Here is a 72,089-nt window from a genome sequence, read left to right as displayed (position 1 = left end):
GTTGGGTCCGTCTAGGACTAGCAACCTGAAATGAAAAGACCATTCTGATGCATCCTACTTGCTCTGTACATATATTTGTTTCGAACTTGCATGTTGACCGGTTTTTGAATCTCGGGAATGTTAGAAAATTGAAAAAAAAAGAGAAATATCAGTTAGGGAGTTAATTGATTATCTTAGAAATAAAAAAAATCAATGACCAATTACTGGCGAAACTCTGCCGGAATTTTGAAAAAAAAGGAAAATGTTTTATTTTGTTTTACTAAAAAAAAATCAAAGAAAATAGAAAAAGAGCCTTTTATTTTTGGAAAGTTGGTTGTTGATAAAGAAAAGGATAAGAAAAGTTTTTGTTCTAGTTTGAAAAACATAAGTTGTTTCATTATTTGTTGAAAAAGGAAAGGAAAAAAAAGGGTCTTTTATTTTAGTTTGGAAAATAGGTTGTTTTATTATCTGTGAAAATAAAAAAAAAGTCTATTATTTTTAGCTTGGAAAAATAGGCTATTCTATTTGTTGAAAAGAAAAAAAAAGAGTCTTGTTTCTAAAAATAGTTTTATTCGCTTATGAAATGCCAAAAATAAAAATGGAAAAGAGTCATGTTTTAAAATAGTTCGGTTAATTTACCCGAACTACGCGGGTTTGATTCTCACCGGATGTGAGATACGTAGGCAACCCTCATCGGGTCCAACCCCCCTTTTTTGCTAAAATAGTCAAAAACCAAAAAATAAATAAAAAACGTGTCAAAATTTTTTATTTTGTCATAAATAAGTCTAGTGGTGTCCAACCTCCCCTTTTGCTAAAAATAGCCAATAAAAAACATGTCAAATTTTAATTTTGTCATAAAGAAGTCGGGTGACGCTGTTTTATCAAGACATAGCCGAATGTTCCCGAAAGGGACGCCGGAAGGCTGACTTTGCATAAACAGCCACCTTTTGGGTCATGTTTAGGATTTTTGGTCTAGTTGACCCACACAGCCTTAAAAATCTTCGTCCCCGAGGTGCTGAAGGGCCGTGTTTACAACACCCGATTTTTATTGTAATTTGAAAAAAAAAACAAAGAGTCAGCGGTTAGGTGAATACCATTTGAATTTTTGGTCAAAATAAAGCCGAGCCAGCTTCGGCCGCGTCTTAAAACCGTTCTTGCCGAAATAGCCTTAGAGTATCTTTCAATCGTCAAAAGGTTATTTTCGTAAAAGAACGGACAAGTTTGTAAAGTGTCAAAATAATCCTCCCCGGCCTCAAAATTCATGTGAGATTTGGAAGGGGGCACATTTGCAAAAATAGCCGTTTGGTTGCATTTGTCAAACGGGGAAAGGAAGCTGGCCTTTTTGTTTTGAGGTTATAAATCTTTTGGCTAGAATATATGGGTTGTTTGATTTTTGAGTTTGTTGGTCATCTTTCAACCTTTGAAACCCAGTTTATTTTATTATGAAAATTGATAAAAAAAATGTGTCTCATTGTTGTTACCTTTCATTTGGTCCGAACTACGCAAGGTCTGATTCATGCGGGGTCATGATACGTAGGCAATCTCCATAAGATTCGACCACCACTGAAAAAGAAAAAAAAGGGAAGAAAGAAAAATAAAGGAAAGCGCAAGTGCATCGCATCTCTGATAGAATGGTTTAACTGCTTAGGTGCATTGCATCTCTAATATATGATTATCTGTCAAATTGCCCTGACACTAACGTGATGGCTTCCCTTTGCTGTGTTCATATATAGAAAAGTGGTTGGTTGTGGTAACTCCTCCCTGCAAAGCAAATGACAGAACCTCAGAACAGGGTGGGTTGGTACTGATGACCGACAACAATTGGTCGAACAGAACAACGAGTTGGTAGAAGAAGTGAAAATGCTGAGACAACATGTGGCAGACATGTATCAGGCATGGATAACTGGGAAAGCACCACCCCCACCACCGCCAAACTTTTCAAACTCTGGCATTACCCATCCCCCATACTCTCCATCCCAGCCCACTTATGACAGCTTTCCTAGCTACCCGAGTAGCTCCATCACTCGTCCACGCTACTCCCCTCCCCAATGCTACTTCTCTCCACGAGATTCCCAAAGACGGGCTTCACTTTCCAAATACCCAGCTCCACAGAAGGCCTATCCACCCTCACAAGCCTACCGGAAGCCCCCTGGATCAGGTTTCCGGCCCAATCAAGCATTTAGGAACGAAAGGTTGCTGAAACGAGGAAAGGCTCTCACCCCTATCAGAGTATCTTATGCAAGTCTGTTTGAAAGGCTAAAGCATGCTGGCTCTATTGAGCCACTCCCCGCATGTACTCCAAATCCACTTGCAAGGAGCTTTGATCCGGCAGCGCGATGCGCCTACCACTCCAATGTCATAGGGCACAACATTGAGAGCTGTCATAGTTGGAGAATGGAAGTAGAGAAAATGATCCAAGAAGGGCGGGTTGTGATTAATAACAGTGACATGGTGCACTCGAGCCCCCTCGAGAACTTGCCAACGGATGTTGATGATATTGAAGCTGGTAATGGTCTTGGCAGTATCGATGCAAAGCTCAGTGGCTAAGATGCCAGTCTTGATAAAGTGGAATGACGCTCTGTTCCTTGGTTAACAAGAGAGAAGCTTGTGGTGGCTTATTTTGTTGACATTTATGTTGTTCGGATTATTAGGGTTGTAATTCGGATATTGTTTTGTGTCAATATCTTTCCGCTTATCTTTCCGTTTTGTCATAGCGGTTTGTTTAAGTTTTGTCCAGGTTGTTTAGGATTTTATTCCGGTTTATTTTTGTTTTTTTAACCATTTCACCGGTAGTCCAATGCAAAATCCGGTCTTTCTTTATTTCCAGTCATCTCTTTGTTTGGTCCTTTTATCATTTTGTTCAGTGCCGATTCTAGTGACATGACATGCGCACACAGTTTGGGCCTAACCTTAAAAGTTAATCGTAAAACCCTGGAAAGGCGATCAGACCATTTAAAGGAAATAAGAACGGTTTGGGATTATTTGAAGCCCGAGTCATGTGGAACTGGGGCAAGTTAAACACAAAGAAAACCGTTAAAATCAAGATTCTCCAAATTGGCGTGAGGGTCATTCATGATAATGAGAGTGTCGCCCAACGATGTTTTAGAAATAACAAAGGGAAAAGCAAATGTTTAACATAATTGTCAAGCCCAGCACCGTCGGAAGAGACTATAAATCTATTGTTTGTTGTGTTGTTTGCATTTGGCATGTTTTGAAGACTGGAAGGACGAAGACATTTTGTTCTGCTACCTAAACACTTTATCCTTCGTTACCTCTTTTGAGCCTTACTTATTTTTCTTTCATACCCCTCGTTCGGAATCCGTAAAAACGACTAGAAAACGCGAGCATGGCATGAAAACATGAAGAAAAAAAAAGAAGAAAAAGAAAGAAAAAAAAAGAAGAAAAGAAAAAAACAAAACGAAAAAGAAAAGAAAAGAAAAATGATAACAAAAAAAAAACAAAAGAAAGTCAAATGAAAAAAGAGGAATTGGGAACTACGTTTGACCTGATTCCTCAAAGAGGATACGTAGGCGCTTCACGGCTCGATCATAGTTTTGAAAAATGAAAAAATCATAAATTAAAATGTCCCCAAGCAAGAAACTGGGGCAAAGGTTGCGTTTGTTGTAAATAAATCTAATTCTGAAGGTTGTAACTAATAACCCAAAATTAATGCATTTTTGAGCCTTTAATACCCTTTTTTTCTAGCCCTATCCAAAAACCCACATTACGGTCCAAAGAAAGACCTTCTGATCAGTCTTTAAAAGATGCCAAGTCAGACAAATGAAGAGTCTTACCGGCGAACATAACATTCTGTTCCACAGCAGAAAGGACTCTAATCTCCAACAAAGAGAGTCATACTGGCAACACTCCAAATCCCCAACTGGAAAGTGATACAAATGAGAGAGTCTTATCGGTGAAAATCTTCACGGACACCATAAGGCGATGAAAGCTGAGAGAAAAACCAAAATGAGAGAGACTTGATAGTGAAAACCCTTCGGGCACTACAAGTCGAATAAGATTAAGAATCAGATGGGGAATTGCCAATTGAAGGTCTTGAAAGATGATTGATGGCAGAGGATAGGCCACATGTGCATGTCATGACCATTAGAGTCGGTGTCTGCGTTTGATAGGTTTTTATTTATAGTTTCTTTTGTTAAAGAGTCATCCTTTTCCTTTGTCTTTATTCTGTTCCTTTTCATCTTTTCCTTTCATAGAAAAACTCCCCAATAGAGTCTGTCTGGTCAAAACAAGTGTGAATTGACTTCAAAATATGCCATCAGCTTTCTAATTATGCAAGATAAGATCTAACTAGTACATCCAAGTGGTATAGTCAGCGAGGAACAAACGCGAGGCCAGTGTCAAAAAAGATATCCCCAGCAAAAGGGAATTGACAAAAGGATTGACAAGTGTCAAGAAGGATACCCTTGCCGAAATCAAAGGTTATAAACCTCAAGGCCAAGGCCCGTTGAACAAAGCAAGGAGAGCAGTGAGCATGATTTGGGGAAATTCATACTAGACTAAAAGGTCGGGGAAATGCCAGTTTCCGAGCTATGCCACAAAAGAAGAGGGATATCCCCAGCAGAAAGGGATTATCCCCAGCAAATAATATCATCCCCAACAAGTTGTGGAGCGCAGAGCAAGGAAGGAGAAAAGGAAAAGCCATCCCAGTAGGAGTATCACAACCAACCACCACGTTTTAAACTAACAAATTTTGTTTGATTTGAAACAGGTAAAGGAAATGGCATTGATGACAGAAATGCATGCCATAAGGGAGACTGTCAAACTGGGGCAGAAAATTTTCCTTTCGTTTGGAAAATTTTCTGGAAGTCAGGTACCCATTCGAGGAAGAATAAAGATAGCACCAGTCTCAAGGGAAGTGGTGTTTGAACCAGTGTTGCCCCAACATAATAAGTTTAAATGGAGGAAGTATTCCCCAGCAGACAGAATAAAGGGATGACACTTGTGCTCAGAAAAGCAAAAAGCCATTATCATCCCGAGCAGCTTCCAGAAGAATGAATCATCGACTTGAAGGGATAAAATTCCCCAGCAGCGTTATCCTCAACAACGTTATCCCGAGAAGATAACACTTTTATCCCCAGCAGAATTAAAAAAAAAAGTAAGAAAAAAAAACAAACGAAAAAAAAGAAAAAGGGGGAAGTAGTTTGCAGAGGAATGAAACATCATACTCAAAAGGAAGTAATTTTGGAAGGAGTAAGATAACATATTTACTCAGCAGAGTTATCCACAGCAGTGTTATCCCTAGTGGATCATCGAGATGTAGAAGCATCCTCGACCAAGTTTCAAGAGGGTCGGACAACCCAAAGTGGGTAAGGAAGAAAAGGAAAAGTCATCCCCTGCAAAATAATCCCCAGCAGTTTCGAGGGAAGACAACACAGGTAAGTAAATAATTCAGGAAGAAGGAAATGGTTCACGCATAGGAGACGCACTTCCTAAGTGAAGATTTCATTAATAGGAGACGCATTTCCTCCTAAGTTTAGTTTTACCCATAGGAGAGGCATTTCCTCCTAAGATTAGTTTCACCCATAGGAGAGGCATTTCCTCCTAAGTTTAGTTTCGCCCATAGGAGATGCATTTCCTCCTACGTTTACTTTTACCCATAGGAGACGCATTTCCTCCTTAGTTTAGTTTTACCCATAGGAGAGGCATTTCCTCCTAAGTTTAGTTTTACCCATAGGAGAGGCATTTCCTCCTAAGTTTAGTTTCACCCATAGGAGAGACATTTCCTCCTAAGTTTAGTTTTACCTATAGGAGACGCATTTCCTCCTAAGTTTACTTTGACTCATAGGAGAGGCATTTCCTCCTAAGTTTAGTTTTACCCATAGGAGACGCATTTCCTCCTAAGTTTACTTTGACGCCTGAAGAGAGGAAAGGCGTTTTAAAAAGTTGTTGAAATCTTGCCAACCTAAAGAAAGGAATGGCGATGTATTGGTTGAAGTCAGGAGCCCACCTGAAGAGAGGAATGGCGATTATTTTCAAAGTTGTTGTTGAAGTCAGGAGCCCACCTGAAGAGAGGAAAGGCGTTTTAAAAAGTTGTTGAAATCTTGCCAACCTAAAGAAAGGAATGGCGATGTATTGGTTGAAGTCAGGAGCCCGCCTGAAGAGAGGAATGGCGATTATTTTCAAAGTTGTTGTTGAAGTCAGGAGCCTGCCTGAAGAGAGGAATGACGTTTTTAAAAGTTGTTGAAATCTTGCCAACCTAAAGAAAGGAATGGCGATGTATTGGTTGAAGTCAGGAGCCCGCCTGAAGAGAGGAATGACGATTTATTTTCAAAGTTGTTGTTGAAGTCAGGAGCCCGCCTGAAGAGAGGAAAGGCGTTTATTTTAAAAGTTGTGTTGTTGAAGTCAGGAGCCCACCTGAAGAGAGGAATGGCGCTTATTTTTAAAAGTTGTTGTTGATGTGGGGAGCCCGCCCAGATAATAGAGGCATACATTTCAGTCCTTACATTTCAGTTGTTGAAGTTGGGAGCCCGCCCATAGAACAGAGGCATACATTCAGCCTTTACATTTCAAGCATTGAAGTTGGGAGCCCGCCCAGATAACAGAGGCATACATTTCAGTCTTTATATTTCAAGCGTCGAAGTTGGGAGCCCGCCCAGACAACAGAGGCATACGTTGCAGTCTTTACATTTCAAGTGTTGAAATTGGGAGCCCGCCCAGATAACAGAGGCATACATTTCAAGTCTTTAATTTTCAAGTATTGAAGTTGGGAGCCCGCCCAGATAACAGAGACATACATTTCAAGATCAAGTCAGAGGACAATAAAATAGAGGGTTACAATAGGAATCCCCAGCAGGAAACAATAAAATTCCCCGGCACCGGGAAACAGAAGGTTGCAACAAGAGGTCACAGTACAAACTCAAGTACATGTGTCAAAAGAAGAAAAGCACCAGAAGAAATGCAAGCAGACAAGGAAGCAAGGCAACAAAAAACAAATTGTACTCTAGCCTAGCTTCTTGTTTTCTTTTAAGCATGGTGTAACAAGGAGATCGGTAAGCAGTGGTAATAGCATGCAACAACAGTAACAATGCAGTCCCACGGTAGTCCCAGCTACCAAAATTTCCCGAACTACATTGACCTGATTCCTGTTTAGCCCAGGATATGTAGGAAACCTTTCAAGCAAAGGTTCGGTCAAATCTTTTTAAAAAAATGCTTCAACGGAGTACTCGGATGGGCAAAATTCGCTCGCTTTATCTTTGCACGAAAACCCTTCGTGTCTCCGGGCAAAGAGGGGCAGCTGTAAGCACGTGATTTTTGCCCAATATGAGAATTACTCCCAAAAAATCCAAAAATAAAATGATTTTTCTTTGGTGTGCAATTTTGTGATATTTTGAATAATTATTTGTATTTGTCTGTGCGTGTTTATTTGCTAAATTAATAAAAAATACAAAAATATGTCGCATTTTGCATGTAGGATTTAATTCTAAAATTGTTAGTAATTAAATTTGTTTTACAAAAATTAAAAATTACAAAAATAGGCATCGTTTGCATTTTTAGCATTTAATGTCCAAATATATAATTTTATGCTTAATTATTAATTAATTGTGCGTTAATTGTTATTGGGAGTTAATTTGCGCTTTTATAACTTAATTTAATTCTTAATAATAGTTTAAGTATTTTTATAAATTAGTTTTAGAAGAAATAAAAGAAGAAAAGAGAGCGAAAATATAAAGAAAGTCGGAATTGGGCCTCTTCTTCGATTTCAAGCCACAGGCCCAAAAAATGGCCCAATCTTCCCTACGACCCAGTCCATTTCAAACTGGGTCAACCCAGTCCATAACCCAACACCTCTATTATCTTACAAACAATAAAACAAAAAAAAAAGAAGAAGAAAAAACCCTAAAATCTAAACCATCCGCCCCCCCCCCCTCTCCTATCTTCTTCTTCTTCCTCCAAAGCTCCAACCAAGCATCCATGGCTGCCCTTTACCTTCTTCTTCGACACACCCTCATCATCCAAACAGCTGCTGCCCAAGCACTTCATCTTCTTCGTCCACCATTGTTGCTCTAGTTCGTCGTCGTTTGGTCGAGCTTCATCTTCTCCGGCGCAACAGTCTGTCGTCGCCACCAGTTGCTTCTGCTTGTGCGTCGACCAGCCCGTTGTTTGTTCCGAGCCTCGTCGCTGCTGCTTCTATCTCAACCGAACAACCAAACGAACACAGCCATGGACGAGCTTCGACGTCGACCATGTCGTCGTCCATGGCTGTCCGCGCCGTGCTGCTGCTCGCTGCTTCGGATTGCTGCTGCTTCACGTCGTCTCCCTCGCTGTGCTGCTGCTCACGTTTCCGCCATGGCCACGATGCTGTGGCTGCTTCATCTTCTCCGAACAAACAACCAAACATTGCTTCTGTTTCGCGTAAATTATTGCTACTGTTTCGACGTTACTCAATAAAGTCGAGTTCAAGCTTTTGTTCGAGCTTTGGTTGATATTTGTCAAAACAGTCCATACATGGTTCGAGTTCGTCGTTGTTCATCTCCGGTTAGTTGTTCTAAATTTTATTTTTGTTCATATTTTTGTTTGATATTTTCCGGATCCAAAATCGTTAAATGATTTAATCCTTGTTTTGTTCGTTGTTCATCATTGAAATAATTTTCTAGTGTGTTCATGTTGTTTGTTAAATTAATTTTCAGATTTCAAAATAGAAGTTTAATTAGTTGTTTTCATATTCATGTCATGTTTGTATTATTGTTTAAGTGAATATTTGTTAGTTTGATGTTTGTTAGATACAAATTGAAATTTAATTAAATATTTCTTCAATTTGTTTCATGTGTTTATGTATTGTTAGAAATTGTTAATATTGTTAAGTTCAAGTTTAAGTTCATAATTGTTTCTTCGTCGATCTTGTTATTTGTTTAAAGAATTTAGTTGTGTTAGAGAAATATGTTGGTTTAATCGTTTAAATCCATCATGTTTGTTGTTTAAAATAGATTTAATTCATGTTCATACTTTGTTTGATTGTTCTTGAATCCGAAATTTGTATAGCTTGATTTCTTGTTTACCATTTGTGATTATTTCTTGAATTTGTCTCATAAAATTTAATATAGGAATTGTTGGTTGTAATATTGTTAGAATTGATTTTAAGTTCAATATGATTGAAGTTAGAAATCTAAATATACTTGTTTGTTGTAGTTGTTGAATCCGAAAATAGGATTGTTTGTTGCTAAAATATTGTTCAATCAAATTTTAGTTTGTTCTTTGTTGTTCAATTTGTGTTCATGTGATTTGTTGTTGAAATGTTGTTAAAATCGTGTTCATGTGATATTGTTGTTATGATGTTCATCCGTGTTCATATTGTTGTTTGAACATTGTTAGAAATTGATCATATTGTCTATATTTTGGTTAAGTTTGATTAATTGATGTGTTATAGCTGATGGGTAGTTTGGTAATTTATAGTACTTTCGGGGGTAAAATAGTAATTTGCAATAGGGTCAGAGGGGTAGTTTAGGAATTGTACATTTTGTAATTGTTTATATGAAGCATGAGGGACAAAATAAAATGGGGTGGGTTGTGAAATGGTTATTTAATGTAAAGGGGGGACAAGATTTAATTTAAAGGGGGGAATCTTGCATTATTTTATGTTAGGCATGAGGGACCAAATGAAATGGGGTGGTGTGATATGTTTATTTAATGTAATGGGGATGAGTGGGAAGATAATGGGTTGGGTAGAGAAAAAGTATGGATTTTAATTAATTGAAAGGTTTATGGGATGGGTTATAAGAAGAAGTCTTGAAATCAGAATAGGGGATAATACAGACAGACAGACGAAAAAAAAAATACAGATAGAGAGGAAAAAATCTGACAGAAAGAGAATAAGAGAGAGAAAAAAAAAGGTTGAACATTTAAGAGAGAGAAAATTCCGAAAAAAAAATATTTAAACTTTGTTTAGTTTAAAAAAAATATTCTGTTTTCTTTCATTGTTTGAAATTAGCATTAATAATTGTTTTGTCATCAAAGCTTGAAGCTTTTATTTTTGGGATTAATACTCCACCGGTTTGCAAACTCTGTTCCTGGGTTGTTACTGTTGCTGGATTGTTGCTGCTGTGCTGTATTGTTATTACTGCTGCTGATTCTCATCTTTCATTTTCTTTTGCTTCCAAATCAGGTACACAACTAACACGCTGGTTATTGTAATCTGAAATATGAAGTATGAATACGAAAATGAAGAGTTGAAATTCTGAATTATATTTAATTATATTCTGAATTTTATTTGTATGTATAAATTATTTAGCTTGCAAAAAATCAGAATCATGTAGATATTTAATACATATAGTGAAACATCGGATGATAGCTTAACGGACGAACTACCTATATATTGCCTAAAAATAAATAAATGGTGTAGTAACTTCGTCTAGTTAATTCGCTATTGTTGGATGATTATCATGTCTCAAAAAACACGTTAGTTTATCAAAATAGACCATTTTGGAACTTGGAAGAATGTTGTTTAAATAAATATTATTGGTCAATTTCAGCCTGTAAATAAATTAAGACATTTTTTTTTATTTATTTTGTAGAGACAAATTTAATAGAGAATAATGTAGGCATTTTAGGATTGTCTTTTAAAAAATAAATGAGACGAGCCTCGCCGAATAAAAAATACAAAATTGTGGGGCCCTCAATAAATATTTAATGGAGTATTTAGAATTCGGGTTGGACTATTTAGTGAATTCCACAGTCTTACCCATAAATAATAATACGCTAATCGCTTTAGGCACGATTTAATAATAATACATTCTTAAACACGGGTGCGCATTTATGCGACCCAAATCCAAATCCTAAAACATTGAATAAAAATACGTTCAGGATCGCGGGTGCATTTTATATGACGAAATCCAAAGACATGTTTTTAAACGATGTTCATATTCTTGTAAAAATAATAATAACAATTATGAAAGCGGTAAAAAGATAAAATTTGCACATAAGTTCATATTTGTATAAAATCAGATAATCAAGCCGAATATAACAGTTGAGCGACCGTGCTAGAACCACGGAACTCGGGAATGCCTAACACCTTCTCCCGGGTTAACATAATTCCTTATCCGGATTTCTGGTGCGCAGACTGTTAAACAGAGTCATTTTTTTCCTCGATTCGGGATTAAAATTGGTGACTTGGGACACCCTAAATCTCCCAAGTGGCGACTCTGAAATAAATAAATAAATCCCGTTTCGCTTGTCCTTTAATTGGAAAAAACTCCCTTGTACCCCCCCGGGTATGTAAAAAGGAGGTGTGACATACACATGTATCAAATTATTCAAAGAAGCATTCTTTCTATAAAACACTCTGTGTCTCAAAGAATTTTGCTACTATACGAACATCATACTTGTGATTTTGCAAGAAATGGCTCAAAGGCTAAAATGCGAATACAACTCGAATACTCGGGGACTGTCATCGACAGCCAACGCCTTCACGTCATCTAAACTCGAATTCATAAGACCTCAAAGAGGCATCCCCTCAATATAAAGGCCAAGGCCATCATACTCGGGGACTAACCTTTTGAACAAGTTCAAAGGGTTATCGGGAAACAAGTCCAAGAGACATACCCGAAGGATATGACCATATTAAAGGCTTTGGCCGAAATAATGCAGCTCGGAGACGTCCTACTTCCGCCATAAGTCAAAGGCCTTCAAATATTTTGAAAAATAGGTTAAACTAGGCTACCCTCAGCAAAAAGCAAAAGGGCTTCGATAAAATTAGCCTCCGAAAAAAAACTCAAGAGGTATTCAATTATCTTAGCACAAACGGATTACAAACGAGGTTCCGATCGATCGAACCTTCAAAAAACCCAACAAATACAAAAAATACATGCTAAGGCATAAAGAAATTTTAACTAAGTCTTTTAGTTGAAAAGACGGAAAAATTATAGCCGTCTTAGAGGTCGAAGTGGCCCGACCTAAAAGAGCCTAAGGGCCAATATAACATAGCCTAAGGGCCGAAGCATGCGAGGTTCGAGATCTTACTCTCGCTTAACCGCAACTTAAGAGTCCCATCGTCCCGAGCTCGCATCAAATCGACTTAAACATAGCTCGAGATTAAAAAAACCTTAAGAGGTATTCTATTATAAGTTCGAAGATCGCCCATCGATCACTAAGAAACCTAAGGGTTGTTATATTCAGAGTCCGAGCCAATGTTCACTTGATCATTGAAGTTATCAAAAAAATTTCACAAAATAAAGACAATGCAGAATTCATTGCAAATCAGAGATGGAAAAGGAATTCTTTCTATTTATAAAAGATATTTACAAAAGATATTTACAACACCCACGAGGGGCCTTTACAAAAAACAAAGAAACAAAAAAGAACCTAATCTATTTCGGGGCCACATCCTCGGGAGCCACATCCTGAAGAACTGTATCCTCGAGAGCTGTATCTTTGGGAACATATTCCTCCCCGGGGACTCCTTCCTCATCTCCCCCGCAATCAAAACCACTAACAACATCTTCATTATCAAAAGAAACGAGAGGTCTGACATCGATTTCCAGCGCCTTTGCTTGGGATATTTCTTAAGTGAGGTCGAATCCTCGGGCATGGATTTCATCGAGAGTCTCCCTCTGGGCTTGGCACTTGGACAAATCATTACTCCATTTTTCCCGGTCGGAGGCCTCCCTTAGCTCCACTTGAACTTCCTCGGTGTCCCTTAATTATAGGGTGATGGCCTTATCAGCCGTGGTTTTTGTCTTCTCAACTTTAGCCTTTGCTTTTGCAACCTAGCCCCGACTTTAGCTAGTTTTGCCTCTAGCTCCTCGATTTTCTTGGCCTGGTACAGATTCTTTACTTTAATACCTCAGAGCTAAGTCTCAGCCGAGGCCAATTGGGCTAGAGCAGCTTCTTTATCAGCAAGAACTGATTCATTTTCCCTTTCCATCGGTGACAATCAGCCTTAACCTGATCGACCTCGCCCCGGAGCTGCCTAATCATCTCTAACTTTTGTTGTAGCTGAGACATCGAAGAGTTAGCCTCCAGAGTAAGGCCAAGAAGAAAACTCTGTTAAAATCACGGTTACCTATTTTTCTAGCTCAGCCTTTTTTTTTTCGAGCTTTGGCTAAGTCAGCCCGAAGGACCTTGAGCTCCTCCTACTTTTGGCTATGAAGGAGCCTCAGGGCTTTCTCTTCATCCGAGGCCTTCCTGAGCTCGACCTCACATTGGCTCAGCTCGGTACAAATCCCACAATATCATTCTTCATTCGTCTCCACCAATAGTGGTGCCTCAAATCCTGACACATCTTCGCGGCACCCGGATGAATGGAATACCGCAAGCTATGAGCCTCCTCTAGAATCAACTCTTGGAGCCCATCCATATTGGGCACACAAATCCGGCCCTGCATCCTCAATACCCCATCATTACCGATGGTCACATCTCTAGCATCATCATGCTGAACTCTGTCTCTAAGGACTAGCAAATGCGGATCATCATACTGGTGCTCCTTGATGCGATCATATAAGGAAGACCAAAAAACCACACAAGCCAATACCCGACTGGGCTCCGAAATATCTAACCTCACGAACTGATTGGCCAAGGCCTGACAACTGCAAGAGGGCTCTCCCCAACTGGGATATATGCCAAACACCCCATACTCACTACCTTCCGGCTCAAAGCATCGGCCACCACATTGGCCTTTTCCGGATGGTACAATATAGTGATATCATAATCCTTAAGCAACTTCAACCATCTCCGCTGCCTCAAATTAATATCCATTTGCTTGAACACATGCTGAAGACTGCGATGATCAGTGAACACCTTACAAGAAACGCCATACAAGTAATGCCTCCAAAATTTCAACGCGTGAACTATGGTAGCCAACTCCAGATCATGAACGGGGTAATTCTTCTCATGGGGCTTCAACTGATGAGAAACATAAGCAATAACTCTACCCTCCTGCATCAATACACAACCAATCCCAACTCTCGAATCATCATAATACACGGTATATAAACCTGAAGCTGATGGCAAAACCAACACTGGAGCTATGGTCAAGGCTGTCTTGAGCTTCTGGAAACTCTCCTCACACTCGTCTGACCATACAAATGAAGCACCCTTCTGAGTCAACTTGGTCAAGGGCGATGCGATAGATGAGAATCCCTGAACAAACCGGCGATAATAGCCTGCCAAACCAAGAAAGCTACGAATCTCTGTGGCTGGGGACGGTCTGCAGGGGCGGATATTAAGCAAACAGTATGGGTTCCCGTGAACCCAGTAACTTTTTCATAGACCATGTATTTATGCTAAAAAATTCATTCAAAATATAAGAATATTTGGTTTGGAACCCAGTTCGTTGGTCCAGTTATCACGTAGATTAACTAGAGATTATTATAGGAACTCATAAGCTTAAAAGTCTGGATCCGCCTCTGACGGTCTGGGCTAACTCTAAACTGCCTTTATCTTCTTCGGATCAACCTGAATACACTCGTTGGACACCACGTGCCCTAATAAAGCCACTGAACTGAGCCAAAACTCACACTTGGAGAACTTTGCATAAAGCTTATCCTCTCTCAATCTCTGCAACACAACTCTCAAATGCTCCGCGTGCTCCTCATGACTACATGAATACACCAGAATATCGTCAATGAAGACTATGACAAACGAATCGAGATAAGGCCAGAACATGTTGTTCATCAAATGCATGAACGCTGCTGGGGCATTGGTCAACCCAAAAGACATCACCAAGAACTCATAATGACCATATCGGGTCCTAAAACACGTCTTAATAATATCTGAGTCCCTGATCTTCAACTGGTGATAACCTGAATGGAGATCAATCTTGGAGAACACCCTTGCTCCCTGAAGCTGGTCGAATAAATCATCAATACGAGGGAAAAGATACTTGTTCCTAATTGTTACCTTGTTCAATTGCCTATAATCAATGTACATTCGCATTGTGCCATCCTTCTTCTTCACAAACAGAACCGGCACACCCCAAGGTGACACACTAGGCCGAATGAACCCTTTATCAAAGAGTTCCTGAAGTTGTTCTTTTAATTCCTTCAACTTCGCTGGTGCCATACGATACGGCAGAATAGAAATAGGCTGAGTGCCCGGCACCAGGTCAATACCAAAATCAATATCCCTGTCCGGGGGCATGCCTGGCAGGTCTGCAGGAAACACATTGGGAAAATCCCTCACAACTGGGACAAAATCAATACTGGGAGCCTCAGCTCCGACATCCCTCACAAACGCTAGATATGAAAGACAACCCATCCCAACTATACCCTGGGCTTTCAATTATGAGATCACTCTACTGGGAACATAATCTGTCACACCTCGCCACTCAATCCATAGCACACCCAATATAGTCAATGTGACTGTCTTAGCATGACAGTCCAGAATAGCATGACACGGAGATAACCAATCCATGCCCAAAATGACATCAAAAACCACCATGATCAATAGTAATAGATCCACTCGGGTCTCAAAACCCCCAATAGTCACCACACACGACCGGTACACACGGTCTACAATAACAATATCGCCCACCGGGGTAGATACATGAACAAGTAAAGCAAGAAACTCACGGGGCGTACCCAAATAACGAGCAAAGTATGATGACACATAAGAAAAGGTGGAACCATGATCAAATAATACAGAGGCATCTCTGTGGCAGACTAAAACAATACCTGTAATAACAGCATCTAAAGCAATAGCATTGGGTCTGCCCGGAAGTGCATAGAAACGGGCCTAACCACCACCTGATCGACCTCCCCCTCTGGGGTGACCCCTAGCTGACTGGGCGGGTGGTGGTGAATTGACTGGCGCTGATGACTGGTTCACCCGCATGCCTCAAACTAGAACCAACATAGTACATAACTATGCAACCGACTAATTAATAGTGGACTCCCCCACTTGGCTCGAAGCCATAGACCAAAACATACACCGTAACTCATAATGCATATACTTTATTGCTGCCATAATACCAAAGTGAGATTAACTCAATCCGTCATAAGCTCGTGAAACACAGACCTTCTGGTACTTTATATCTTCTGCAAATATCGCATTCACTCTCGTAGTAGTCAAGCCTACTCTCTTGAGCAACCCAAATTCAAATTGTAAAACATATATTTCTCTAGTAACAAAGATCTTCCAATAAATGACACAAGGGATTATGCAAACTTCAGAACAATCCACATGAGATAACCCCACATGCTTTGCCTCAAACTAACATTTATGTATACCTTCCACTGTCATAAACATTACGCACTCACTTAAACTTCCTGAGTCTGAACTCAGACCGCAACATGAAATTTACTCCACTCCCAAATAGGAAATATGGGAAGATTCTTCATACACCCATAACTCGGGGTTATACCTCAAATTAAGATGAAAATTGAGCACCTGATAGTCCTCCTATCCTCAAGAAAACCCTTCTCGTCGCTTCAAAATCACATGAATACATCTCGCAGTCACATTACACTCATCACGTAACTATCCAGTCATCACCTCCCTTAATAGGGACACAATAGAACATATGGATCCAAAAACACGCGCTCACGAAATCAATAGCTCAGGGCTCAAACTATAGGCAAAAATCTAGCCTCGAGTCCTCCAGACTGGCCCAACATCAACGCACAGAGATCACATCTCGCCCATCGATCAGGGAATCATAAGCCATTGATGCATATCCGATACCGAGCACTCATGCGCGAATACGAACGCGTGGAAGGGATTCAAAGAGTTACTTTTCAAACTGAATCAAGGACGCATGATAAGAATTAAAAAATGTGAAATTTTTCCTAAAGGTTCTACAACTCTCGAGGATAAATATAGACGTCTCCGTACCGATCCGCGAGACTCTACTAAACCTGTTCATGACTTGTGAAACCTATGTAACCTAGGCTCTGATACCAACTTGTCATGATCCTAAGCCCAGACCCGGTCGTGATGGCGCCTCTCGTGAAGACAAGGCCAGCCAACTAGTCCCAATTCAGTTTTTAACAGTTAAACATTAATAAACAGTCTAAGCATGAGTAAATAAACCAAAGACTAAGCAAAAGATTTTATAATGTGCGGAATACAACCCAAACACAGCCCGATACTGGGGTGTCACAAGTCACGATCATCTACTAGGGTCTAAATACAACTAAAATTTTTAAATATATAAAAGACAGACTAATGAAATAAAGTGGAAGAAAAGTAATGCTGCGAACGCTGGCAGCTACCCTGCTAAACTCCAATGACTTTGCCTCCGGTCAGCCAATACCCGTTACCGGGTTCAGAAATACCTAAATCTCCACATAAGGTGCAAGGAGTAAAGTGAGTACTCCAACTCAATGATTAATAATCATAACTAAAGTCTGAATGGTAAGAAATCATGAAAAGTGCATCAACATGCTGTATAGAAGTAGTACAAAACTAGTAAAAAGCAATGAAGCAGAAAAATCTCTTAAAAACATCTTAGCTCAGTTTAACTTCTTTAAAAATGACTTTTCAACAGTTACACAAATGAATATCAAACAATTATTGCATATAAGCACAGAAAATCCACCCCCCGGGCACAAATACACAATTAAACAGGTAAATGACAGGCAAATAAGAAAGATAAGCACATAAGGTTCGCCTCTCGGGCTCAACATCAACAATCCACCCCTTGGGCAATATCTCAGAACAATACCATCTCCTCAGGCAATCACATAGAACAATACTAGCCCCTCGAGCTATATCTCACATCATAATGGGTACCCGCGCTTATTGGGGGTGTGCAGACCCCCTGGAGGGGCCCTTTACGGCCCAAGCGCAATATCAAGCCACCTCGTGGCATCATAAACAGGCTCTCGGCCTCATATCAATATCAGCAAGCCACCTTGTGGCGTACATATCTCAGGCCCTCGGCCTCATAATCAAATCAGTATATCACCGCTGCGGCGTGCAGCCCGACCCAGAAGATATCCTCACAACACATGCCCTCGGCCTTACTCAGTCAAAACTCACATAAGCCTCTCGGGCAACAGTAAAACAGTGTTTCTCTGCCCAATACATCATTTGATTATCATTTGAGTATTAAAACTGAGTGAGTATGGCTGAGTTTTGAAAAACAGTGGAAAATAACATGACTAAGTTCAAGTATAAAGTCATAGTGAGGCAATATCAACAAAAATCTCCGAAGGGTTCAAATAGTATGCACGAAGCACAAATATGACATTCAGCCCAAATAATGATGATAGCAAATAGATTTCAGTCAAATATATGGTAAAATCATCAATCAGGATGGACCAGGTCATGATCCCCAATAGTGCGCGACCCCATGCTCGTCATCAAGCGTGTGCCTCACCTCAATATAGCACTACGATATGCAATCTGGGGTTTCAAACCCTCAGAACATCATTTACAATCATTACTCACCTCGATTCGGTCCAAACTCTAGCCCGCGATGCCTTGCCCGCACGAATCGACCTCTAGATGCTCCAAATCTAGCCACAATCAGTACATAATCATTAAAATATGCAAAGGGAACGAAGCCCACTCGAAAATATCCAATTTTACATCAAAATCCAAAAATTGCTCAAATCCGACCCCCTGGGCCCATGTCTCGGAATCCAATAAAATTATCATCAATGGAATCCTCATCCTCACACGAGTCTATACATATCAAGAACATCAAAATCGGACCTCCAATGGCCCCTCAAATCCCCACTCAAAGGTTTCTTAATCTCAAGATCTAATTAACCATTTTTGCTACTGATATTTCCATGGATTTCAAGCTTACAATGATAGAATTCATCATAGAAACACGTTTAGGGACCAAAAATCTTACCTCCATGAAATCCTCTTGAATTCCCTCTTCAATTAGCTATCCCAAGCTTCAAAATCGCCTAACAATGGAGGCACTTAGCCTCAAAATCGTAGAATAGCCCTTTTAAATCATTCTGCCCATGCATAAAAATCATTCTTAGTGAACGCGGTCAAAGCTTCGCGTTCGCGAAGCACAAAATTACTTTGACCAAATTTCCTTCACCGCGAACGCGTCCTACCATTCGCGAACGCGAAGACTTGGCTCCCTAACCCAACGCGAACGTGACTCCCTTTCCGCGAACGCGAAGAACAAATAAATCCTCAAACCCAGCTGCTCACTTACCCTACACGAACGCGGAGCCTCCCTCGCGAACGCGATGTACGACGAACCCAGCCCTTCGCGAACACTGAGCCTCCCACGCGAACGCAAAGGCTAAAATCTCCACCTCACCAGCTAACCGTTCGCGAATGCGAGGGCCTACTCGCGAACGCGAAGGCCAAATGCCTGCAGCACTGAACAGAAATTTTTCTGCAACTTTGCAAAACGTGAAATGGTCCGATTGACCACAGAAACTCACCCGAGGCCCTCGGGACCTCAACCAAACATGCCAACATACCCCATAACCTCATTCAAACTTGTTCCAACCTTCGGAACGCTCAAAACAATATCAAAACACCAAATTCGCATCAAATTCAAGCCTAAAAATTCCAAAACCTTCTAAATTACGCTTTCGATCAAAACCCAACCAAACCACGTTCGAATGACCTGAAATTTTGCACACACATCCCAAATGACACAACGAAACTACTGCAACTTCCGTTAATCCATTCCGACCCCTATATCAAAATCTCGCATATCAACCGGAAATCGCCAAAATCTTAACTTTGCCAATTCAAACCTAAATCTACTCCAAACCTCCAAAACCCATTCCGGTCACGCTCCTAAGTCATAAATCACCTCTCAAAGCTAACCGAACCATGGGAACTCACATCCGATCCCTCTTACACATAAGTCAATATCCGGTTGACTTTTCCAACTTAAACTTCCTTAAAAGAGACTAAGTGTCTCAAATCTTACCAAAATCACTTCGGATTCGATCCGACCAACCGGATACCATAAAACACGGATAACGAAGCATAAAGAAGCAAAAATGGGGGAAACAGAGTGGTAACTCATGAGACGACTGGCCGGGTCATCACATTAAAAATTAGAGTTGTATTTGGACATGAATATAATTTTGGGTTGTTTTTGAAATTTTGTGAGTGATCTGAGTGAAAATTTTGAAAAACAGTTTTTTGGAGTTTTACAAATTTTTGAAAAATTTCAAAATTCATCTTAAAGTGAAAATTGAAAATTTTATGATCAAATACTAATTTTGAAAAAAGTGAAATTTTTTCGAAAAAAGTGAAAAAATTCTTATGTCCAACCAAGCTCTTAACTCTAGCCATTAAAGTCAATACTAAATTTCTTAAGCATAGACAACTTTCAACTATCGTTGTTAAAATATTGATGGAAAGAAAAGGACGAAAGGGCAGCTTACATTTTGACAAGGGATGATATGGAACCCCTCAACTTGTCATGTTTTCTCTACTACAAATTAATTTGTTTGATTTTTATTTTTACCTTTTTTGTTTCTCCATCTAAAAAATGGTTATAAAGTTTAGAGGTGGTTTATGAAAGTTTTCGCTGGGACTTCTCACTGCTGGAATGGGAGAAAAGGGTGGACTGAAAAGATGATGAAAGAAAAAGAAAAGAAAAAAGTGAGGAATTGAAAGAGAAAGTATGCTGATTTGGGCTTGACACTTGGTCGAAAATGGTGTTTTTCCACCAAGTGCGGCCGATTAAAGAGTGAGAAATGTATATATTTTTTAGTCGGTTCCTGACATAATAGTACAGATAAAATATATATTTTTCGTATATATATGTACTATATAAAAAAAATATTTTTTTTACTAGCGAATGCAATTAGATTCAGCTCATACGACGATCATTTTTGTATTTTGCCATTAAGAATGAAAAGGTGAGGAGAGAGAAAAAATAGCTGAAAATTGAATATTTTTGTTGCTTCCCCAACTCAGCAAAAAGGATATAATAATTCTATAGAATATTAGAAAGTTCAATGAGATAATATAATCTCCTCAAAATTTAGATGAGTAGATAAAAAACAATTGAGGGAGGTTGGTATGGAGTTCAGAACCAAATTGTTATCTATTTGGACTTAAACTATAAAAATAGGCGAAAAAACAACTGAGAATTATTTTAGATATAACACATTTTTTCAATACGCTATACTTTTATGACACGCTTGTCCATTAAGGTATAACGCATGTTTTACATGCGCAAAATTTGAATTTTAAATTGGCAGGTAAAATATACATATAGCGCATATGCAGCATGCGCTATAGCAGAAGTTGAAAAGATAGGCATGTATAGCACATCCAATATATGCGTTATACCTATATAAAATATCGGGCTCGTCTCCTTCCCCAACCACACAGAAGCAGAAGGTCAAAAAACAGTCCCCCCCATGTTTTAACCAAAAACTCTATTGGAGTCCACCTGTCCCCCAAAAATTGTGTCGTCTACGTATTTTATCAAGCTAACACCGTATCGAAAGGCGTTGTTGTGTAGTGGATCTCGTCTATTGCTCATTTCGGCTTCCAAATCATCAAATTTTTACATTTCAAATGTCACGACCCTAAAATCGGCCTGGTCATGATGGCGCCTATCGTAAAACTAGGCCAACCGACACAACTCCCGAGTTAACCATTCAATCAATAATAATTTGTTTTTAAGCTTTTTAATAATCAAATATCCCATAATATAAGTCTAAATGAATAGTGCAGAAATAATATACAAGCCCGACATCGGGGTGTCACAAGTCACGAGCATCTACTAAGGTCTGAATACAACGGAAAAGTCTGAAAATGTACTAAATACAGTTTAACGAAAAATAAGAGGGAGAAAAGCAGTGATGCGAACGTCGGGTAGCTTCCTTGCTAAACTCTGATGACTCTGCCTCCGAGCAATCAACACCCGCTACCGGGTTCAGAAATACCTGAATCTGCACACAAGGTGCTGGGAGTAATGTGAGTACTCCAACTCAGTGAGTAATAACAATAAATGAAGACTGAGCGCTAAAAAATCGCGTAAAACACAACAACATACTATAAAGAGGCAGTATAAAACCAATACAATGCAATAAAATAGTGAAATCTTATAAAAACACCTTAGTTCAGTATAAGCTTCTTTAAAACGCCTTTTTAACAGTTAAACAAGTAAATGAAAAGCAGCGAGAAAAGATAAACACATAAAATACGCCCCTCAGTCACAATGTCAACAGAATCAGCCCCTCGGGCAATAACATGGAACAACACCAGCCCCTCGAACTATATCACATATCACACTGGGTACCCTCGCTCACTGGGGGTGTACAGACTTCGGGAGGGGCCCCTTACGGCCCAAGCGCAATATCAAGCCATCTTGTGGCATATCAGCCTCATATCAAGCCACCTCGTGGCATAAAAACTCAGGCGCTTGGCCTTATAATCATAAATCAGTACAACATTGCTGCGGCGTGCTGCCCGATCCCATAATAATCTCACAGCACACGCCCTCGGCCTTACTCAGTCAGAAATACCTAAAAGCCACTCGAGCACAGTAACATATGATGCTCAGCCCAAAAATATCATTTAAGATTTCAAAACTGAGTAAACATGGTTGAGTTATGAAAACGGTAGAATATAACATGACTGAGTACAAATATAAAATCAAAACAATGAGAAAAGTGCAGTAAAAATCCCCTAAGGGTCCAAAACAGTTGGCACAAGGCCCAAATATGGCATTCAACCTAAAATATGATGATAGAAAACAATTTTCAATCGAATACGCAGTAAAGCAGTCATTCGGGATGGACTATGTCTCAATCCCCAACAGTGCACGACCCCACGCTCGTCATCTAGCGTGTGCGTCACCTCAATATAGCACAACGATGTGAAATCTGGGGTTTCATACCCTCAGGACAACATTTACAATCATTACTCACCTCGATCTGGTCCAACTCCAGCCCACGATGTATTTGCCTCTCGAATCGGCCTCCGGATGCTCCAAATCTAACCAAAATCAAAACAAAACCATCAAAATATGCTAAGGGAACAAAGCCCATTCGAAAATATCCAATTTATCCCAAAAATCCCGAAATTGACCAAACTTGGCCCTCGAGCCCATGTCTTAGAATCCGATAAAAATCACATCAATAGAATCCTTACACTTTCACGAATCTATACATACCAAAATCACGAAATCCAACATCAAATGCCCATTCAAATTCCCAAAAGAATTCTCAAACTTTTCTTCCATTTTCCCCCATTTCCACTCTAATTTCGCAAATTAAGTGATGAAATTCAAGACTAAATCATGGAATTAAACCAAATATGAGTGAAGAATACTTACCCCAATAGCTCTCTGAAAATCTCCTCAAAGTTCACCTTCTCCCGAGCTCTCTAATGAAATTTCGAAATTACGGAGCAAACCCTCAATTTTAAAAATATAAACTGACTGCCCATGTATTCTTTATCGTGAACGCGACATCACCCTCGCGTTCGCGAAGCTCAAATTTCACTGACTAAATTCCCTCTTTCGCGAATGCGAGGGCCATATGCGAACGCGATGACCACACAGCTCGACCCTACGCGAACGCGTAGCCCTAAGTCATACACCTTCGTGAATACGTGACCTACATCGCGAACGCGAAGAACAACTTGACTGCCCCTATCATTAACCCTTCGCGAACGCGAGAACCTCTCGCGAACGTGACGAAGGATTTCTCTGCAACAAAATGCCAGAAAATCTGCCAAGTCCAAAATTGATCCATTAACCGCCCGTAACACACTCGAGGTCCTCAGGACCTCAACCAAACATGCCAACATATCCCATAACATCATTCAAACTTGTTCAAACCTTCAGAACGCTCAAAACAACATTAAAAATACCAAATTTGCATCAGATTCAAGCCTAAGAATTCCAAAAACTTTCAAATTCCGCTTTCAGTCAAAAAGTCTAGCAAACCTTGTTCGAATAATCTGAAATTTAGCACACATGTCACAAATGACACAACGGACCTACTCCAACTTCCTGAATTGCATTTTGACCCTTATATCAAAATCTCACATATCAACCGAAAAATGCCAAAATCTTAATTTCGCCAATTCAAGCCTAAACCTTCCAGGTACCTCCAAAATGCATTACAATCACGCTCCTAAGTCCCAAATCACCTAATGGAGCTAACCAAATCATAAAAATTCCAATCCGAGATCATATACTAACAAGTCAAAACTTGGTCAACCCTTTTCAAATTTTAAGCTTCAAACTTAGAACTGTTCTTTCAAATTCATTTCGATTACCCTGATAACCAAAACCGATGATTTACGTAAGTCATAATACATAACATGGGACTAGTCATGCCCGAGAATTGGCAAGTGAAGTGCAAAAGCTCAAAACGACCGGTCATGTCGTTATATCTTCCCCGACTTAAACATACGTTCGTCCTCGAACGTGCCCACAGTTGTTCCGAAAACCATCAAATTGTTGTATATTCTTACCATGCACATACCCAGGGGTGATCCCATGTCACCCTATCTCATATAGTTCCGATAACACAATGTAACTGAAATTTCACAGTCCAACCTAACCCATAAACTTTAGAACCATATTTCCACTTTTGAAATCATCTACAAGATAAGAATCTCACATCTATACTTTGAATGAGTCCGAACAAGTTATAGCAACCATATTTGCAACCCTAGATGCAATCACGAAATATACCGCATAACTCAGACACTTGCAGAGATAACTTCAAATCACAACAACTGCACACAACAACTGACTACCGATAATAACCTCTTATTAAATAAGCCTCATTCCAACACTTCCGTATACTATCAATGATAATTGAAACATGAAGTACGTAATAACCATTCCTCAGATCAACCATTCATGAAGCCACTTCTCCTTTGGCAAGGACCATAGCAAATTTCTGAGCCAAACCTCGATATTATCCTTCCAACATGCTGGAATCGAATCCGTTTGTATTCATTATAGATACCAACGATATCATCTAATCCAACACAACTACTATAATGACATAACACAACAATACAAACTAAAGCCATACCTCGTGCAATCCGCGCACCAATAAGCAACAATCTGAACATACTCAAATCATGAAAATGACTCAAATAAAAGAGCTGTACCGCAAGCTCACTAGTACCACCACAACAAAATGCTAGGAACCCATCACACATCATAGAAATAGAACACACAAATACCTTCACATAAATTCGCTGCAATGCGCGACCCTATCCAAACACTTGTCCACATGAGACACCTCAAGTCACTATGCTGAAAATCGACAACCACGAGCAATTTGATGTCTAAAACCAAAAGCAAATCATGATAACCACGGCAAGGAAAATGACATAACATCACACAAACCCGAAAGGGTACAACCGATCCTGTCGTGCCCCCTTTTTTTCCTCCGCAGAGAAAATTCGGGTTTCGACATTCATGGGGGTAATAACTCATTTCCTTTTGGGAATTGAGTATTTTAAGAGTCACCACCTAACGGATTATGGTGTGTTAGGGCACCTAGAGTGATTAACTCTTGGATTGGTTTGCATTACCACAAATTTAGGGTAAGGGCTCGAAATAACATTGAGGGAAGGTGTTAGGCACCCCTCTCGGTCCACAACTGTGGATCCCGGCTGAACTTATATTCACGAATTAGTCCATTAACAAATAAATAGTTGAATTAAATAATTTGCAAGTAAAGCACTATAGATGTTGTATAACTCAAATAATAAGGCAAAGGTGTTGAACAGGTTGTATATAAAACAACGTTTTAAACATAAGGGATTTGGGAAAGGAGGGGTCCTAGGTTGGTTAGCCTACAGGATCACCCCACACAATGTACGAAAAATACTTCTCAATGAGGGACTACACGTGACATTAGCACGTAGTCATCATATTCCATATCTACCTTTCCCACCATGTGGTCATAGCCTAAAGCATGCTAGTAAACTTGACGATGCCTATGCGTGCACTATTCGTCCCTTCCTTATGGCCCTGGAGGTATTTTAGGACCTCTAAATCTGGGCAGTTCTAGACAACCCCTAAGGTGCTTAAAAGGAGAAAATTCTAAGGCGACAGGCAAGAACAAATAGGACCTTAGCACATAAGGAAGAAAAGAAGAAATTAGAGGCTCAAGTTCACCTCCACAGATAATGCATGTAAACATCACGACTCAAATACAAATAAGGGCAATACTGTTTAACAATATCTTAAGACATGATGTATAGGCGAATATCAGAACACATGAGATATGCAGTTTTTATTTTATTAACTCAGAAGTGATGGCCCTATCCATTTGCCTATTGATTTTAAGCTTGTTAAAATCAGAACAACATTAAGTAGCGGAAACAGTTTCAGAGCTGCAAGATTTGAAATGTCTTATAGGCTTGCCTACACACTGAATAGCGGTGTCCTAAGAGCATGATAACTATGCTTGACATAGTAAAAATGTGGGCAGATTTTAAAACAAACTCTCGACTTCCTATAGGCATGCTGTCTAGTGATAGATTAGGGCAGTTTTTTGAAAGAATTCATTTCAAGGAAAACTAACCACTGATTAGACCAGTTTCGAAGTAAACTAATCATGAACTAGATTGAATTATCTAAACTAAACTGATTTTAGATCTAGGCAGAGTTTCTGATGTTGTTTCCTATAGACATGACATCTAGTTGTTTAAGAGCTGATGTTAGAAATTTGTAGGCATGATAATAAATTAAAAACACATGTAAACACTCGTTATAATAGAATTTGAAATGGACCATATCCTATAGTCATGATATCTACTTGTGAAGTTGATTTTAAGGCCTATAAACACGATTTCTATTATTGGAACCGCTTAAAACCTATAGGCATGATTTCTAACATGGTAAGGCAAACATGGAAAATATAACATCCTATAGGCATGGTTTCCACCCATATTATCCCACAAATATGTAACTACCCACCCTTTTTCACTAGTTACCCCAATATTCGTTTACAAATTATTACAAACCAAATGAATGAATTACATAAATAGATATAAAAAAGGAGAATCTACACTATAGGGAGCCTGAATCAGGCCCAAGTGGTTTCCCAAGACTTCCAATAGCCTCAAATGCCAATTTCATAGACAATATCATTATCTAGGTGCATCAGAGTTCCCTAAGGATCTCAAAGATCCCGGGCAGCGCTCACACCTAGACATTGTAACCAAATGAGTAAGTGCAGTGTAGAAGGGCCAGCCTTAGTGTGCCAGAGTTCAAAGGGTTCTCAAGAGGATCCCAAGGCAGTACACACACTGGAGGGGGCAGAACCTAGTGACTTAGGAGTATAGTGAGAGTGCTTGACATAACTTGAAAGGTTTTAGTGGGAAAATAGTGTTAAAAAGAGATTTGCTTGAAATAGTTTTATAAGAAAACACATAGGGTGTTACTAAATAAGACAGTTTAAAAAGGTAAGGTGACTAACAATTTGTCAAACCAAATACAGAACCGGAAAGAGGTTCATCAGCACTTCATCACATGGAGTCAAACAGGTGCACACATCCACTTAGGGGTAATGGGGATTTGGGGCAAGTATAGGGCACATAGTAAGCATAGATGTACATAAGAACAGAATCAGAGGAGCCTTAAAAAGGGTCAAGGCTTTTAAAGTATAGCATGAACTGTAGAGTTAATACAGAATCAATAGGCTTAGGATAGCCAATTACTTCATATAGGAAGGTGCATGCCAGGGATCAGAGAAACATAGTCATATTGGGTCATACTAGAAGGGGGATCCTAAGGGGTATATAGCATGAAACGAAGAAGACATTGAAGTATACATGTTAATTGCAGGTTGAACAACAAAACCATATATAGAAGCATATTAGAAACATGACAAATTGAAGTAATAGGAGAAGCATATTGTTTTGGGACTTGAATTAAAATTGGAACATACCAGCAAGGGGATAGTAAGCACAAAGTGAAAGAGAAACCAGTAGTTAGCCTTGGCTTGTAGCCGGCTGACTTTAGACAGTAGTAAGTAACACAAAAGAGAGTAGAAATCTTTTAGTGTGAAAGAGAGAGTTTTTGAACCAATGTGCTCCTGTTTGTGTCAATGAGAAAGTAGGTATATATAGTAGTTCGAAACTAGGTAAAATAAGGCAAGAATCACAATAGTATAGTAATTATGGAACTCAGAACCAATTAGAGCAAAATCAGTACAAGTATTCCCATAAGTTAAGGGAATCAGTTCAAACGGTAAGAAGAAGTAACAAATAAGGAAAGAAATCAATGTATGACCAATAAGGAAAGATTTCAACTTCAGTAAGTATATGGTAAACAATTAGGGCTAAGTTCAGAGAACTCTAATTAAAGAGATAATCAGTAGGAATAAAATACTACTACAGACAAGGTAAGCAAATCAATCAATTTGAATAGAAAGAGTACGAATCGAAGGTTTAAAGGAAGGTCTTCCAATCAAACCATGAAATAGGGAATCTAGAATCAATCAGAGAAAGTCATGATTCAGTGTTCAACATATAAATAGAGTAAGATAAGAACAACCAGACATAGCAAACACGAAGGTTAAACAATACTGATAGAAAGAAGCAAGTCTTAAACAACCAAGATAGACACAAGCACATATAAGTGATATAAGTTAGGCTGAAAACTCAGTAGGAACATATTCGAGGTAAGATAATCGCAGAAACTCAAACAAGAAACGATCAGTCATGCTAATACACAGAACCAAACGAAGAAACCTAGAAAATTAGGGCTTTCAACATAGACGAGTTGAAGAGGTAGTAAAATCATAGAATCAGTCAAAAATATGCAAGAAATAGAAGTTTAAACACAAAGAATCGGTTAAACAAAAATTTAAAAGAAGTTCCGAAACCCTAATTTTTAGAAGAAGGTGAAAAACACTTGAAATCAATGATTCTTGCAAAAGAGTTCCAAGGACAGTGTAAAACATTAAAGAAACACACTCAAATCGTCTTAGATCTGTACAGATCTAAGAGGTATAGGATGAAATTAGGGTTTCAGAAGAAACCCATAGAGAGATGAAAGAACATGTCTAGAATCCCAAGGATCGTAATAGATACAACATGATTTTGCTCGAAATCACATTGGAGTAGCCAAGAACATACAAGTGACGAACCCTAGATGCAAGTCGGCATGGCCCTGGGCCCTTGAAGACCTTAGAGAAGGCAGGCGTGGCATGAGAGAAGCCATTGGAGGCTGAGGTGACGATGAGAGGTCACCGGAGATGACTAGAGAGGAGAGGTCGGCGGTTGAAGGGCTAGGGTTTGGTTGTGAGTTACTAAGAGAAGATAGGATCTTAGGGTGGCGGATTTGGAAAAATGGTTAGGGTTGGGGGGTCGTTTGGAATAAAAAAGGCAAGAACGAACGAGGGCCGTTGATCTTTTAGATCAACGGCCGGGATTTGATAGGTTTTGGGTCGAGTAAGGGTAATTAGGTCTTGGGTCGGGTTATTTAATCTGAAAGTGGGTTGGGGTGTTGGGTTCAATTAAGGCTAAAATTTAAATGCAATCTGGCTATATTTTAAATAGCAAATTTAATCCCATATAATTTATAATAAATAACAGATAATTCCTAAAAAATAATTTTGTGTACTTAAATGATTTAATATAGATATTTAACATTTTAAAAATATACAAGATCAATTTTATGCATATTAATGTAATTATACATTAATAGGGCTAATATTGTAATTATATGCAAATTAGCTTTAAAAATGCAAAATGCAATTATAAAAATGCACTAAAATATTTTAACAATATTTTGGAATACCTATATAATTTATATGACTAAATTACCACAATAATAATTTGAGGGGTAATTATCGCGGATTTTATGAGTAAAAGGGGTGGAAATAAATCAATTTAAAATCTTTAAAATTATAAAAACCTTGTGCATGCTTATATATGCATATATATGCTATTTTAAAAGTATTTATGCATATTAAAAATATATAGGGAAAAATTGGGTATCAACAACTGCCCCTCTTTATCCGGAAAGGATGAAAGAGTTTTTGGGTAAAGAAATGATGGCCAATTTTGACCGGTCGGGATGCTTTGGATGACAGGGGCCGGACTCCGGTCTTCAAGATTCCTACATATCCCTAGTTTTACAGGAATCGTGCCATGTGTAGTAATGGGTTCATCTGCGGAATATGCCGATGAAATTATTGTAAGAACAGACACGCGATGCCGAAGCGGCTATGGTGAGCGGTTCAAGCTCGGTACGGTTGGAAGGAACTGGATGGGGATCGCTCCTTCTATGATAGTAGTTGCTCACTGGTTACCTGCAGATAGAAGATGCTACAATCATGTATTTGCAAAAAATTAAACATGATGCAAATTCCCCTTTGACCATGAAGGTTGTCTTCAGACGGTTGAAGATGGCGTCCTCAGACCATGACGTCCTGGGCCATGAATTATTTAGTGAGGGATTCGCAGGACATAAAATGATGTTCTCAAGCCATGAAGATGGTGCCTCCGAACCATGACGCCTTTGAATAATGATATGCAAGTTTGACAGATCCTCAGGCCATGGCATAGTGTCTTACGACTATGAGGATGATGCCTTTAGACTATGACACCTTTGGATAGGTTGACGATATTTCAGCCCATGATATGCAATAGTCATGATATTATCAAGACAATGCTTGGTCTTGTGAAATGGAGGGCAGAGCATAGCCCGATTGAAAAGCAAATAAAGAGTACTTAGAAATAGAGCAATAGTCGTGAAAAGAGGGACATTGCTTAATCCCATGTAGACGGGGAGGCAAGGATTAGCCTCATGAAAGTATGGAGGCAAGGATTAGCCTCATAGAGTCAAGGATTAAACTCATGCAAATGGGGAGGCGGGGATTAGCCTCATGCAAATGGGGAGGCAAAGATTAGCCTCGGAGTTAGGGATTAGACTCATGCAAATAGGGAGGCAAGGATTAGCCTCATGCAAGTATGGAGGCAGGGATTAGCCTCATGGAGTCAATGATTAGACTCATGCAGATAGGGAGGCAAAGATTAGCTTCATGCAAATGTGGAGTCAGGGCTTAGACTCATGAAAATAGGGAGGCATGGGTTAGCCTTATTCAAGTATGGAGGCAAGGATTAGCCTCATGCAGATGGGGAGGAAAGGATTAGCCTCATGCAAGTAGGGAGGCAGGGATTAGCCTCATGAAGTCAAGGATTAAACTCATGCAAATAGGGAGGCACAGATTAGCCTCATGCAAATATGGAGGCAGGGATTAGCCTCATGCAAATGGGGAGGCAAGGATTAGCCTCATGCAAGTATGGAGGTAGGGATTAGCCTCATGCAAATGGGGAGGCAAGGATTAGCCTCATGAAAATATGGGGGACAGGGATTAGTCCCATGCAAGGAGCGAGCAGCAAATACGAGTAGTGTATGTCTTAGCTGGAGATGTATTCGATGTCTGATGGCCTGATTGATAGTGAATTATCTTTATGTATACATGTTTTGAGAATGCTATCGTTATGTCAAATGTGACTGGTTCAAAGAAAAATTGTAAGTTTTGTGGGGGGAAGGTTGGTTCATGCTCGTGTTGGCTGGCTTTGCTTTGCTCCGTTCTGAAAGCCTTTCGAGTTCCCCTGGGTGACACCTGACTGTTATGAAAATAGAGTTTTCGAAAATATGCAATTATTGATAAAAATAGATTTGTTTTAGAAACGTATTGATATATCAAGTAATTTTGATGAACTAGTGACTGTAACACATATCAAAGGCATTGCAGCTCTCTCATATTTGAATTTTGAGGGTCCTCCTCAAAATTCTACCCCAGTTTGGTAGATGATCTTTTGACCGTTTGCAGATAATGGATCTTGCTGAACCTTCTCCAAAATTCTGCCCCAATTTCTTAACTGGTTACTGACCGTCTGACACACGTTGGCGTTGGTTGGACTTGCTCTAGAATTTTGAGGACCTTCGTCAATATTCTGCCCTAGTTTCTAATCTCGGGGGAAATGAAAATCTTATTATGATATGACCGAACCCATAAGGCTGCCTACGTATCCTCTCTTAAACGAGAACCAGGTCAAGCGTAGTTTAATTACATCAGATGAGGAAATGTACAATATCTAAGCATAGTATCTCTTGATTGCATCTGAATTGATCGGTTTTGGCCAGACTTCTCCGTCCATTTCTACAAGTATAAGTGCTCCCTGTTAGTACTCTGTGAACCATGTATGGACCTTGCTAGTTGGGAGAGAATTTCCCTTTGGCTTCATCTTGATGTGGGAAGATCTTCTTTAGCACCAGCTGACCTGGTGCGAACTGTCTCGGTTTGACCCTTTTGTTAAAAGCTCTGGACATTTTGTTCTGATAAAGTTGGTTGTGACATACTGCGTTCATCCTCTTTCCGTCGATAAGGGCCAAATGTTCATAGCGACTCCTTATCCACTTTGCATTGCTGAGTTCAACTTCCTATATTATTTTTAAAGAAGGAATCTCAACCTCGGCTTGGATGACAGCCTCGATACCATAAACCAGCATGTAGGGAGTTGCTCCGGTTGATGTGTAAACTGTAGTGCAGTATCTCAACAAAGCGAAGGGTAACTTCTCATGCCACTGTTTGTGGTTCTCTACCATTTTCCTTAGTATCTTCTTAATATTTTTGTTGGCAGCTTCTACGGCTCCATTCATCTGAGGTCTGTAGGCTGTGGAATTCTTGTGCTTGATTTTGAAAGTTTTATACATAGCTTTCATCAGATTACTGTTGAGATTGGCGGCGTTGTCGGTAATAATGGACTTGGGAACTCCGGATCGGCAAACAATACGATCTTTGACAAAATCTGCGATGACTTTCTTGGTTACAGCTTTGTAAGATGTTGCTTCTACCCATTTTGTGAAGTAACCAATGGCTACCAGAATAAACTTGTGCCCATTTGAAGCAGTGGGCTTAATCGGACCAATAACATCCATTCCCCAAGCGGCGAATGGCCAAGGAGAGCTTGTTTCTTTATGCTCATTTGGCGGCACTTTTATCATGTCGGCATGCACTTGACATTGAAAGCATTTGCAGACATACTGAATGTAATCCGTCTCCATGGTCATCCAAAAATAACCTACCCTGAGTATCTTCTTAGCCAAGACGAAATCATTCATGTTTGGACCATAGGTCCCAACATGCACATCCTCAAGTAGCTTAGAAGCTTCATTTGCGTCAACACATCTCAGTAAAACCAAATCAGGAGTTCTTTTGTACAAGTTACCTCTGCTATGGAAGAAGTGATTCGACAATCTCTGGAGCGTGCGTTTCTGAGTGTGATTTGCATGCTCTGGGTATTCTCCTTTTGATAAGTATTATTTGATATCATGGAACCAAGGCTTTCCATCTACTTCTTCCTCGACATGAGCACAATATGTTGACTGATTATGGATCCTCACCAGAATGGGATCAATGTAGTTCTCTGGATGTTGTATCACAGATTACAAAGTGGCCAATGCGACGGCAAAATCATTCTGAATTCTGGGCACATGTCGGAATTCTATCTTTGTAAAGCTCTTTCTCAATTCCTGCACATGGTGCAGATATGGCAATATCTTGCAATTCTTGGTGGCCCACTCTCCTTATACCTGGTGCATAAGCAAATCTGAATCACCGATCACCAGCAACTCTTGAACGTTCATGTCGACTGCCATGTTGAGCCCTAGTATACAGGCTTCATATTCCACTATGGTTTTGGTGCAGGAAAATTTGAGTTTAGCAGATATCGGATAATGCTGACCTGTTTCTGATACCAAAATTGCTCCAATGCCCACTCATTTGAAATTTGCGGCTATGTCAAAGAACATTCTCCAATCGTCATATGCTTTGGTAGTGTCTTCTCCTACGAATGATACTTATTCATCAGGAAAATACATTTTCAAGGGTTCGTATTCTCCTCCTACCGGATTTTCAGCAAGGTGATCTGCCAATACTTGTCCCTTGATTGCCTTTTGAGTTACATAGACGATATCTAACTCACTTAGTAGTATCTACCACTTAGCCAACTTCCCGGTCGGCATGGGTTTCTGGAATATATACTTTAGAGGGTCCATCCTGGATATGAGATATGTGGTGTAGGCGCAGAAGTAGTGCCTCAATTTTTGAGTTGTCCGGGTCAAAGCACAACAAGTGCGTTCAAGCAGAGAATATCGTGCTTCATAAGGTGTGAACTTCTTACTCAAGTAATATATGGCTTGCTCCTTTCTTCCTGTCTTGTCATGTTGTCCCAAAACCCATCCGAAGGCTCCATCTAATACAGATAGATAGAGTAGCAAAGGTCATCCTGGTTCTGGCGGGACCAGAACTGGTGGTGTAGACAGGTACTCCTTGATCTTATCAAAAGCTTTCTCACAATCCTCTGTCCAGCTTGTTTTGACATCCTTCCTCAGCATCTTGAAGATGGGTTCATATATAACTGTGGACTGTGCTATGAAGCGACTGATATAGTTGAGACATCCTAGGAAGCTCATCACATCCTTTTTGCTCTTAGGTGGTGGTAACTCCTGAATAGCCTTGACTTTAGACGGATCCTGCTCGATCCCTCGACGACTGACGATGAATCCTAGTAATTTTCCTGCGGGAACCCCGAATGAACATTTTGCGGGGTTCAGTTTCAAGTTGTACCTCCTTATCCTATCAAAGAACTTCCTCAAGTCTGCTTTGTGACTTGCGGCCCTCTTGGATTTGATAATGACATCGTCCACATACACCTCTATTTCTTTGTGTATCATATCATGGAAGATGGTTGTCATGGCTCTCATGTAAGTGGCCCCAACATTCTTCAAACCGAATGGCATCATCTTGTAACAATATACACCACATGGTGTAATAAAGCTATCTTCTCTGCATCTTCTTCATCCATCCAAATCTGGTGATAACCCGCGAAGCAATCTACAAAGGATTGGAGTTCATGATTGGCGCAATTATCGTTCAGGATGTGTATATTTGGCAGTGGAAAATCGTCCTTGGGACTTGCTCTATTTAAATACCGATAGTCAACACATACTCTGACCTTCCCGTCTTTCTTCGGAACTGGCACAATGTTAGCTAACCAGGTTGGATATTCGACCACCCTAAGAACTTTGGCTTTGATCTGCTTGGTAACTTCCTCCTTGATTTTCAGGCTCATGTCTGGTTTGAACTTTCTTAGTTTTTGTTTTACTGGCGAACACATGGGATTAGTAGGAAACTTGTGAGCCACTATGGAAGTGCTCAAACCGGTTATGTCATCATATGACCATGCAAAAATGTCCTCATATTCTTTTAGGAAATGAATGTACTCTTCCTTCTCTGTTGGTGACAAGTGAATGTTGATGCGGGTCTCCTTGACGGTCTCGACATCTCCTAAATTTACTGCTTCGGTCTCGTCAAGATTGGACTTAGGCTTATTCTCAAAATTTTCCACCTCCCTGACAATTTCCTCGGGTATCTCATCTTCTTCCTCTGAATCACTATTCTCATGTTGTGTTGCCTCATTACATGTTACAGTCACTGGTTCATCAGGAAAAGTAATAATAACGCTGTAGAAAGGAAAAATGTAAAGATAGTAGTGAATAATAAAGAGCAAATGTATTTGATTAAAACTTGAAAAATTGTCCATACAAAGCACAACTCGATGAATCAAGCATTTATTTTGAAACAAGTAAAGCTTAAAACGAAACTACGGGAAATCATAAATGCCTAGAATGGATATAGAAGTAAATTCTGCCAAGCTACCTAGGGACTTGGCGGGCTCGGGATGGTGTGGCGGTCCAGTTCCTGAGAACAACTCCCTTTGCCATAGTCTGAATAGTGAGGCCTTCTTCCTCCTCCTCCTCCTCCTCAATTATGGCACTACAGTCCATGTCTTTATCCTCCAAGAACAAATTCTTCAACCCAGCTAGTGCTTATTCTTTTATAGTCCCCCATATCGTATCATCTTGGTGAAAAGCTTGTTCCAAACATGGCACTAGCTGTTCAATAGGGTAATACGGTCTACGCCATGCAGGCGACCAATCCCTGTACTCTTGCCATGTGTACTGGTATCCGAGCCCAAAGGTGGTACCATGATTTTTTAGCTGTATTAGTTTGGTGATACCTTGGAGGTTCTTTCCCAATCCTTTGCTGAGTTCATATCCGGACCGCTAGTACGTTTTCTATTTTGTTACTCCACCACTTATCCTTCTCGATGTTATTGACCTGTTCGATGTGATGATAGGTTTCCCCTCCTAGCCTTCTTCTATGTCCAATGACTTGGATGGTTTGACTAGTGTATATGGGGTTACTTCCATCTCCATGAATGATTACCTCCTGGCGGTTCTATTCAAACTTCACGGCTTGATGTAGTGTGGAAGACATGGCTCCAAAAACATGGATCCATGGTCGGCCCAACAGAAGGTTATATGCGGCTGGTATGTCAAGCACTTGAAATTCAATGTCGAACCAAGTTGGCCCCATCTGTAAGCAAAGGTTGATTTCCCAGATCGTGGCCGCCTGGGACCCATCGAAAGGCTTCACATTCATTCTTCCTACCCGTATCTCATGGAAACCTTTATCCAACCTTTTCAAAGTGTCCAATGGACAAATATTTAGGCTCGAGCCTCCATCAACCAAGACCCTGGCAATGATCTTGTCTTCAAATTGCATCGTAATATGCAATGCTCGATTGTGATTCAGCCCCTCAGGTGGTAGCTCATCCTCATGGAAGATGATCTTATGACTTTTTAGTACTTGCCCAACGATGTTGGCCATTTCTCCCCAGTGATGTTATTGGGTATATAAGCCTCGCTTAACACTTTCATTAAAGCATTCTTGTGTGCCTCTCAATTCTGCAATAGTGACAGGATAGATATCTGAGCTGGACTTTGTTCAGATAGTCAATAACAAAATACTCCTTTGCCTGCACTTTTCTCCACAGGTCATCTGGCCCGGTCTCAATGATAGGCTGCATAGTTGTGGCCTCCTTACTTGAACGTCCCAGGTATTCAAGTGTATAGACTCTTCCGGTTCTAGTCATTCCTTGTGCAATGTCAGATTCCTCTACCTTGTCCTTCCCTTTTCGCCGAGCCTCAGCAACATAATCCCAGGGTATTGCTTTTGAGTTGAATGGGGGTGTGGTTGATACTGTCATAGTGAAAGGTGTGACCACTTCTACTTCAAATGGAGTGGGGGTGGCTGCGGGCGGAGCCACTTCCACCTCTAATGGAACTGATGCAGTTATCTCAACCTCGATTGGTGCCTGAGTCTGAACCACAATAGGAGTAACTGTGACTGCAACCTTTAAGTCATCACCTTCTCAAATAAGCCTGATCGACCCCTCAGGGTTCCATTCTTCATTTTTCTGTATTACATGTACACCATCACCTCTATGATCAGGGAGGGGATTGTTGCCGGACATTAGGTGCGACTTCCTTTGCTTGTATGACATTGTTGTCAATTAGCGTCTGGATCTTATCCTTCAATGTTAAGCACTCAGCAGTGTGTGGCCTTTTATACCGGAATGGTACACACAAGTTTTGTTCATATTGACCTATTGGGATAGATTTTCTAATGCCACAGTGGGAACATGAATGACGTAACCTGTAACTTTTAACCTTTCATACAGTTGGTCGATGGGCTCAGTAATGGCGGTGTATTGTCTGCGTGGCTTGCGGTTGAAGTTGGGTCTTAGTCTTGGATAATTTTGGCGAGCTAGTGGTGATTGGAAGTGGGATGGTTGGGAGTTATAGGTGTGATAGACAGTGGCTGGTTGGGAATATCTGGGAGATGAAGGTTGATATGTAGGCGGTGATGCTTGGTATGTGGGTTTTTGATATGGAGGTGGAGGTGTCTGATAGGTAAGTGGAGATTTTGGGACCTAGGCCACCACAACCACCCCAACATCTTCTTCGATATGCCCCCTGATTGTAGTGCCTTATTCGTGGCTTGCAAGGCCTCGAAGTTTGTTACTATCCCGCTCTTGATTCCTTCTTTGATTCTTTCTCCGAGTTTGATGATGTCAGAGAATTTGTGATTTTCGATAACCATCAACCTCTCATAATATTGTGGATCATATGCCTTGACAAAGAATTTATTCATCTGTTCTTCATCCAAATAGGTCCTAACCTTGGCCGCTTCCGACTTCCAACGAGTAGCGTATTCACGGAAAGTCTCAGTATGTTTATTCTTAAGATTATGAATATGAGCACGTGATTTTTTCCTTATATGAATTACTCCCACATTCAAAACAAAATATTTTTTTTCATTGTTTGCAATTTCGTAAATTTTCGTAGCATTTTTTGTTATGGCTTGCATTTGTCTGTGTATATTTATTTTATTTGATTCATGAAAAATAGAAAATATTTTGCATTTTACATTTTGTTAGATTAATTAGAAAATTAGTTGTTTTATAAGAAATGGAAAATCACAAAAAATAACTTATTTTTGCACGTTCTAATTTTAGTTTTGAATTTTGGTAGATTTTCCTTAAATTTGGTTTTTTTATTAGTTATGATAATTATTATTTAGGTTTAGTTAGTGTTTTTGATAGATTAATTTAGTTTTAGGACTTAATTTAGGTTTTAATTTTAATTTTAGGAAAAAAGAAAATAAGGAAAATAATTAAGAAATAATTTTTAAAAGGGAAAAGAATTGAATCAGATTTTTGGGAAATTTTTATTTTAATTCTCTCAAGCCCAATCCAATGCTCCCTTAAACCTGTCCTAACCGGCCCAGATCCACCCTCTACCTAGTCCGCCCCGTCCAGAGACAAAACGACCCCGTTTTTAGCAGACCAAATCAGGAGCGTTGATTTCTTTTGATCTAACGGTCCGGAACTAGGGTTTGTTTAGTATAATACTGTCCAAATGCCTAACCCCTCTCTTTCACTCGTCTCTCTCACTCAATCCTTCAGAGAATAGACCAGTAACCCTAATCCGCTGCCCTGATTTTCCATCGCCTTGGGTCGGCAGCGCCACCGCAAAATGACCCCAAATTAACACCACAGAACCTCCAAGACCCCCTCGTTCCTATTCCCCACTCCGTTTCCTTCGAAGCTACCCAGAATTGCTCGAATCTTAATTTAAAGATATGAACCCTAAATCCCGAAAAATCAAATCGGCGAGGTTTTGAGAATTTGAGGTCGAATTTGACTTTAATCGCATGTTTTCAGTTGAGAACACACAATTAGGGTCTAGTTCGGCCAAAAAATTGAAGACTCCTCAAGTTTGGTTCAAAACTGATGTCCGCTTGGTTTTGATAGGTATGTACAATGTTTTCTCTTTTTCCATTTCTCTTATCTTCTTCTATTTTTTTTTTATTCTGTTTTCCCAAGGTCGTCCTTGCATGCGTTTCTTGCAGTTTAGGATTGAATGTAATGGGTATCTGCTTTAGTTGTGTTTAGTGTCATTAGATTAGTTTTCGCTTAATGTTCTTTTCCCTTTTAGTTTTAGGCTATTAAGAACTTTGGGTTCAGTAGGCCCAATTGAGCATTTGCCCTTCTATTTTTCTGCCCTCTAGATCGTTCTGTCTGAATTCCTGAACTGGACTTGGGTCCAAAGGGAAGGGGATTAGCCCAGGTTTTGAATTGAACATTGAGTCGATTTGACCCATACCCATTGGATTCCCTAGGGGTAATAAACAGAGTCTTGGGGTAGTTTAGGGAGTCTAGGTGAAATGAATCTTATGTAACAGATTGAGGAAGCTTCTAGGAAGCTGGGTTGGGGACTGGGCTGAAAATTTGTTCTTTAACATAAGGATTTCTAAGAAAAAACAAAACTTCCAAAAGGGTCTAATTGCAAAACCTGATTTCTTTAGGTTGCCCTAACACCTTGCCTATAAAGGCATCCTTTCCTTCCAGGTCAAGGGAGAAATTTAGAGAAACAAATTCTGCAAAACTGAAACAACTAAAAACTTTGGAAGCACACTGATTTCTCTGCATTCCTTTATGGAAAATTGTTCAAAATTCTGAGTGATTTGAAATTCTGATCCTCTTCATTAGTTAGAATCTCCTGAAAACCTCTAATTCTGCACTTGGGTTGAAGATGGTTTGATTTCGGGATTTTGAAAGTGGGGTTTGAGCTGGTTTTGTGTGAAGTACTATCTACTTGCTGTTTCAATTCGAATTCCTAGGTTTTAGCTGATTTCAAACACTGTTTCATTGTTGTCCTGCTGTTTACTGCCTGTTGATTTCTACACTTCTCTTGTTTCCCCTTTCATTTCCACGTATTTTTTAGCACTATGGATGCCACTTGAGTGTAATTTGAAGCGTGGATCTGGAAAAGTTGATGAAATCTGATGTTATTTATTATTGAGCTCCATTTCTCCTTCTTTCAATTTTATGCACAGCATGTAACACTTAGTTTAGAAAGATTCTGAGTAGAATATCTATCAACGAATAGGATGTAATTGAAATTTGGAACATGTTAGTTTATTAAGTGTTGTTCTCTTACGTTTTTTATCAAACTCTGTAGTCAATATTGGATTTATTTGCCCTGTTTGCTCATCTCTGTCCTTACCTTTGAATCTGGTTTGTACTAGTGGGTATATTATCAGTTTAGCTCCTTTGGTTTACATGAGTTAGAATCGACATATTTTCAGTCAAGTTGTAGGGGTTACATCTGTGCCAGTTCATCTGAAATCAGTGGTTCGTTTGGTATAGATTTCTAATTTTTAGTTTTTCCCAGTAAAGGCTGAAATATGACCTCCTGTTAGTAGTATAGAATAGTAGACGTCTTTCGTTTTCTGCCACTTTGAGGTTATGCATGATGTTGGTTAACATTGTGATGATATTAGATGCTGGATAATAAGAATGAGTCGATGTTTAGATTGTGTCTTTTGCATAAAAGGAAAGTGACGATAGATGTATTTAGTATTTGTTTAAAAGACAATCAGTAATTGTTTTGATTTTCTTAAAGCAATATGATTTGTAAATTCGAAGTCAAATGCCTTAACTTTGTGCCATGTAGGGACTCGAACTTGAGTCTCAATGTTTGCTAAAGCTGGCCCATTCTCAAGCTTGGGCTCTCTTTTGGGCCCAGTTTGGACTTTTACAAAACTGGCGTTCTTTGGCTTACTGTTATCCCACTGTCTAATGAATTAAATTGGAACTTTAGCACTGAAGGTAATCTGAACTCCTTTAGGCTTTCCCTTAATTAATTGGACCCTTTAAAATGGGTTGAGGTGTGCTGTATTAACCAAAGACATAGCTTACGGCCCTCACTTAATTAATTTAGATCCTTAGAAATCGAGGCGCGTCATTCAGTTGAATTTTCCATGGCCCTCGCAAAGTTGAAAATGCGTAGTTTCTTTAGGCGTAGTTTCTTTAGGCGCGTTATTCTAATAATTAATCCTCTTAAACTCGAGAACGTTAGATAAACGTGTCGTGGACCGCGGGCGCATTTATGTGACGTGGTTCAAGACGTGTTTTAGATGATGTTGAAATCTTCCTTAAAAAATCGAAAACGGTTATAAAGTTAAAATTGAACCATAGGTTAAAACATGTATTAAAATCAGATAATAAGCCAATAATGACAGTTGAGCGACCGTGCTAAAATCACGGAACCCGGGAATGCCTAACACCTTCTCCCGGGTTAACAGAATTCCTTACCCAGATTTCTGTGTTCGCGAACTGTAATACAGAGTCAATCTTTTCCTCGATTCGGTATTTGAACCGGTGACTTGGAACACCATAAAATTATCCCAAGTGGAGACTCTGAATTTAATAAAATAATCCCTTTCGATTGCCACTTAAATTGGAAAAACTCTCTTACTCCCCTTGTGGGGTGTAGGTAAAAAAGGAGGTGTGACAGCTCTGGCGACTCTGCTGGGGAAAAGAACCAAGAATCTCTTGTTCAGGGTTCAAGAATTCGAGCTTAGAATAATTGTTATATTTGGCTTTTATTTATTATCTGGTTTTAATTACATGTTTGGGCCTAATGTGCTAAATGTTACTTTTTACCGCTTTGATATTACCTGAAATGTATATAAACTGCTACTAGACCCTTCTCTTCTCATCTTTGGGGATGTGCACGCTTGCGTGACTCCTCTTCTGTTAGTGTCATACCGTAAATTAGGAAGTGGCTCGGACAAGTTACAAAGCCGGATGACCTTTTGGTTCCCAGTACGTAGCCCCCCCTCGGCTCGAGTTGTCCGCTCGGGTACACAAGTCTAGAAAAACATACCCAGGTTTTAAACTTAGAATAACCCAGCCTCATACTGGATCCCTAGTAGGAATGCTTGATTGCATCACGTACATTTGACTTTGGGGACTCAACACAGGGTTTGGATCCGTCTAGGACAGGTATACCCAAAAATAAAAGACCATCCTGATGCATCCTATGTGCTACACATTGCATTTCAAGGGTAAAATGGTCATTTTGGTGGACCAATGATAACTTAGGGCAAATGAAAAAAAAGAAAAAAAAGGAATAAAAAAGAAAATCCAAAAAGAGTTTACATGATTCATCATTTTAAAAAAAACAAAAAAAAAACATATTTTCTCTAAATTAGTTATTTTTTTAAATTCTCGCCCGTATCCAATCTACCCGAACTATGCATACCTGATTCTCGTCTTTCGGGGCGTGATACGTAGGCAACCCACATAGGGTCCGGTCTTCCTAGTAAATCTTAGGTTCTTGGCTTTGCAGGGTCATAGCCAAATTTTGCACTTCTAGCCACCTTTTAGCCAAATAAGCCATTTTGCAAAAATAGCCTCAATTATGTCTTGCATGTGTCCAGTAGGGGGCATTATTGTCTCACTTAGTGTTGGTTTGAATTTTTTTTTTCATGCAGTTGTGGATCTACTTACCGAGGTTTGAGCATGACAGACACCCCGTGACCATCCAGTCAGGATCACTTATTCAGAAGTTGTTTAAGAAGATCTTTCTTTTTTAGTTTTTATGTTTTTAGTTTTGAGTAATGTCGAGTTTTTTGATTATTTTACTTTCTATTTTGTATTTGAAAAAGTGTGATATAAATAAAAAATCCAAAGAAAAAAAGGAGATGTTGCGTTTTATATTCCCGTTAGAAGTTTTCTTTAGAATACTAATTCTATGAATAAAAAAATCATTTGAGGTGGTTTTGCTTTATTGAATTAAAATTGCTTTTATATTTAGTATATTAAGACTAAAAATTCAAAAAACAAAAGAGAGGATTTTCTTTTCATACCTCTTTAGATGTTTTCTTTTAAAAAATAATAAATTCAAAAATCCAAAAAAAGATTTTCTTGTGAGGTTCTTCTTTGGGATATATATATATAAATAAAAAATATATTCTTTTATTTGCACTAGAATTTTAGGACATTGTATATAGAAGAAAAAAAAACACATTTTATCTTTTGTTTATCTTTAGAGTTTCGTCTTTAGGTAATCAAAAATTGAAATCCAAAAATATTTTTATCTTTTCCATTTCTTTTAATCGAAATCTTTTTTCAGGATATCAAATGAAAATTCAAAATATTTTTCTTTGGTCTATTCTTTAGATTTCCTTTTTTTAAAAAAAAAAGAAAAGAAGGAATCAAAAAATATTTTTCTCTTATAGGGTTTTTTCCTTAATAATTTTCCATAGAGTGTTTGTTTCAAAAAGAAGGAAAAAAAAGAGAACAAAAATATTTGCTCGTTAAGCTTGAGTTTAGAATGGGTTATAGAACATTAAGTCTAGAAAATTCAAAAAAAGGAGGGGTTTTGTTCTTTTATTTCTCTTTTCTCATCAGAGTTGTCCTTAAGGTAAAAAACAAAAAAAAGAGAACGATAGTTTGTTTGCTTTATTTTTGGTCTCCCCGAACTACGTAAAGATCTGATTCATGCGGTATCATGATACGTAGGCAACCTACATAAGGTTTGATCGAATTATTATTTTTTATTACCAAAAGAAAAAGAAAAAGAAAAAAAAAGAAAAAAAAAGGCAAAAAGAAGAAAAAGATGGCGAAATTATGGGATGTGAGAAATGAGAAGGAAGAAAAAGAGCGATAATCAGAAAGACAAAAGGGGAAAGAAAATGAGCGAGCTAAGAAGTGCGTGGAAAAAAAAGAAAAGAGAAGATTCAAATGGACAAATTGGGATGATGCCAAGTGACCTTATGACCCTCAAAGTCATTCTAGAACCATTAATTGTTGCTAGTTGCATTGCACGCAATGTGATATTTTTTCTGTTAAATGCCCTAATGCTAACGTGATGACTCCATTTTGTTCCTTTTGATATCTTCATAGCAGAAAGGTGGTTGATTTGTGGTTCTCGAAGTAGTAACTCCTCTCCACAACATAAAGTCGAAAGGCAATGGCGGACAACAACAAAATTGGATTGGTTGATACCGGTGCCCGAAAGCAGTTGGTTGAACATGACACTGGTTTGGCTGATGAGGTAAGGATGTTAAGACAACACATGACGGACATGTATCGGGCCTGGATGACTGGGAAGGCACCACCCCCGCCACCACCTAGCTTCTTAGATGCTGCCCTTACCCAAACTCTGGTCATAGTGCCAGATGATCCTCCATACTCTCCAGATCCACCCATTTATCACAGCTTTCCCAACCACCCTAGTAGCTCCATCACTCATCCTCCAATTACCTCTCCCCAAAATTGTCCTCCTGTCATATCTGTCATTCCCAACAATGAATACCCACTCAAAGCTCATGATGCCCAATATTACCCCTCAAAGGTTGCCCACAAGGTTCCTGACTCATACAAGAAAAGCCCTCGGGATGAGTTTCATGCTGAAAATGAAAAGATTACAGGAAAAGAAGGGCGGGATGAGATATCCGAGAAGTTGAAAAGCATAGAACAGTCTTTAAAGAATATGCAAGGGACGGGACACCAGGTTAGAATGTCTTACAAAGAGTTGTGTATGTTCCCTGACGTTCACCTGCCCGCGGGGTTTAAAGTGCCAAAGTTTAACTTGTATGATAGTGGTGGAGATCTGGTAGCTCATCTCAGGGGTTATTGCAATTAAATGAGAGGTATTGGTGAGAAAGATGATTTGTTGATGGCGTATTTCAGTGAGAGCTTGACTGGGGCAGGTTTGGAATGTCATAATCGTCAAGATGTCGGTAAGTGGCATACATTGGGCGACATGGCTCAAGATTTTGTGCGACACTTTGAGTACAATATAGACATTGTCCCAGACCGCTCCTCCCTATCTCAAATGGAAAAAAAACCAAGTAAAGTTTTAGGGATTTCTGGCTCAGATGGAACGAACAAGTTGCTCGGGATAGTCCTCCCATTGATAGAAAAGATGTTGCTGAGCCCCGCCGACGACAGGGTCCAGTGGTCGTTCTTGCTAAATGCTTTTAGCCTCAATGTCGACCCCGTGGATATCCTTGTAATCCTCCCCACTGCTACTTCTCTCCACAGAACCCCCAAAATCGTACATCACTTCCCTGATACCCCGTCCACAATGCACCACCATATGCTCCACATCCCCGAGGCCCGCGATGGCCCGCGCCACTTCCACAAATATCTCACCCGCTCCCTCAAGAATATAAACCACCTGCCCGGAAAAGGTTCCAACCGAGGCCAGAGTATAAAATGAAAAGACTACTGAAAAAGGAAAATGCTTTCACGCCCATCAGAGAGTCATATACAAGCTTGTTTGAAAAGTTAAAGCATTCTGGCCTGATTGAGCCGCTCCTCGGCTATATTCCAGACCCATATGCAAAAGGCTTTGATCCTGCTGTACGATGCAATTACCACTCTAATGTCCAAGGGCATAGCATTGAAGATTGTCGCTCTTTGAAAAGGCAAATAGAAAGAATGATTCAAGAAGGGGTAATCGTGATCAATGACAGTGACAGGGAGCACGTGAATCCTCTTGGGAACTTGTTGACTAAAGTTGATAATGTTAAAGTTGGTAATGGTCTTGGAAATATCGATGCGGAACTCAGTGGATAAGATGCCGAGTTTGGTAATTGGAAAGACGCTCCTTTCTTGGCTAGCCAGGGAGGAGTCTTGGTGGTTTATTTCGTTGTCATTTCTGTTGTCCGGGTGATTTCAGGGTTGTAATCCGAATATTGTCTTGTGACTCAAACCCTTTTATCCTTTTATTTTTCCTGGTTTGTTTAGTCGTAGTAACTCGTCAGGTGTTGTCTAGGTTTGTTCCAAGGTTGTAACCCCAGTTTAGTTTGCTTGTTTTGTTATTCGAACCATTTCACCGTCTGTCTAATGCAATTTTTTTTCTTCTTTTATTTCTAGTCATTTTTTTGTTTAGTTCTTTTCTCCTTTTTAGTTCCTTTCCTGCTAGATCTAGTGACATGACACGCACGCAAAATTCTAGGCCTGGTCTCAATAGTTAGTTTAATCATAGAGCAATGAAACTATTTTGAAGATGATAGGGACATTTGAGGGAAATAAGTACAGATTTGGACATTTTGAGATCATTTGAAGCCCAAACTGGGTGAAACTGGGGCAGATAATTTGGGAAGTTAATAGGATTGCAAGAATTCGTTAAAGGAAAGTGCATACCGGACGATTTGAAGCAAGAAACTTTGAGTTCAAGTGCATCTCAAGTTACAAGATAAAGTCAGGGAAGTTCTCTCCAAATTAACGGAGGATATCCATTGTGAAGAGGGAATCACCCAACGAAGGTTCTGTACTTGACAAGGTGCTAAAGAAAAATGGAAGGCATATCATTGATATCAATGTCGAAGCCGCAAAAGAAATATTGTGCGTGATTTTCAATTTTCATTTCAAGTTGCATGTGTTGTACTTGGCATTTTCAGGGATTGGGAGGCGCTCTTTCAGCTACCCGAACACTTATTCCATTTGATACCCTTTTGAGCATGTACTAATTTCTTTGACCTCCCCTCTTTTAGAATCAAGTTAGAGTAAAAAAAAGAAGAGAAAGTTCATGTCCCCATAGGTTTATTTTAGAAAGTTCATTCTAAAAGGAAAATTCAAAAAAGAAGAAGAGAAAATAGAGATAAAAAAAGAGAAGAAAAAAAAGAAAAAGAAGGAAAAGAAAAAGGAAAAAAGAAAAAAAAGGAAAATAGTAACAAGAAGTAGTGTTGTGAAAATGTTTGACCTGATTCTTGTTACTACAAGATACGTAGGCGGCCATATGGTTCGGTCATACCAAATAAAATATTTCATAATTCCACGAAGTCAAAAGTGGGGCAGTCTTTCTTAGTAACTCCATCAAAAGAAAAAAAAGAATCAAATTCCCTTGTTTTAGAAATTGGGCAAAGTTTTTAGAATGGATTCCAAAAGTTGTAAATAAATTAACCCCGTTGTCTTAGTTATTTTGAGCCTTTATGATATCCTTTCTTTCTACCCCTGTCCAAAAGCCACATTATAGTCCAAAAAAGGCCTCCCAAATAATCTTTGAGAGTGTTGAGTTTAGACATGCCGAGAGCATATGATGTTTTTACTATGGTCAATGCCTTGTCGTCAACATAATCATAGGAAATAGAAAGAAAAGAAAAATGATAGAGTTTTATCGGTAAAAACCATCATAAGCACCATAAGGCAACGGTAAGTTGAGAGAAAGAACAAAATGAGAGAGGCTTGATGGTGAAAACCCTTCGGGCACTACAAGTCGAACAAGGATCGTGAATCAGATTGGATAATCGGAGCGTTGAAGCCCAATTTCATGGTTTAGGGGTATAACAAGAGTTGAACGTCAGACTTGCTTGACAGATTAGGCCATAGGTGCATGTCATGGTCATTAGATTCAGTATCCACATCTGATAAGTTTCTACTTTGTAGTTTTCTTGTTAGGAATCATCTATGTCCATTGTCCTTTACTCTGTTCTTTTTTTACTTCCTCTTCCTGAGTCTGTTTGGTCAGAACAAGTGAGAAATGACTTCAAAATTTGCCACCAGCTTTCCAATTGCACAAAACGGGATCTGGCTAGCACGTCAAAGTGGCATGCATCAGGAAAGAACAACAGGCGTACTGAGTTGGTAACAATCAACATGCTTTGGGATTCATATGAAATACAAATGTTCGGTATATGTCAATTCATGAACAATGCAACAGATAGAGGGTGTTGGTTTGAACGAATTAGAGGTATCTTCTGGGATAAGGGTGATAGAGAAAGTGGTTAACCAATAACAAGCAAGGTCTTCCAAGTGAAAATCAAAGTTATCATTGCAAGTGAAGGAGCAATAGACCTCAAGGCCAAGGCCAGTGGCATACATCAGGAAAGAAATGCAAGCGCACTGAGTTGGTAACCATCAACGTGCTTTGGGATTCATGTGAAATACAAAGGTTCGGTATATGTCAAGTCATGAGCACAATGCAACAGATAAAGAGTATTGGGTTTGAACGGATCAGAGGTATTTTCCATGATAAGGGTGACAGAGAAAGTAGTTAGTCAGTAAACAGGCAAGGTCTTTTGAGTTGAAATCGCAGTTATCATGGGAAGTGAAGGAGCAATCGCCCTTAAAGTCAAGGCAGCAAACCAACCACCATGTTTAAACTCATAATTTTTTTTTTGATTGAAACAGGGGCAGAAAATTTCGTTTGTTTCGGAGAAACCCTCCGTAAGGAAAAGCAAGCACTAGACAGGTTTGACTGTAAATTCTCAGGACCCTCCTGGAAAATGAGACCTAGTTTAAAATTCAAAACAATCATGAGTAGCAAAATCTAGCATAAGTGTACCCCAAAGAAATATAAGTTGGCTTCAAAGTTTGCATGCTTGAGATATGATTCAATTAGGAGTTTTCAGGACCCTCCTGAATAATGGACTTAGCTTTAAGATTTCCTTTAGATAACAAGATTTAGCATAAGTTCTGCTGTAGGGTAGTATAATTCAGACGTAAAAGTCGTCACTCTTAAGATAAGACTTGATTTAGGTTTTCAGGACCCTCCTGGATAATGGGACGTAGTTTTAAAACCTTCTTAGGTAACAAGATTTAGTGGAAGTCATACCTTTAAAATTTATGATTTAGATTTAAAACTGTCATTTAACTAGGAGTTTTTAGGACCCTCTTGGATAATGGGATCTAGCTTTCAAATTCTTAGTGATATTTGGTAACATGATTTAGTTAACACTCACAGATGTGCCCAACTACCAAACTGGGGCAGAAAGATTTCTTTATTTTGTCTATTTTGTTGAAATCAAGAGCCCACCTGGAGAACAAAGAAATTTAAGTGTTGGTAATCAGGATCCCACCTGGAGAATAAAGCAATTCAAGTGACGGTAATCAAGAGCCTACCTGGAGAACAAAGCAATTAAAGTGACGATAATCAGGAGCCCACCTAGAGAACAAAGCAATTCAAGTGTTGGTAATCAGGAGCCCACTTGGAGAACAAAGCAATTCAAGTGTCGGTAATCAAGAGCCCACCTGGAGAACAAAGCAATTCAAGTGACGGTAATCAGGAGCCCACCTGGAGAACAAAGCAATTCAAGTGTCGGTAATCAGGAACCCACCTGGAGAATAAAGCAATTCAAGGGTCGGTAATCAGGAGCCCACCTGAAGAACAAAGCAGCAGTTCAAGTTTCGAGGAAAAGCAGAGCAAGTGTTGGTAATCAGGAGCCCACGGAATAACTAAGGGAAAGTAGCAATGTTCGAAGGAAGACGGTTCAAGTTCAGCAATTAAGCACCCCACCTGGAGAACAAAGCAATTCAAGTGACAGTAATCAGGAGCCCACCTGGAGAACAAAGCAATTCAAGTGACGGTAATGAGAAGCCCACATGGAGAACAAAGCAATTCAAGTGTCGGTAATTAGGAGCCCACCCGGAGAACAAAGCAATTCAAGTGACAGTAATTAGGAGCCCACCTGGAGAACAAATCAATTCAAGTGTCGATAATCAGGAGCCCTCCTAGAGAACAAAGCAATTCAAGTGTCAGTAATTAGGAGCCCACCTGGAGAACAAAGCAATTCAAGTGTCGGTAATCAGGAGCCCACCTTAAGAACAAAACAACAATTCAAGTGTTGGTAATCAGGAAACCACCTGAAGAACGAAGGGAAAGCAGCAATGTTCAAAGGGAGACGGTTCAAGTTCAGCAATTAGGTGGGCGCCTGAAGAAAAAGGAAAGCATCTCAGATTACAATTCAAGTCGGCAATAAAGGAACTTCACATGGAAAATACAAGTCAACAAGGCAATAAGAACCCCAAGATTAAGTTTGAGGATATAGATAGGATTTTTGTAATGTTTAGATCATAGTTTAGTCTAGCTTCTTTTATTTAATCATGGTGTAATAAGGAGTTCAGTAATCAGTAGTAGCAGCAGCAACAACGGTGAAATCACAACTTCATGGTAGTCCTAGCTACCGAAACTTCCCGAACTACACTGACCTGATTTCTTTATAGACAAGGATATGTAGGCAACCTTAGAAGCAGGGTGTGGTAAAATCTTTAAAAAATGCTTCCCACAGAGTATTCAAACGGGCAAAAATTGCTTGTATCCACTCACTTTATCTTTGCACAAACACTCTTCGTGTTTCCGAGTAAAGAGGGGCAGCTGTGAGCATGTGATTTTTGCCCTATATGAATTACTCCCACAAATTCAAAACAAAATAATTTTTTCCATTGTTTGCAATTTCGTGAATTTTCGTAGCATTTTTTGTTATGGCTTGCATTTATCTGCGCATGTTTATTTTGTTTGATTCATGAAAAATACAAAAGATGTTGCATTTGCATTTAGGATTTAATCTTACATTTTGTTAGATTAATTAGCAAGTTAGTTGTTTTATAAGAAATGGAAAATCACAAAAAAATTACTTATTTTTGCACGTTCTAATTTTAGTTTTGAATTTCGGTAGATTTTCCTTAAATTTGGTTTTTTTATTAGTTATGATAATTATTATTTAGGTTTAGTTAGTGTTTTTGATAGATTAATTTAGTTTTAGGATTTAATTTAGGTTTTAATTTTAATTTTGGGAAAAAAGAAAAGAAGGAAAAAAATTAATAAATAATTTTTAAAAGGGAAAAGAATTGAATCAGATTTTTGGGCCATTTTTATTTTAATTCTCTCAAGCCCAATCCAATGCTCCCTTAAACCCGTCCAAACCCGGCCCAGATCCACCCTCTACCCAGTCCGCCCCGTAGAGACAAAACGACCCCGTTTTTAGCAGACCAAATCAGGAGCGTTGATCTCTTTTGATCTAACGGTCCGGAACTGGGGTTTGTTTAGTATAATACTGTCCAAACGCCTAACCCCCCCCCCCCTCTTTCACTCGTCTCTCTCACTTAATCCTTCAGAGAACAGACCAGTAACCCTAATCCGCTGCCCTGATTTTCCACCGCCTTGGGTCGGCATAAATCTCGAAAAATAAAATCGGCGAGGTTTTGAGAAATTAAGGTCGAATTAGACTTTAATCGCATGTTTTCAGTTGAGAACACACAATTAGGGTCTAGTTCGGCCTCAAAATTGAAGATTCCTCAAGTTTGGTTCAAAACTGATGTCCGCATGGTTTTTATAGGTATGTGCAGTGTTTTCTCTTTTTCCATTTCTCTTATCTTCTTATATTTTTCCTTTTATTCAGTTTTCCCAAGGTCGTCCTTGCATGCGTTTCTTGTAGTTTAGGATTGAATGTAATGGGTATCTGCTTTAGTTGTGTTTAGATTCATTAGATTAGTTTTCGCTTAATGTTCTTTTTCGTTTTAGTTTTAGGCTATTAAGAACTTTGGGTTCAGTAGGCCTAATTGAGCACTTGCCCTTCTATTTTTCTGCCCTCTAGATCGTTCTGTCTAAATTCCTGAACTGGACTTGGGTCCAAAGGGAAGGGGATAAGCCCAGGTTTTGAATTGAACATTGGGTCGATTTGACCCATACCCATTGAATTCCTTGAGGGTAATTAACAGTGTCTTGGGGGGTAGTTTAGGGAGTCTAGGTGAAGGGAATCTTATGTAACAGACTGAGGAAGCTTCTAGGAAGCTGGGTTGGGGACTGGGCTGAAAATCTATTCTTTAACCTAAGGATTTCTAAGCAAAAACAAAAGTTAAAGGGAATAATTGCAAAACCTGATTTCTTTAGGCTGCGCTAACACCTTGCCTCTAAAGGCATCCTTTCCTTCTATCTCAAGGGAGAAATTTAGAGAAAAAAATTCTGCAAAACTGAAAAAACTAAAAACTTTGGAAGCACACAGATTTCTCTGCATTCCTTTATGGAAAATTGTTCAAAATTGTGAGTGATTTGAAATTTCAATCCTCTTCATTAGTTAGAATCTCTTGAAAACCTCTAATTCTGCACCTGGGTTGAAGATGGTTTGATTTCGGGATGTTGAAAGTGGGGTTTGAGCTGGTTTTGTGTGAAGTACTATCTAGTTGCTATTTCAATTCGAATTCCTGGATTTTGGCTAATTTCAAACACTGTTTCATTACTGTCCTACTGTTTACTGCCTGCTGATTTCTGCACTTCTCTTGTTTCCCCTTTCATTTCCAGGTATTTTTAGCACTATGGATGTCACTTGAGTGTAATTTGAAGTGTGGATCTGGAAAACTTGATGAAATCTGATGCTATTTGTTATTGAGCTCCATTTCTCCTTCTTTCAATTTTATGCACAACATGTAACAATTAGTTTAGAAAGATTCTAAGTAGCATATCTATCAACGAATAGGATGTAATTGAAATCTGGAACATGTTAGTTTATTAATTGTTGTTCTCTTACATTTTTTTATCAATCTCTGTAGCCAATATTGGATTTCTTTGCCCTTTTTACTCATCTCTGTCCTTACCTTTGAATCTGGTTTGTACTAGTGGGTATATTATTAGTTTAGCTCCTTTGGTTTACATGAGTTAGAATCGAAATATTTTCAGTCAAGTTGTAGGTGTTACATCTGTGCCAGTTCAGCTGAAATCAGTGGTTCGTTTGGTGTAGATTTCTAATTTTTAGTTTTGCCCAGTAAAGGCTGAAATATGATCTAATGTTAGTAGTATAGAATAGTAGACGTCTTTCGTTTTCTGCCACTTTGAGGTTATGCATGTTGTTGGTTAAAATTGTGATGGTATTAGATGTTGGATAACAAGAATGAGTCGATGTTTAAATTGTGCCTTTTGCATAAAAGGAAAGTGACGATAGATGTATTCTAGTATTTGTTTAAAGGACAATTAGTAATTGTTTCTGCCAATATGATTTGTAAATTTGAAGTCAAATGCCTTGACTTTATGCCATGTAGGGACTCGAACTTGAGTCTCAATGTTTGCTGAAGCTGGTCCATTCTCAAGCTTGGGCTCTCTTTTGGGCCCAGTTTGGACTTTTGCAAAAGTGGCATTATTTGGCTTACTGTTAGCCCACTGTCTAATGAATTAAATTGGAACTTTAGCACTGAAGGTAATCTAAACTACTTTAGGCTTTCCCTTAATTAATTGGATCCTTTAAAATGGGTTGAGGTGTGCTATATTAACCAAAGACATAGCTTACGGCCCTCACTTAATTAATTTAGATCCTTAGAAATCGAGGCGCGTCATTCAGTTGAATTTTCCATGGCCCTCGCAAAGTTGAAAATGCGTAGTTTCTTTAGGCGTAGTTTCTTTAGGCGCGTTATTCTAATAATTAATCCTCTTAAACTCGAGTGTGCGTTTATGTGACCCAAATCCAAATCTCAATAACATTAGATAAGCGTGTCGTGGACCGCGGGTGCATTTATGTGACGTGGTTCAAGACGGGTTTTAGATGACGTTGAAACCTTTCTTAAAAAATTGAAAGCGGTTATAAAGTTAAAATTGAACCATAGGTTAAAACATGTATTAAAATCAGATAATAATCCAATAATGACAGTTGAGCGACCGTGCTAAAACCACGGAACCTGGGAATGCCTAACACCTTCTCCCGGGTTAACAAAATTCCTTACCTGAATTTCTGTGTTTGCGGATTGTAATACCGAGTTAATCTTTTCCTTGATTCGGGATTTGAACCGGTGACTTGGAACACCATAAAATTATCCTAAGTGGCGACTGTGAAATTTAATAAAATAATCTCATTTCGATTGTCACTTAAATTGGAAAAGCTCTCTTACTCCCCTTGCGGGGTATAGGTAAAAAAGGAGGTATGACAATGAATGTAGAAGACATCCGATGCATTCTCTATGTTGAACCTGAACCGGTCCATGAAATCCAACACCATGCTTACCCAATTGGACCATTTCTTGGATTCTGGCTGATGTACAAGACAAAGCGTCCCTCGTAAGGCTCCTTATAAAGAGCTTTATCCGGATCTTTTCATCTTTCTCGACCCCAACAAACTTGTCACAATAAGTCCTTAGATGAACCTTGGGATCACCTGTGCCATCAAATATTTCAAACATGGGAGGTTTGTATCCCTTTTGCAGTTCGACATCCGGCTGTATGCACAGATCTTCACAGTTCAAACCTTTTATTCCTCTGTCGCCCTCAACACCTTGAACTCAGCTTGTTAACTTCTTGAGTTCTTCAGCCATATTTTTAATGAGTAGGTCCCTCTCAGAAGATTCCGGTGTAGAGGAGGTTGGTTGGGTAGAATGAGGTATAGTTTCCACATATATAGGGTTGCTTTGATGGGTGCCAGGAGCTTGGGTGTAGTGATGGTCATTGATGGAATTTTGTGGATCGGAAATGGGTTGTGGTGTGTTTTGGGGAGTGTGGTAAGTGGTGGTTGGTAGATACGGAATTGGTTGATGATGATGTTGTGGCGGAGTTGGTATTTGTAGCGGATTGATATTTTGGGGTGGAGTTGTGTATTGATTTGGTGCGGTAGGTTTTTGTGGCTGTTGGTTTTGTGTGTTCTGAGGAGGTGCTGAGTTCTTTGTGTTTTGTTGGTGGATATCAGGGACATTGAGGGTGAGTGACAAGTTTGCTAAGTTGCAAACCTGCTCAGTTCTCCTTGTAATTCCAGTATCTTTTGTTCCAGTCTCAAGAGTAGATCATTCGGGGCCGGAGTACTACGGCCATCTGATGTCTCTATGTTCTCAACTTTTTTATTTCTGATTCCACTTAAGTCGTCCATATTTGTTTCTCCTCTACCTTTTGTGTTGCTTGGAGTAAGAGGAGGTGGAGGGCCTCTAGATCTAGTGTGATATGCTGATGAGGCCAGTATGAGTGAACCAACCTAAGGTAATGGGAATAACAATAAAAAATAAGCAAAAACAAAAAGGTAACAAGTCAGTGAGGATCTTGAAATGTTTGTAGTATTTAAACACATATTGCGGAAATGTAAATTCGTGTCCTACTTTGGGAACCTCATTGTGCCTGAGGTAGGCCTAGCGACAAATAAACTTGGAGAACTTTTAATTCAAATAAATGCTTCATTTCATAATATAAAATAGACGAATCCCAAAACAACACTAAGATAATAATAAAATAAGTCACTACTGGCACTTGGCCTTATTACATTTTTAGGAAAAGCAATAAATCTAGCCTATTTGGTCCCAGAAGGACCTTCCCCAGATTTGATCTTCCGGACTCCATCATATAGATCCCCTAGCTCGCGCAGCCCTAACAGCAAGTAGGCTTTGGCCAAATTCCCTCCTTCAGTTCCTTCAGCGTTCTGGAAATTTTCAATCCTCTTTATGACTTTACCTTGCCGCTCCACTATTCCTCGCTCCAGATATTCTAGTTTCCTGTTAGAAGTGACTACCATCTCTTTCCACTCCTTGATCAGCCTCACATTCCTCTCATGTATTTCCCGGTGCTCATTCTCAGAGTCGTGGACCCTCTTGCGCAGCCTGTTGTACTTGACTTGAGCTTCAGCTTCCTCATCTATGATTTTGTTCCCTCGACCGGCCCCTGGTGTCACCATTCCTTTCAGATTGTCTTCCAACCATGCCAGGTGGAGAGGCTTGCACCCTGCATGATACCTATCTGGCTCAACAGTGTTCTTCTCCACAATGATTTTGCAGTGCCACATGTGTTGAACTTGGCACGTGTAAGGGACATTTTCATCTTGAAAGTCTGCCCCGAAATGACTCATCTTGACAACCCTTGGTACAACCTATTTTCTACCTGCTTGCCTCATAACTCACATAGGGACATATGGGTATATACCTCTCAACCCGATCGATACCAAGTGCGGAGCATCCCTGGACCTGATAATAAATTAGTCTGTTGGGAACCATTCAAACATCCACTACACCTGTTCCTCGGTCAGATTGTCGAAGAACTCTACCCATTCTTTGGCGTTTTCCAGCTGAGCAAATCTGTCTTGAATGTAAGTCATTTGCTTAGGGTGATGTAAGACAATATGGTCGTTCCAAGCCTTTCGTGGAAATTCTTGGCGATAGAGACCCTTTTGGAATTGCTCCAACAACCATAACTGCAGCAACAAATTACAACCCTCGAAATGTGTGACCCCTCTTTGGCAGTGCTCCAGATCCCTGTAGATGTCAACTATGATATGGTATATGTTTTTCCATTAATCCCTTCCATCAGTGTCTTGACGACCATTGCCAACCTAGTGTGGATTCTTCCCTTTTTCATTGGGAACACTATTAGGCTTAGGAAGCACACAATGAATACAAACACTCTACAGTGGATGTGACCCAGAGAAGTGAGAGAGATCTCATCATGGAAAGTACGGAAAGACTTGCTATGTCCATACCTCTCGTACAGGTATTCAAAAGGTATCTAAGATTCTTTTAAGAACACTAGGTCGACATTCTTCTTCATCCCCATCATTTTCAAAAATCCCTGCCCGTATGGTTTTCTGGTACCAATAGCCCGGGACTGTCCCAAGTCAATCCCGCAAGCCCTCTCATTTCCTCTAGAAGCGGTGTCATTTCTATGTCACCAAAAGGAAACACAGCCCTTTCGTTATCCCAGAATAAAGTGGAAGCATCGATCAGTTTGTTATTTGGCTCAATATCTAGCAAGGAAGGCAGGCTACCCAGGTACTTTCTCACATGTTTCTTGTCACTTGAGGAAAGGTCCTCTCACCAATCTAGCAGCAATGGTGGGATGTTGCTAACCATACCAAATCTGGGGACACGATTTCTGCAAAACAAAAGGGTTAGACCTTACCCCCACTAGACTCGACTATTTATACATTTATGATCAATATATCGACATTTAGCTCTACAAATTAATGCACAGAACGTGGTTGCGTCCGTTGGGATTATGTAAAACCCGATGGACTTTGGATAAGGCTTATCTTAAAGGATCATTATGTGGACAACATAACTAATTCGACTATGTTTGACCATGATGTATGCACAATTTTAACCAGAGTAAGGTTTCTATGGGGTTTTAGACTAGTACCCTCAAGCGGACAACTTGAGGGGGAAGGCAAGGAACTGTCGACTGCACCGCTGATCGACTGGTTTTACCGCAAATAAGCCTTTCCGAATTTAAGGGTAGTAAATAGGAAGAGCGCAACCACTCATTAAAGCATTGATATAGGATTTGATACGCACGAGTGGAATATGATGCAGAGCATGATTTATGCAGCAATTAATAACATGTAGTCAAGTATTTGCACATAGGGAAAAATAAATACAACATTTAAATAATTGAAAGACAATAACAGGGAAAAAGAAAACAAAGAGACAAGTCAGTTCCAGGGATAAAGAATCGGAAATGCTTGAAAAATGAACAGTTAGATTCAAGTAAGAGAGAAGGGTATGGGATAAATCATGCTTGGACTAATTTGTAAAAAGATAAGTTCGTTATGGTAAGAGCCTAAAGGTATCCCCAGTAGAGTCGCTATGCTATCGCGCCCCCTTTATTTCCTCCGTGGAGAAAGTTCGGGTTTCGATATTCATGGGGGTAATAACTCATTTCCTTTTGGGAATTGGGTATTTGAAGAGTCGCCACCTAACGGATTATGGTGCGTTAGGGCACCTATAGCGATTAACTCTTTGATTGGTTTGCATTACTAGAGATTTAGGGTAAGGGCCCGAAATAACCTTAAGGGGAAGGTGTTAGGCACCCCTCTCGGTCCACAATTGTGGGTCCCGGCCAAACTTATATTCACAAATTAGTCCATTAGCAAATAAATAGTTGAATCAAATAATTTTCAAGTAAAGCACGTTAGACGTTTTATAACTCAAATAATAAGGCAAATGTTTTGAACAAGTTGTATATAAAACAAAGTTTTAAGCAGAAGGGATTTGGGAAAGGTGGGGTCCTAGGTTGGTTAGCCTACATGATCACCCATACAATGTACGGTAAATACTCCTCAATTAGGGGCTACACGTGACATAGCACGTAGTCATCATATCCCATATCTACCCTTGCCACCCCGTGGTCATAGCCTAAAGCGTTCTAGTAAAATTGATGATGCCTATGCGTGCACTACTCGTCCCTTCCTTGTGGCCCAGAAGGTATTTTAGGACCTCTAAATCTGGGCAGTTCTAGACGACCCCTAATGTTCTTAAAAGGAGAAAATTGTAAGGCGACAGGAATGAACAAATAGGACCTTAGCACATAAGGCAGAAAATAAGCAATTAGAGGCTCAAGTTTACCTCCACAGATAATGCATGTAAACAACATGACTCAAACACAACTAAGGGCAATATTGTTAAACAGTATCCTAAGACATGATGTCTAGGCGAATATCAGAATACATGAGATATGCAGCTTTTTGTTTTATTAACTCAGAAGTGATGGCCCTATCCATTTGCTTACTGATTTTAAGCTTGTTAAAATCAGAACAACATTAAGTAGCAGAAACAGTTTCAGAGCTGCAGGATTTGAAAATGTCCTATAGGCTTGCCTACACGCTGAATAACAGTGTCATAAGAACAAGATAACTATGCTTGACATAGTAAAACAGTGGACAGATTTTAAACAAACTCTTGAGTTCCTATAGGCATGCTGTCTAGTGATAGATTAGGGCAGTTTTTTGAAAGAATTCATTTCAGGGAAAACAAACCACTGATTAGACCAGTTTCGAAGTAAACTAATCATGAACTAGATTGACTTATTTAAACAAAACTGATTTTAGATCTAGGCAGAGTTTCTGATGTTGTTTCCTATAGGCATGACATCTAATTGTTTAAGAGTTGATGTTAAAAACTTGTAGGCAAGATAATAAATGAAAAACCCATGTAAACACTCATTATAACAGAAGTTGAACTGGACCATATCCAATAGGCATGTTATCTACTTGTGAAGTTGATTTTAAGACATATAAACATGATTTCTATTATTGGAACCACTTGAAATCTATAGGCATAATTTCTAACATGGTAAGGCAAACATAGCAAATATAACATTCTATAGGCATGGTTTCTACCCATATTACCCCACAAATATGTAACTACCCACCCCTTTTCACTAGTTATCCCAATATTCGTTTACAAATTATTGCAAACCAAATGAATGAAATAAATAAATAGATAAAAAGAAAAGAAGAAGCTACACTATAAGGAGACTGAAGCAGGCCCAAGTGGTTTCCCGAGACCTCCAATAGCCTCAAATGCCAATTTCATAGACAATATCATTGTATAGGTGCGTCAGAGTTCCCTAAGGATTTCAAGGATTCTAGGCAGTACTCATACCCAGACTTTGTAACCAAATGAGTAAGTGCAGTGTGGAAAGGCCAGTCTTAATGTACCAGAGTTCATAGGGTTCTCAAGAGGATCCCAAGGCAGAACACACACTGGAGGGGGCAAAACCTAGTGACTTAGGAGTAGAGTAAGAGTGCTTGACACATTTTGAAAGGTTTTAGTGGGAAAACAGTGTTAAAAATAGATTTGCTTGAAATAGTTTTGTAAGAAAACACATAGGGAGTTACTAAATAAGACAGTTTAAAAAGGTAAGGTGACTAACAATCAGTCAAACCAAATACAGAACCAGAAAGAGGTTCATCAGTACTTCAATACATGGAGTCAAATAGGTGCACACATCCACTTAGGGGTAATGGGGATTTGGGGCAAGCATAGGGCACATAGTAAGCACAGATGAACATAGGTACAGAATCAGAGGATCTTTAAAAGTGGTCAAGGCTTTTAAAGTATAGCATGAACTGTAGAGTTAATACGGAATCAATAGGCTTAGGATACCCAATTACTTCATACAGGAAAGTGCATGCCAGGGATCAGAGAAACATAGTCACATTGGGTCATACTAGAAGGGGGATCCTAAGGGGTATATAGCATGCAACAAAGAAGACAGTGAAGTATACATGTTAATTGCAGGTTGAACAACAAAACCATAAATAGAAGCATATTAGAAACATGACAAATTGAAGTAATCGGAGAAGCATATTGTTTTGGGACTTGAATTAAAATTGGAACATACCAGTAAGGGGATAGTAAGCACAAAGTGAAAGAGAAACCAATAGTTAGCCTTGGCTTGCAGCCGGCTGACTTTAGACAGTAGTAAGTAACACAAAAGAGAGCAGAAAGCTTTTAGTGTGAAAGAGAGAATTTTTGAACTAATGTGTTCCTGTTTGTGTCAATAAGAAAGTAGGTATATATAGTAGTTCGAAACTAGGTAAAATAAGGCAAGAATCACAATAGTATAGTAATTATGGAACTCAGAACCAATTAGAGTAAAATCCGTACCAGTATTCCCACAAGTTAAGGGAATCAGTTCAAACGGTAAGAACAAGTAACAAATAAGGAAAGAAATTAATGTATGACCAATAAGGAAAGATTTCAAATTCAGTAAATAAAGGGTAAACAATTAGGGCTAAGTTCAGAGAACTCTAATTAAGGATATAATCAGTAAGAATAAAATACTAATGCAGACAAGGTAAGAAAATCAATCAATTTGAATAGAAAGAGTAGGAATCGAAGGTTTAAAGGAAGGTCTTCCAATCAAACCATGAAATAGGGAATCCATAATCAATCAGAGAAAGTCATGATTCAGTGTTCAGCATATAAATAGAGTAAGATAAGAACAACCAGACATAGCAAACACGAAGTTTAAACATCACTGATAGAAAGAAGCAAGTCTTGAACAGTCAAGATGAACACAAGCACATAGAAGTGATATAAGTTAGGCTAAAAACTCAGTAGGAACATATTCGAGACAAGATAGTCACAGAAACTCAAATAAGAAAAGATCAGTCATGCTAATACACAGAACCAAATGAAGAAACCTAGAAAATTAGGGCTTTCAACATAGATGAGTTGAAGAGGTAGTAAAATCATAGAATAAGTCCAAAATATGCAAGAAATAGAAGTTTAAACACAAAGAATCAGTTAAACAAAACTTTAAAAGAAGTTCCGAAAACCTATGTTTTAGAAGAAGGTGAAAAACACTTGAAATCAACGATTCTTGCAAAAAAGTTCCAAGCACAGTGTAAAACATTAAAGAAACAAACTCAAATCGTCTTAGATCTATACAGATCTAAGAGATATAGGAAGAAAGTAGGGTTTCAGAAGAAACCCATAGAGAGATGAAAGAACCAGTCTAAAATCCCAAGGATCCTAACATATATAGCATGATTTTGCTCGAAATCACACTGGAGTAGCCAAGAACAGACAAGTGACGAACTCTATATGCAAGTCGGCATGGTCCTGGGCTTTTGAAGACCTTAGAGAAGGCATACATGACATGAGAGACACCATTGAAGGCTTAGAAGATGATGAGAGGTCACCGAAGATGACCAGAGAGGAGATGTCGGAGGTTGAAGGGTTAGGATTTGGTTGATAGTTACTGAGAGAAGAGAGGATCTTAGGATGGCGGATTTGAAAAAATGGTTATGGCTGGGGCGTCGCTTGGAACAAAAAAGGCAAGAACGAACGAGGGCCAGTGATCTTTTAGATCAACGGCCGAGATTTGATAGGTTTTGGGTCGGGTAAGGGTAATTAGAGCCTTGGTCGGGTTATTTAATCCGAAATTGGGCTGGGGTGTTGGGTTCAATTAAGGCTAAAATTGAAATGCAATCTGGCTATATTTTAAATAGCTAATTTAATCCCATATAATTTATAATAAATAACAGATAATTCCTAGAAAATAATATTTTGTACTAAAATAATTTAAAATAGATATTTAACATTTTAAAAATATAGAAGATCAATTTTATGCATATAAATGTAATTATACATTAATAGGGCTAATATTGCAATTATATGCATATTATCTTTAAAAATGCAAAATGCAATTATAAAAATGCACTAAAAATATTTTAACAATAATTTGGCATAAATATAGAATTTAGATGACTAAAGTACCACAATAATAATTTGAAGGGTAATTATCGGGGATTTTATGAGTAAAAGGGGAGGAAATAAATCAATTTAAAATCTTTAAAATTATAGAAAAATTATAAAAACCTTGTGCATGCTTATATATACATATATATGCTATTTTGAAAGTATTTATGCATATTAAAAATATATAAAAAATTTTTGGGTATCAACAGATACGCCATCCACTGAGCAATACCCAATACTCCTCCCGCTCGAACTCTACTAAGAGACCCCAATAAAACTGCGCCACATGTGCCTATAACCAACAAATCTCAATGCCTCGCAGCACAGAAATGTAACTCATAGATCTCCCCAGATCATAATAAGCTCAATAACAATTGAATCAACACATCCCTCAACAATACAACTCGGAGTCAACCAAGCCGACTCGATGTAGAACACACATCCATATCGGCCTACCAATGAACCCCTTATCAAGGAGTTCCTGAAGCTACTCCTTCAATTCCTTTAACTCCACCGGCGCCATACGATATAGTGCCCGGCACCAAATCAATACCGGGATCAACAATCTTGTCCGACGATGTTCCCGGCAGCAGGAAACACATCCGAAAAATCCCTCAACACCGGAACTGAATCAATAGAAGAATTCTCTGCACTGACATCCATCATGAAGGACAAATAAGAAAGACAACCCTTCTCAACCATCCGATGGGTCTTCAAAATGAAATCACCTTGCAATGAACATAATCCGACGAACCTCGCCACTCAATTCGTGGCATCCCCGGCATAGCCAACGTCGTCGTCTTAGCGCAACAACCCATAATAACACAACACTGAGACAACCAGTCTATACCCAATATCACATCCAAAATCTAATATACCAAGCAACAAAGATCCGCTCAGGTCTCCAAATCCCCAATAATTACCACACAAGACCGATGTACGCAGTCCACAACCATGACCTAACCTGTCTATGAGAAGTCACATTCTCCAAATCCATATAGCACGCGAATCACCATATCCGATCCCAACTCCACCGTCCGAATACACAACACATTTCTAACACCCAATCATCCCACGAGAGGTACTCCTAAAATTCTTCTGTGCCACCAAGCAAACTCGAATATCGACAGTCGATCCAACAAGAGAGTGCCGCAATACTAATGAAGTATCATCAACTCAATCACATTGCCCTTTTCTGAAATGTATACCCTCATCAAGCCACACCAATTAGTAATATCATTCCCCTAAACTGAAGCTGTCCGAGCTGCCTAATAATTTGTGACCTTCCTTTCAAATTTGAACAGTGACCTTACACATGCAAATCTCACTCCTACACAACATACCGCATATACTATACCATCCTATGGTAAACATGAGAACTTTATATCCATTCCGAGCCTCAAGCAACTATGTACTCAACTATCCAAGAACTCTCCCATTTTATACCGTCTAGGAGAAAATCATTATACATCCCATGCTCCTCATGCCAGTAGAAAATATACACCTCCAAACCGTGGTAGAAATCATTAAGAACTCTCCGACTCCCCTTTACACAAAACAAAACCTGTCAGGAATGAATCCTTCTAACTCACCCAAGCTACGCAAGCCACTAAAACCCAATAGCATTGCCATGAAACACTTGTATAAACTCATCACCTCATAAGCATCCAAAGAACTAATCATATCCTTACTATGTTGATCCGGCCTACTACCAAACTATCCCATCTATCTGAGTTTCCTTCTGATTTACCTTCAACTTGATACCCCTTCTTGATATAACACCATAGTTCCTCAACCCAAACTCACCATACGAGACCCAAGCATAAAACCACATAGTCTAAGGCTCATAAGCCACTGAATACTCTCTTAAATATTCCCAAAAGTACCACATTCAAAATACCTACCCTGAAGGGACTTCCTACGAATCCAAAGTCATTACCTTCACCTTTTGGATACTGATATATAGAATCCCATAATTGGTATAGAAATGCCACAAATCTTGACACCCTCCAATGCAAACCTCAGTTTCTAGCCAAACATACAACCTGAAAATCTTCAATTATTACATGTAAAATCTTGAACCACTTGAACCATTCTCGGAGTCATCCTCTCTACTCAAACCGCAATTAGACCGATCAAACGGACCGGACGACCCGTGTTCCATTAGCACTCCGACACCGCAGAACGTAATCTCACCTTAATACAACCAAGCAACTTCTTGTTCTATGCACCGTACACCCTTTACTCATAACAACTCAAATCATTCTATGATTCTTATATACCCATAAAGTATAACATAACCTTTGTTGAAATTTCCTTTACTCGAGCCATCCTCGTTCTCATCCTCCGTAAGCCATACTGATTCACCAGTATGCCTCAAACTGGAACCAACATAGCACATAACTGTGCAATCAACTAATCAATAGCATACTCCCCTACTTGGCTCAAAGCCATAGATCAAAACACTAAATAACTATAATGCATATACTCTATTACTGCAATAATACCATAATGAGATTAATCTCAATCCCTTATAAGCTCGTGCAACACAGACCATCTAGTACTTCAAATCTTCTGCAAATATCGCATTCACCCTCATAACAATCAAGCCCACTCTCTTAAGCGACCCGAATTCAAATTGCAAAGCATATATTTCACTGGTAAAAGAGATCTTCCAACAAACAACATAAAGATCACACAAACTTCAGAACACTCTGCAGGAGATAACCCACCTAATTCGCCTCAAACTAAGATCTCTTTATACCCTTCCACCATCATAAACATTACACAGTCACTTAATCTTCCCGAGTCTGAACTCATATCACGACATGAAATCTACTTCATTCCCCAACTAGAAAACATGGAAATATCCTTCAACACAACCATAATTTGGGGCTACACATCAAATCAAGATAGAATTCAAGCACTAAATAGTTCTTTCTAACCTTAAGCAGACCCTTCTCGTCACATCCAAATCATATGAACACATCTCGCAATCACATCATGCTCATCATGTAGCCATCCAGCCATCACTTCTACTAATAAGGACACTGCCGAACATATAAATCCAAAAGCACATGCTCACACAATCAATGCCTCAATGCTCAAACTATAGGCAAAAACCGGCCTCAAGTCCTCCAGACTAGCCCATCATCAACATGCCAAGATCACATCTCGCTCCTCAACCAGAAAATCACAAGTCGTCGATGCACAGCTAATACCGAGCGCTCATGTGCGCATACGAACGCATGGAAGGAATTCAAAGAGTTACATTTCAAGCTGAATCAAGGACGCATGATAAGAATTCAAGAATGCGAAGCTTTTCTTAAAGGTTCTACAGCCTCCGGAGGATAAGTACAGACGTCTCCGTACCGATCCGCGAGACTCTACTAAACCTGCTCATGACTCGTGAGACCTATGTAACCTAGGATTTGATACCAACTTGTCACGACCCTAAAACCGACCCGATCATGATGGCACCTATTGTGAAACTAGGCCAGCCGACACAACTCCCGAGTTAACCATTCAATCAATAATAATTCATTTTAAGCTTTTTAATTAATCAAATATCCCATAATGTAAGTCTAAATGAACAGTGCAAAAATAATATACAAGCTCGACATCGGGGTGTCACAAGTCACGAGCATCTACTAAGGTCTAAATACAACGAAAAAGTCTGAAAGTGTACTGAATACAGTCTAACGAAAACAAGAGGGAGAAAAGCAGTGCTGCAAAAGTCGGGCAACTACCTTTCTAAACTCCGATGACTCTGCCTCTGAGCAAATAACACCTACTACCGGGTTCAGAAATACCTGAATCTGCACACAAGGTGCAGGGAGTAATGTGAGTACTCCAACTCAATGAGTAATCACAATAAATGAAGACTGAGCGATAAGAAATCACTTAAAACATAAAAACATGCTATAAAGAGGCAGTGTAAAACCAATACAATGCAATAAAATAGTGAAATCTTATAAAAACACCTTAGTTAAGTATAAGATTCTTTAAAACACCTTTTTAACAGTTAAACAAGTAAATGAAAAGCAGCGAGAAAAGATAAACACATAAAATTCGCCCCTCGGGCACAATGTCAATAGAATCAGCCCCTCGGGCAATAACATGGAACAATACCAGCCCCTTGGGCTATATCACATATCACTCTGGGTAACCGCACTAACTGGGGGTGTACATACTCCGGGTGGGGCCCCTTACGGTCCAAGCGCAATATTAAGCGATCTCGTGACATAATCAATAGGCTCTCGGCCTCATATCAAGCTACCTTATGGCATAACAACTCAGTCCCTTGGTCTCATAATCATAATTCAGTACAACATTGCTGTGGCATGTAGCCCCATCCCATAATAACCTCACAACACAGGCCCTCGGCCTTACTCAGTTAGAAATCCCTAAAAGTCACTTGGGCATAGTAACATATGATGCTCAGCCCAAAAATATCATTTAAGATGTCAAAACAAAGTAAACATGTCCGAGTTATGAAAACGGTAGAATATAGCATGACTGAGTACAGATATAAAATCAAAACAGTGAGAAAAGAGCAGTAAACATCCCCTAAGGGTCCAAAACAGTTGGCACGAGGCCCAAATATGACATTCAGCCCAAAACATGATGATAGCAAATAGTTTTCAATCAAATACGCAGTAAAGCAGTCATTCAGGATGGACTAAATCTCAATCCCCAACAGTGCACGATCACACGCTCATCATCTAGCGTGTGCGTCACCTCAATATAGCACAACGATGTGAAATCTGGGGTTTCATCCCCTCAGAACAACATTTACAATCATTACTTACCTCGATCCGGTCCAACTCTTGCCCGCGATGCCTTTCCCTCTTGAATCAGCCTTCGGATGCTCCAAATCTAACCAAAATCAGAGGAAAATCATCAAAATATGCTAAGGGAACAAAGCCCATTCGAAAATATCCAATTTATCCAAAAAATCCCGAAATCGGCCAAGCCCGTCCCTCGGGCCCACATCTCGAAATTTTATAAAAATCACATCTATAGAATCTTTACACTCTCACGAGTCTATACATATCAAAATCCGACATCAAATGCCCATTCAAATCCCCAAAACAATTCTCAAATGTTTCTTCCATTTCCCCCCAATTTCCACTCTAATTTCTCAAATTAAGTGATGAAATTCATGACTAAATCATGGAATTAAACCAAATATGAGTGAAGAATACTTACCCCAATAGTTCCACTGAAAATCTCTTCAAAGTTCACCTTCTCCCGAGCTCTTTAATGAAATTTCGAAAGTATGGACCAAACCCTCGATTTTAAAAATATAAACTGACTGCCCAGGTATTCTTCATCCCGAAGGCGACATCACCCTCGCATTCGCGAAACTCAAAGCTTCTCTGACTAAATTCTCTCCTTCACGAATGCGAGGGCCACACATAAATGCGATGACCACATATCTCAACCATAAGCGAACACAGAAAACCAATCGCGAACGCGTAGCCTTAACTCATACACCTTCGCGAACGCGGAGCCTACATCGCGAACGCGAAGAACAACTTGACTGCCCCTCTCATTAACCCTTCGCGAATGCGAGAATCTCCTGCAAACGTGAAGAATGATTTCTCTGCAACAAAATACCACAAAATCTGCCAAGTCCAATGTCCAAAAATTGATCCGTTAACCGCCCGAAACACACCCGAGGCCCTCGGGACTTCAACAAAACATGACAACATATCCCATAACATTATTCAAACTTGTTCCAACCTTCGGAACGCTCAAAACAACATTAAAATACCAAACATTCTTAGGCTTGCATTGGATTCATTAAACAACATTCTTAGGCTTGCATTGGATTCAAGCCTAAAAATTCCAAAAACTTCCAAATTCTGTTTTCGATCAAAAAGTCTATCAAACCTTGTCTGAATGACCTGAAATTTTGCACACAGGTCACAAATGACACAACAAACCTACTCCAACTTCCGGAATTCCATTCCTACCCTTATATCAAAATCTCACCTATCAACCGGAAAACGCCAAAATCTTAATTTCGCCAATTCAAGCCTAAACCTTCCACGGACGTCCAAAATACATTCCGATCACGCTCCTAAGTCTCAAATCACCTAACGGAGCTAACCAAATCATAAAAATTCTAATCAGAGATCACATACTAACAAGTCAAAACTTGGTCAAACCTTTCAAATTTTAAGCTTCAAACTGAGAAATGTTCTTCCAAATTCATTTCGATTACCCTGAAAACCAAAACCGACAGTTTGCGTATGTCATAATACATCACACAGGACTAGTCATGACCGGTCGGGTTGTTACATAAAAAAACTTTAAATCGAGGTATTTCGACTTACTTTTTGGTAAAACTCATGTATATAAAATACTTATTAGTTGTTATTTATCGTGTTGTATGTTTTTATTGCGGTCGTTTTGTGATTTAATTAATTTTTTGTTTTTTTATCCGGATTAGTTTATTTATATGCTAAAAATTAGTAAAAATATATATTATTAACTTATGAATAATTATTGTTATATATGATTTTATTGTTGTATGTATATTAATTTATTGTTGTTTAGACATTTAGTGTTATGTTATGCCCTTAACTGTTATGTAGTACCCTTTAGCGTAGTAAAACTGATAATAAATTTTAGCTTATGATAGTTAAATTTGTTTATGCCCATTTAGAGTAGTGCTACTTTAGTGCTCTTTAAGATTCCGCTGTTTAGAATAAAAACTATGTTCTCTACTTAACAAACTCGAATAGAGTATCAGTTATGGATTTAATGTATTAGTAGTTAATTATCAAATATTAGATATGAATCATAAAATAATCAGTTGACGTTACAAAAGAGACGATACTGGGAAGTTTAGGCAAAATATGACAGCTAACAAACAAATCGTTACGAATAAAATAAATTCAATATTATTTACTATTAAGTTTGTAGTATTTTTTATGAATAATTATTGAATATATCTTGCTTACTTATGAAATTTTAATATTTAATTCTGTTATAATTCAAAAATAACTTTAAGAAGATGATAGTTCGAACAAAATCATGTAGAATTTTAGTAGAAAAATGTAGGAAACTAACATATAAAATATTAATAGAGAAAATTTATCAACCTAAGTATTTGTTGTATGAATAATTACTAAAATATTTTTTTAGTTATTAAAATTAATCATTTAATTCTCCGTTGACCCCAAACTAAGTATTTTATATGAATACTTACTAATTATATCATGTATAGTTTTAAAAATTATTAATTTAATTCTATTATACCCAAAAATAACTGAAAAAATGATAGTTCAAACAAAACCTTGCCGAATTTTAATAAAAAATGTAAAAAACTAATATATAAATTAATAATATAGAAAATGTATCAACCTAAGTAATAATATAGAAAAATTATCGATTAAATATTAATATAAAAGATATTGCAATATATTTAAAGATGTTAAATAATTAAACAGAAAAATACTTTAATTAATATTGTTCAATTTACAGACATCATCATGGAGCTTCCCATTGTGCATCCCAGACCTGCATCTTGAGAGTTATTGTTGCTACAGGGCAACCACAAGTCTTCACACATCTGGGATGGGCAGAGTGTGTCCCAGACATTCCGACCCAGATGTATAGATGATAGGTGGCAGTTCATTAGGGACCACCCCGGTCACAACCCAAAATTCACTAGTCGTGATGGCACCTAGACCAACCCGCTAGGTAAGCCAACTAATAATTATTCAATTTCAATAATATATAAAAAAGACAATTAAACAAAGGAACTATCAGAATCTTATATATTTCCCAAGGACAGGTAATACAAATCATGAGCTTCTAAGAATAGAATTTACAAAGATGATATGAAGTAAATACATCCTCTGTTTGAAAAATACATAAGCAAAGTTATTATAAATCTACGACCACCATGAACAAGAGATTGATTCCTTTGTTATTGTCTTCATTGATGACATCTTGATTTACTCACATAGCAGCCAACATCTGCACATAATGTGCAGAAGTGTAGTATCAGTACAACCGACCCCATGTACTGGTAAGTAATAAACCTAACCTTAGGTTGAAAGTAGTGACGAGATGGAATAAAGGTCGGGTCCAACACCAATAGCCAACAACAGTTCATAATAACGTAAAGTAAATAATAAAAGAAATAATGTGGAATTCAAAATGCTCAGCTTATTCATAATTTTTGAAATAAGTTCCACTTTTCAAGTATAACAGTGAAAACCCAAATCCTTTACCGAAATCGTCAAAAATATGAGTAAGTTTGAAAACTAAAATTTTTCCCAAAAACCTTTCATTAGGTAAATGTTTCATTTTCAAATAGCATGAGGAAAGTATATCTCAATGCCTACATGTCAAGATACAAGTAAAATCATGAATGTCACCAAAATCGGGTAGCAAAAGGAAATGCATCTCTATGCATGTATCTCAAGTACACATGTCACTTGCATTGCCTCTCAGTGATGAACTCATGTCTTACGGTCTCAGAGTACTCAACCTCACTGTCTCGCATTATCTCTTACCGTGCTCAATGCTCAGCACACTCAATCACTCAACACTGTAAAATACTTGTTGCAGCATGCAACCCGATCCACATATATATAGCAATAAGTCTAAAATATAACATATATATATATATATATATATATATATATATATATATATATATATATATATATATATATATGCTATTTTGAAGAATTAAGATACAGATCAAATGCTTTAATCAAAATAGAAATTGGAGCTTATTTGCTTAATGTGATACCGTTTATGCTCTAAGAAACGACATTGAACCATAAAAAACAAGCGCAACATAACCCAAACATATTCGAAACTGACCCGAGCCCCTCGGGACCCCGTTCGAACATACCAGCAAGTCCCATATCATAATACAAACCTACTTGAGGCCTCAAAACACACATGACAACATCAAAACGACGAATCACACCTTAATTCGAAATCAATGAACTTGAAACTTCAAACTTCCACAACCGATGCTGAAACCTAACAAATCACGTCCAATTGACCTCAACTTTTGCATATAAGTCACATTTGGCATTACAGACCTGCTCCAACTTTCGAAATCAGAATCCGACACCGATATCAAAAAGTCCACTCACGGTCAAACTTTCCAAAATTTCAACTTTCGTCATTTCCAGCCAAATTCTACTAGGACATCTAAATCACAATTCGAATGCACTCCCAAGTCACCAAACGGAGCTAACGGAACCATCAGAAATCCAATCCAAGGTCAAATACTAAAAAGTCAAACTTGGTCAAACCTTTTAAATTTAAAGCTTCTAGCTGAGAATCATTCTTCCAAATCACTTCCGAATAAACTGAAAACCAAAATCGACGATTCACTTAAGTCATAATACATCATACAGAGCTACTCATGCCCGAAAACTACCGAGTGAAGTATAATTGCTCAGAATGACTGGTCAGGTCGTTACATCCTCCCCCACTTAAACATACGTTCATCCTCGAACGTGCCCAGAGTTGTTCCAAAAGCCATCAAATCGCCGGGTAACCTTACCATGCACATACCCGGGGGTGATCTCACATCACCCTATCCCATACAGGTCCGATAACACAACATAACTGAAATTTCATAATTCACCCTAGCCCATAAACCATAAAACCAAATTTTACCATCCGGTGTTTTCCATAAGATCAGAATCTCGCATCTACACATTGTATAAGTCTGAACAAGTTGTATCAAGCCGTGGTCATAACCCAAGATGTAATCACATGATATACCGCCTAACTTAAATACTCATAGCGATAATTTTCCAATAACAGTAGCTGCTCAAAACAACTTAATACCGGTAATAAACTTCATACCAAACAAAGCCTCATTCTAAAAACTTCGTACACTGCAATGATGAAAGAAACATGCAAAACTCATAACCGTTCATCAGATTAATATACTGTGGAACTCCCTCTCTTTTGACAGGAACTATAGCAAATTTCTAAGACGATCAGCAACAATATCCTTTCAAATATACCGCAATCAGATCCAATAGCACCCATTCTAGGTACAATGACCTCATCCCATCTAACATAATCACTCTAGTGACATGACACATCAATACAACCTAAAGCCACAATCCGTACAACCCGTGCACCAAATAGCAACATTCCAAATGTACTCAATCCTGAAAATGCCTCAAATGAGAGAACTGTCCTGCCAGCCTAACAAGTACCATCACAACGCCATGCTAAGAGCCTAGCACACACCGTAGAACCAAAACATACGAATCCAACACAAAGGATCATATCTCAACATAACTTCGTTGCACTACATGATCCCATCCAAATGC

Source organism: Nicotiana tabacum, chromosome 6, assembly GCF_000715075.1.
Source record: "Nicotiana tabacum cultivar K326 chromosome 6, ASM71507v2, whole genome shotgun sequence".
Classification (NCBI taxonomy): Eukaryota; Viridiplantae; Streptophyta; class Magnoliopsida; order Solanales; family Solanaceae; genus Nicotiana; species Nicotiana tabacum.
Note: the sequence above shows the minus strand (reverse complement) of the source record.